Source organism: Salvia splendens, chromosome 8, assembly GCF_004379255.2.
Source record: "Salvia splendens isolate huo1 chromosome 8, SspV2, whole genome shotgun sequence".
Taxonomy (NCBI): domain Eukaryota; kingdom Viridiplantae; phylum Streptophyta; class Magnoliopsida; order Lamiales; family Lamiaceae; genus Salvia; species Salvia splendens.
The window spans coordinates 27,498,325-27,562,805 of NC_056039.1; the positions used below are offsets into that span (position 1 = coordinate 27,498,325).

At 40.7% G+C, this 64,481-nt stretch overlaps 7 protein-coding genes, 1 non-coding gene and 1 pseudogene across 16 annotated transcripts; 3 read left to right on the forward strand and 6 right to left on the reverse strand.

The window, feature by feature from the left end:
- The first annotated feature begins 6,907 nt into the window (after nt 1-6,907).
- Nucleotides 6,908-8,273, forward strand: LOC121743181 (style cell-cycle inhibitor 1-B). 3 transcript variants are annotated; one of them, XM_042136410.1, is made up of 4 exons: nt 6,908-7,014; nt 7,109-7,216; nt 7,444-7,494; nt 7,848-8,273. In XM_042136410.1, the coding sequence occupies exons 2-4, from the start codon at nt 7,109-7,111 to the stop codon at nt 8,079-8,081; spliced, it is 393 nt and encodes a 130-aa protein (XP_041992344.1). In that variant the 5' UTR covers nt 6,908-7,014; the 3' UTR covers nt 8,082-8,273. The 3 variants fall into 3 exon arrangements, with proteins under 3 accessions (XP_041992344.1, XP_041992345.1, XP_041992343.1); XM_042136411.1 differs by having other exon boundaries at nt 6,909-7,014; nt 7,080-7,216; XM_042136409.1 differs by having other exon boundaries at nt 6,914-7,014; nt 7,439-7,494.
- An 874-nt stretch (nt 8,274-9,147) lies between these two features.
- On the reverse strand, nt 9,148-14,477 carry LOC121742953 (proteasome subunit alpha type-2). Of its 3 annotated transcripts, none has more exons than XM_042136102.1 (12): nt 14,317-14,477; nt 13,956-14,035; nt 13,775-13,851; nt 13,252-13,316; nt 12,736-12,782; nt 12,188-12,263; nt 11,452-11,519; nt 10,554-10,623; nt 10,126-10,211; nt 9,780-9,842; nt 9,483-9,548; nt 9,148-9,393 (listed from the first exon to the last, which is right to left on the reverse strand). In XM_042136102.1, the coding sequence occupies exons 2-12, from the start codon at nt 13,994-13,996 to the stop codon at nt 9,345-9,347; spliced, it is 708 nt and encodes a 235-aa protein (XP_041992036.1). In that variant the 5' UTR covers nt 13,997-14,035; nt 14,317-14,477; the 3' UTR covers nt 9,148-9,344. The 3 variants fall into 3 exon arrangements, with proteins under 3 accessions (XP_041992036.1, XP_041992037.1, XP_041992038.1); XM_042136103.1 differs by having other exon boundaries at nt 14,283-14,431; XM_042136104.1 differs by lacking the exon at nt 14,317-14,477 and adding an exon at nt 14,254-14,272.
- Nucleotides 14,478-14,845: 368 nt separating this feature from the next.
- TRNAR-CCG lies at nt 14,846-14,918 on the forward strand. Its single transcript has one exon. It is a non-coding gene; the product is annotated as a tRNA-Arg (tRNA).
- Nucleotides 14,919-15,138: 220 nt separating this feature from the next.
- On the reverse strand, nt 15,139-16,898 carry LOC121743496 (putative rRNA methylase YtqB). 2 transcript variants are annotated; one of them, XM_042136803.1, is made up of 6 exons: nt 16,673-16,897; nt 16,543-16,606; nt 16,280-16,472; nt 15,757-15,830; nt 15,512-15,667; nt 15,139-15,401 (listed from the first exon to the last, which is right to left on the reverse strand). In XM_042136803.1, exons 1-6 carry the CDS (start codon nt 16,854-16,856, stop codon nt 15,278-15,280), a joined length of 795 nt encoding a protein of 264 aa, XP_041992737.1. In that variant the 5' UTR covers nt 16,857-16,897; the 3' UTR covers nt 15,139-15,277. The 2 variants fall into 2 exon arrangements, with proteins under 2 accessions (XP_041992737.1, XP_041992736.1); XM_042136802.1 differs by having other exon boundaries at nt 16,543-16,898.
- Nucleotides 16,899-17,249: 351 nt separating this feature from the next.
- LOC121744119 lies at nt 17,250-19,155 on the forward strand. Of its 2 annotated transcripts, XM_042137560.1 has the most exons (4): nt 17,250-17,389; nt 17,646-17,699; nt 17,801-18,153; nt 18,240-19,155. In XM_042137560.1, the coding sequence occupies exon 4, from the start codon at nt 18,261-18,263 to the stop codon at nt 18,849-18,851; it is 591 nt and encodes a 196-aa protein (XP_041993494.1). In that variant the 5' UTR covers nt 17,250-17,389; nt 17,646-17,699; nt 17,801-18,153; nt 18,240-18,260; the 3' UTR covers nt 18,852-19,155. The 2 variants fall into 2 exon arrangements, with proteins under 2 accessions (XP_041993494.1, XP_041993493.1); XM_042137559.1 differs by having other exon boundaries at nt 17,646-18,153.
- A 390-nt stretch (nt 19,156-19,545) lies between these two features.
- On the reverse strand, nt 19,546-20,546 carry LOC121744386. The gene is made up of 2 exons (XM_042137906.1): nt 20,231-20,546; nt 19,546-20,142 (listed from the first exon to the last, which is right to left on the reverse strand). The coding sequence occupies exons 1-2, from the start codon at nt 20,459-20,461 to the stop codon at nt 19,678-19,680; spliced, it is 696 nt and encodes a 231-aa protein (XP_041993840.1). The 5' UTR covers nt 20,462-20,546; the 3' UTR covers nt 19,546-19,677.
- Nucleotides 20,547-21,393: 847 nt separating this feature from the next.
- LOC121743397 (protein ANTAGONIST OF LIKE HETEROCHROMATIN PROTEIN 1-like) lies at nt 21,394-24,047 on the reverse strand. 3 transcript variants are annotated; one of them, XM_042136695.1, is made up of 6 exons: nt 23,693-24,047; nt 23,490-23,577; nt 22,633-23,171; nt 22,317-22,542; nt 21,800-22,213; nt 21,394-21,597 (listed from the first exon to the last, which is right to left on the reverse strand). In XM_042136695.1, exons 2-6 carry the CDS (start codon nt 23,506-23,508, stop codon nt 21,590-21,592), a joined length of 1,206 nt encoding a protein of 401 aa, XP_041992629.1. In that variant the 5' UTR covers nt 23,509-23,577; nt 23,693-24,047; the 3' UTR covers nt 21,394-21,589. The 3 variants fall into 3 exon arrangements, with proteins under 3 accessions (XP_041992629.1, XP_041992626.1, XP_041992627.1); XM_042136692.1 differs by lacking the exon at nt 21,394-21,597 and having other exon boundaries at nt 21,660-22,213; XM_042136693.1 differs by lacking the exon at nt 21,394-21,597 and having other exon boundaries at nt 21,660-22,213; nt 22,633-23,366.
- Nucleotides 24,048-24,499: 452 nt separating this feature from the next.
- LOC121743883 lies at nt 24,500-44,612 on the reverse strand (annotated as a pseudogene).
- Nucleotides 44,613-49,973: 5,361 nt separating this feature from the next.
- On the reverse strand, nt 49,974-51,937 carry LOC121745555 (peroxisomal 2,4-dienoyl-CoA reductase [(3E)-enoyl-CoA-producing]-like). Its single transcript, XM_042139514.1, has 5 exons — nt 51,637-51,937; nt 51,277-51,436; nt 50,732-50,892; nt 50,435-50,657; nt 49,974-50,305 (listed from the first exon to the last, which is right to left on the reverse strand). The coding sequence occupies exons 1-5, from the start codon at nt 51,826-51,828 to the stop codon at nt 50,151-50,153; spliced, it is 891 nt and encodes a 296-aa protein (XP_041995448.1). The 5' UTR covers nt 51,829-51,937; the 3' UTR covers nt 49,974-50,150.
- Nucleotides 51,938-64,481: the final 12,544 nt, after the last annotated feature.

Sequence of the window (64,481 nt, forward strand, 5' to 3'; positions counted from 1 at the left end):
TGATTTAGAGTAACAAAAGTATCTATGCTAGCAACCAAAGGACACCCAGTTTACAATCTATATAATATTCTCTCCACGTCACTATAGCTGAGTGATGTTTCTTTCTGGTTCTCATTGTAGCTACTATCATTTTCTTTTCTTTTCTTTATGACAAAAACTATTCTTTTCTTCTCTCTTCATCGCTCTACATGTTTCCTTCTCTATTTATTATACATTACTTAATTCACTTAATATAATTTTTTAAAATTTTATGACGAAAAGAAACGCCGAACGGTCCTACTACAGAGGGACGGAGAGAATACCTAGCGGCGATGATATTTATTTTAGTATTTTTTACTCAATTGACTTAAATAATGTAGAATATAAGGATTTCAACATGATAATTTAATAATGATAGACTTAATGCACATCGATACATTCAATACAATTTTTAATTGTGTTCCGGGGAAGATAATAAGAATCCACGACGCATACTATTGAAATAAAAATATTTTTCTTGTCTATATAAGACTAAATATATTAGAAATGATTTGTGAAGTCCATGTTTTAAAGGGTGTGACTGTTATGTTTCCTTTGATGGTGAATTCTTAGGTTCAGATGATTCGCTAGAGCACAGGGCCTAGAAGATCATGAACTTTTAGAATGCAGTTGTTGTCACAGCAACCCCCAACTTCAAAACCTCAACCCTCTACACTATTGGCTAGTATAGGGAAGTCGGGATCGAATCCACGAGGATGGAAGAGTTAGAATGCATTGAGAGGACTTTTGGATGGTTCGGTTGCTGTCACGCAACATGAGGGCTGAGTTTTAACTACTAGGCCTGAGAATTTAAATCTAGTATATTCTAACTACCGGACCTGGAGAATTGGAAGCACGTAAAATATAAACGCATGCATGGTTCGAACCAAATGCAACTGGAGAATATTCACAAAACTTCCTGGGTCAAGTAAAAGAGTTTCCTAAAGTAGCCAGACACAAAACATGTAAAAGTAAACGACAAAACAGATTTCCCTAACTAGCTACTGACAGAAAGCTGTGATTAACAAACTAAAGCAAACTCGACTATAACTACTGATCGTCTTCATCTTCTTCAACAATCAAACACGAAACGGACAAAACACAACATGAAACAGAGCATACCTCAAATCAAACAACGAACAATAAGATTAAACTAAGAACTATCAGATCTAATCTACTGGACCAAGTAATCAGCAATAGCAAAGTTTCCCATGCAGATCCAACTTACGTACACAGATTCAAACAGTTAAAAGAAATCTAAGCTAGATCTATCGGATTCATCACCAACTAAATCAGATTCACAACTTCCAACACCATTTCAACTCCGATTCAATAGATCCACTTCGATCTCAACGATCTCAACTTCGATCTACAATTCAATTGCGAAAAGCATCCAACTCAGTAAACAGAACAGTAAGCATCAGATCCAAAACAAACTGAAAACGAAACTAGATTAACCATAAACTGCAAATCAAGTCACAAAACAGTCACCGAATTTCCGGCAAGGAAATCGGCGAGATAGAGTACGTGCGAAAAGTAAATTGTTTCTTCGCTCCTTATAGAAGCGGTGTTACACTTCCAAACTGAACAAAACACCACACTAAACTACCCCAGATCTCCCATGGAATCAAGTGCGTGAACTAAGTGAGTGAATTTTTTAGAGTGAGCCGGAATACCCAAGGAAAATTTCTAACTAAGTGCCTCTTTTCTTTAGCTTCCTTGTATTTATAGGCGTGACTCAAATCCCTAGGGCAACAGACTTCGTGATTTGATAATTGTGCCCTTAAGGATTTCGCTCTTTTTCTTCACTTTTTTCTCTTCTATTTTCTCTGCCCTGGTGATTGCTCTCCCTTCCTGAGTCTGACAGATTTTTCACGCACCTGGACTTATAAATGCGCGTTAGCATCGTAGAAAACACATAATTTATATCTATAATAGATGCATGAAACGAGCCTTATCAATTTGTCTAATCAAATTTATTTTGTTACGAATTTATAAAAATAATATCGTCCATTTCTAAACTTACACAAACAAGAGCATAATTGTACACAAATTACGAAGGGAAAATAGAAAAACAACTTAAGAATTATAATTAGGCTGTACGAGATCATTGCCATTTGCAAAATCAAATAAAAAGATGTTTGAACTTTGAATTCTACTATACCAATGCATGATTTGGTTGACTGATTTATAATTTATTTATAACTATTCATACTTAGAAATGAGAAGTTCGATAAACACGCATAATTTAATGAGGTTTGGCTTTGCGCCTTTGCCTACTTCCGAAAGCAAACATCCCATTTAATCATTACTATTAATCAAAATTAGTACAACACACGATACTAAAATTTATAGAATTTTTATACCAATACAAATTACATCTCCTTTTTTTGAGTAAAGTCATTTATATCTTTTAATTTTAATTAATAATAGTTGGGCAAATGGTAATATCCTTTTAGGGAAATGATTTTTTGACATAATTACAATGCCATAATGGAGTTTAAATAATAACAGTACATTATATTTTATTTTTAATTAAATTTATATTATGTATATATACTTTACTACCCTTGTATTAAATTTTGTACTAAATACACCTATTTATGGATAGCATTTAATTAGGCGTACATACAAAATTCTTTTGTAATCATAGGACCCAATAATTAGAACAAATTTTTTTTTTATCTCTCCCCTCTTATTACATTTATTTAAAGATTTATTTTTATAACTTTAAAGTATTGTAATTTTATTAATGTTATATATTTGTTGTACATTTCACCACTCAAATAAATAATGATATTTATTAGATGGATTTTCTTATAAAACTAGTCTTTACAAATTTTAATTTGAATAATTTATTACTTCCTTCGTCCTAAGATAAGCGAGACGCTTCTTTTTCGCACCTATGTTGGGAAAATGATGTATAAAATAGTTGAAGTGGAGAAAAAGTAAAATAAGAGAAAGAATTATGTAGAGAAGACTCTCATCTACATAATTCTCTCTTTCTTACTCTCTCTTCACTCTAACTATTTTACACTCCTCCGTCCCACCATAAGTGATGGAAAAGAAGCGTCTCGCTTATCTTGGGACGGAGAGAGTATACAAATAATTAAATATATAAAGTATTAAAAATTGTTATCTAATTTTAATAAAATGCAGGAGTAGTATAAAATATAAGATTTATAACATAGGACAAAAACTTACTCTATTTGTAATTTTCAATATCGACAAACTTATTCATTTTTTCACTTTTAATCCACAAGATTCTCCATACTGAATTCAATATATCATGCAATAAATAGTACTCACGATATAATAAATTGAGCTAAAAACTCTAATATTTTATATTTAAAAAAAGAGAGAATACTAATTATATAGTTATACAATATTAAATAGATGAGTTAAGAATATGTGATAATTGTTTTGATCGACGCTCTATTGTAATATTTCAAAATTTAAAATAAACCAAAATATGTGAATGTAAAGAAACAAAATCAATACCACAAACTCAATCAATATTATTATTATTATTATTATTATTATTATTATTATTCATAATTTTGATTTGAATTCTGTATTTTACTAATTTAATGATTTCTACTTGAATTCTTTATTTCTCAAATTTTCAACTTCTTTATTTTAATTTTTGTAATGTTATAATAGGTTATCAATACAAATCTACTGTAAAATTTTAAAGATAGTATATTTTATTTTTTCTAAAATAATTAGCTCAATTCACTATTGAAAGTAACAAATTTAATGTTGATATTTTATATATTAATACTAATTGGATTTACGATTTTGATTTAAAGAATTTCTTAATTCTAATTCATTACTTTCTAAAATATTAATTTCTACGAATTTTTAGTTCTTAGAATGCTACAGTCGAACCTCGATCATAAAATAATGATCACATGTTCTTAACTTATCTATTTAATATTTCAACAATCATTATTTTCTCTTTCTCTTTACCACATATTAGAGTTTGTAGCCCAATTGACAATTTACTAGACCATGCAACAAAATAAATTTTGATGTATACATGATACTATATGAATACTACTTACGTTTATAGTAAAGATTTTACAAATTTCATAATACTATTGTATTTATTTATTTGCTTTCCAAATTTTAAAATTTTAAAATTTTAAAATTCTTTATTTTTGGAATGTTGTGCAAATATTGATAAATATAATTTCAATTTCTTAACACATCTATTTCATATTTTAAGGATATATGGTTAATATTTTTTTTAAATTTTTTTTATAGAATACTAGTATTAAATCTCTTAGTTTATTCACTACAGCAAGGAACAAATAAAATTTGTTATATGATATATTGATACTACTATTTTACTATTTTGATTTTGAGAATTTATAGTTTTGATCTTAATTATTTTTTTTACAAAATCTTAATTTATTTAAATTCTTAATTTTGGGAACGTTATAATCAAATCTTGATAAAAAAAACTTGTAATACAAAATTGAAGAACATATACTTTAAGAAAGGTACATTATATAAAGAAAAAATGAAAGAGAAAAAAGGAAAATAAAACTTTTACTTCACATTTTTATAAATATTTTAACAATATTAATTTGTGACTATAAGATGTTGGAGTCTTAGAGACATAACTTAAATTTACCATATTTTATTGGATTATTCTTAACATTAAATCCTCTGAACTAGAACTATCCTTAGCTACATGCTACCAAAATAACATAAGAGTGTATTAATTCATATTTAAATTAAATTTATGACAAAATGACATAGGAATTAAGAGAGACATTATTTCAATAAAATCACTACCCATCCTTTTAAATTTTAATAGCAAAAATTCCTCTCTTCAGAATGATTTCGCCTCATTCAATCTCAAATTAGGTTTAATAAATTGGGTAGTGTTTCGGTAGCTGTAAGCATTATTTTATTCGTTCATAACAAATTAAACACTTTATTGATGTCATTTTTATTTATTTTTGGTAAAAAGGCGGGCGAAGCCTGAAAAGAAGAACAAAATCAACAAATAAGCAACACTTAATCTCTAAATTTTAAATGTATTGTAATATTTTTTTGATAGTTCTAAGTTAAATCAGTCATTTTATTTTATTAACAAAAATCTACTATTATTTTTAATATTTCTTATTTTATTGCCTGTGTTTTATTTCTTTTCCTTCTTCTATTTTAATCGTTCTTCGTTTAACTTACTAGACACTTCTTTTTAAATCTCGTATAAGAACTGTAATTTGCGACAAATATTATAGGTTATGTATAACATAGTAATATTTTGCTCACAGGCAGCGAGCGCGGTTGGTTTCGGAGAGGTAAAGTTGCAAGTATGGGAAAGATCGATTCCCACTACTGCCGTGTAGTTGCAACATTTCTCATGCACAAGTGTAAGGGTTTGAAAGGTGGGCTTCTGACAGGACAATAAGTTACGACCCTCCCCTTCAGTGGAACATTGCGTACCTTGATTGAAACCCTCACAATACCGTCGGACCAGGATGTAGGGGCCTTAGTTGGAGTTTCAACCTTTGTAAGAAGGAAAACAACGGTAATAGGCCCAACAAGGCCCAATATCTGGTACAATCTTATCACGAAATTAAAAGATTTTGGATTCTTCAAAGTTCAATCTTATCAAGAAATTGCAACGAGAATCATTATTGTTTTTATGTTGGAGTTATCAAACAAAATATCCAGAAAATAATTATTAATAAACTTATTCATAAAATAAAGATAGTTTGGACTGACAAAATACGTAATTAAATTTATTTGAATAAAATTGAAAAGGGGGTAGTAGTAGAAGATAATATTCGAATTCCCTGGTCCTCATTTATTGATGGAATACTGAAAATCTCACAAAAACTGACAACTGACAAGCATATATGTATGTGTATGTTTATTTTTATGTGGATCTTATTACAAACTAATTGACAACTCCACTTTATATTCATTATTGCAGCTATAACTTTGAGTGTGTCCAAATGTTTTTGTCCCAACCTAACCACATCTTTAATGAACAGTCTACCATTTAGCTCAAGAAGGACATATCATGCCTTTCAAAATTATAAATGCTCTGTTGGAGTTATTTTACTCCTACAAAAGGTACTAAATACTTAGAAGCAAAAGATCAGTTTTATAATCTAACTTTTGACTTACTTTAGTCTATAGCTCATATTACTTAATTATTAGAAATTAATCATATCTAGCAACAATTATGTTAAATTGGCGATTGATTTGCAGATGTTTTATAACAAGATTCATGAGATTTGTCGATAATGTTTAGACGAAGATGTAACGACAATTTCTGCTTGGTAACCGATAACCAATTTAAGAAAACAGAAAGAGCGAAGGATGATTGTTGTTACAATTTTGCCAAAATTTTTTGAGCAATACGTCAAAAACTTCGTATTGAGTTATGACTCACAAAATTGTTGCACAACTTTACTTTGTTGTTGTTAGCAGTATAAACTTATAACTAATAATTTTTCAAAATTTGGTCCATGTTTGATATTTTTTGTTACTTCACGTTCTAAATGAAACTTTTCACAAAGTTTAGCAATATAAAGCCATTAAAAGTTGAATTTAGATTAAGAATTAATTTGAAAGGAAGTATTCCTTTAATTAATTAGAGAAATGGTTGGGGATTAAACATAATAAATTAATTAATAATGGGGTGTTGTGCAGGTCTGATATGAGAAAATACCATAATTCTATTGGAAACAAGTATTACTACTTCAAAAGTAACTCACTTAACTTAATAAAATAAAGATTTAGGGATTACACGATTTTAATTTGGGCTACTCTAAATTTGGACCCAATGGGCCAAACCCAGTCCAAACTATCTTTATTTTATTTTATTTTATTTTATTTTTGATTCTCGGATTTGCAGTATTGTTGCATTAGGTCTCATTCCATTTGAGAGGGAAATCAATCAATCTTCAGCGATGGGTAAATCCAAAGACGATCACAAGCTCAAGAGATCCTCTTCTTCTCCGCGAGGTGCTTTTTTTTTTCTTACTTCACTAGTTAAATAATTAATTTTACTGGTTTATTGCGCCTCGCAGAGCTTTTTTGACGGCAGATTTTCGTACAGATGAATCGAGAAGCAAAAGGCGTAGAAGTAAGGACGATGATGATAAGGAACACAAGTCTAGTAAGAAGCATAAATCTCATACTTCTTCCAAGCACCATTCTCGTAAAGGTATTTAACTTCGATTTCGATTGTGTGATTGTTGAGAATTTTCACTCTCTTGTTGATTTAGCATTTTCTTCTGCCTATAGCCCTAGGGTTACGAACATTGCTCAAATGATAACGAATTCGCCAGCTAGATTCCTTCGCAAATTATTTCGCATAATCGCGTTACTGATTGCGATGAATTCGAATTGAATTTTATATTACACTGATTGATTGGTGCTGATTCAGAGCAGAAATCTAGTGGGAAGCGCAAGCATAAAGGCCACAAGCATGATAAACTTCCAGTAAGTTCCCCTACCAACCTCTGTGGCTAAGAATTGGGGTCTCTTGATTGATAGTTGATGGTGTTGGTTTGGGCTGAAACATTTGTTTAACTCATCAAATTCCACAAGATTTGTCTATTTTGTTTGACCTTCTCCTCATCGTTGAGTTATTCTCAAAAGGTTAATGATTGTGCTTAGTTGTTCATTGATTAGGTGTATTTTGATAAATTTTTGTGTGTGCTATAGTTAACAAATTCTCCCTCAAATGAGATGTTCACCAATTTATGAATGCTGTTTACTGAAGTTTAATTTTTGGTGTCTCCACCAATTTGAATGCTGCATAAATAGTGATACATTTTCTCACCTCCTCACAGAAGATGGATATCCAAGAATTGACTGATGATGATTACTTCTCCAAGAACAACGAGTTCTCAACATGGCTAAAAGAAGAGAAGAAAAAGTTCTTCGCGGATCTATCTTCGGATGCTGCACGGAGTCTGTTTAAGGAATTTGTGGCAGAATGGAACAGCCAGGAACTCGAACCCCAATACTACGATGGAATTGCAATGGCCCCACGGACATCACATAAGTGGAACATCAAAAAGTAAAGTAGTAGTATAAGTTTAGTGTTTGTAACTGAACTCGTCGTGTTAAGCAAGATCGGGATGCATGATGATAAGCTATAGGTCTTCCAACAATCACAAGTCATGTACAGGCTTGCACTTGGCCTTCAAACATATGTGTCTACAAAAATGCTCAGTGCGGCTTCAATTTATGTTTTGGTTCTTATTCTTCTTTTATGGAGGCTGTATTTGTTGCATTTTTGAATTAGTGGATGACGAAGGTGGGAATTGAATCCTAGAGCTAGACATATATATGTATTAGGATCTAATCTTAAGATTTCGATGATTGCGGGTTATGTTTTGGCTGGAATGCCTTGAGGGTGTTGAGAGAACTGGTGGCTGGTCCACATGGTGAACATGAAAACTTGGTTACTTTCCGTGTACAAATGCTAAATTTTTGTATGAAGGAATTTGTAGTAACATCTGAGTCCGTGAGATGAGATGGGGTAACTGGGAATGTTCAACTTACGATACATGACACTAGAAGCTAGTAAGAATTTTCATAGTATGTTGGAGAAAGGATTGGTTAGTTGGAATGGTGCAAATCCAAACTACATAACCTTGATCAATGTTCTTGGATCTTGACATGAGCCGACCAACCTTCTAAAGTACGGAATGAATGCCTCTGCATGCTCATATATTGTTTACTGGCCATGCTTATGTAAGAAGCTCATTTATGTGAATGTAAGCCAATCTTAGTTCTCAGACGAGAGGGAGGAGACCTATATGAAAAATCAATTAATATACGTAAAAATTGGGATACAACTTTTTTTTCACTCTGTTTAAAAAGAGAAACAGGTTAGAGGAGAATGATTTACTAATATTTTTAAAAAAAATCTTTACCGGGCAGGGTCAGACTGGTTATTGAGTGACTCACTCTGGCTGAACTAGTCGAGTCTTAGTCGGGTCTGGAATTAGAACCAGAACCAGAACCAGAACCAGAACCACAATATGTGCATCACTGGGCAAAGAAATGTATCGAGTAAAAGTGCTGAAAGAGTTAGGGCGAGCATAATATGGGAGTTTCCGCATTTTATTTAACCAGAGAATGTAGAGAGACCAACAGGTTAAGACTTGATATTGTGAAAAATACATTATCAGAGTAAACCGAAATTACAAGCCAATAAAAATTTCAGAGGATACAAATCTCTAAAATCTTTTGCTGAAATACAATACTAGAGAAAGGAAAGAGAAGCGAAGTTTTTCAGGCCAATACAGCAGGATATGCCGGATAATTATGGAACTCAACTATTCCACCTCTTGCAAATAATCCTCCACTTCAGATGGGCTCAAAACCCTGCACAACAAATTTTGAGAAAAAAAAACATCTGAGACTCCCTTGTGCATGCAATTTCCACAAACTTCATACACAGACAACACACTCACTTGAATATTCTTTTGCTGTCAATCACGCCAATCTCAATATTTTTGCCAGAAATTTGCCCTTCAAATCTGGAAATCCAAGGTGCCATAATTATTAATATCAATTACCACACCATGTTACATAAAAGACCATATTACTCTGAACAATTATAAACAGTGGCACCTGAACCTGCTTCTATGTGATATTGGGAAAAACACACAAAAAACATGTGATTTTACCTCCCCCAACAAAAGAGAAATATATATAGAGAGTTTTCACATACAGACCAATTTCTAAGAGAGAGAAAACAAGGCGCTTACCCCTCCTTCAAAGTCAAAATCGCTGTATGAACAGCATCATCAAGTTCCATATCCTCGGTATATCTGCAAAGAATTCAACAGGTATAAATTACTAAAATTTTGAATCAGGGAGCAGTCAAAGAAATAGATGGATACAAGAGTAATTGCAATAGTTAAAAGTTAAATCCACTCAAAACGTGCTTACATAGTCATTGCACGTATTATGCAAGGAACTTATTATGAGATGTAAGATTTCATTTAGCTCTTCCCATGACTTAGAAAAAAATTGCTTGAGCAGTTATGCATAATCCTCCCTGTTGTCAAGACACCCCCCTCCCCCCCCAAAAAATATTTAAATATAAATCACCTCTTCTCCAGAAATGCCTTTGCATTAGAAACATTCTTTCCCATGGCAGAAGCTTTCCAAGAGAAGTATGAACCTGAAGGATCAACCTATAGAAGAAAAATTAACATCTCAGTAAGCAGATGCTTTGATTTGGTCAATTGCTGCAAAACAAGAAAATGTTACTCATTCATGAATTATTTGTGTATCATGCAAGTGGGATAAAAAAATGAGGCAATCAAATTATAGCAACATATAAGTATGTGTGTGGAACAGCATGCACACCCACAGTACATTTCAGATGATATGGAGTACCAGTTTAGTGCAAGGAGAAAATAATGTATGATTTGCAATACAAGATAAATATAATGTGGCCCGGTCACCAAACTAAAATACTAGATATGGCACAGAAAATGCAACTGCAAAATTGATAGAATTAGTGCTTCGTATACCTGATATAGCTGGGGGCCCTTGTCATCATATCCAGCAACCAAAAGTGATACACCAAAGGGCCTCACACCACTATCAGAAAAGCCAGAGAGCTTTTAGATGAGTAGGATAAATGTTAATAGCTAGTAGTATTTTACAAGTAATTTTAAGCAAGCACTGAAGCACTTTAGTTCAGCTTCAGACCCATTTATTCAGGAGAATCTAAGGAGTAAGGAAACATAGACATAGGTAACACTGTTTAGGATGGATCTGTCAATTTAACTCTTCAGTCTTCACCTCTAGTGTTTAATGAATCACCTGATCTGCACATGGAAATGCAGAGCAAAAAAACTACTTCCATCCACTAGAAAATCTACTCAGAGTAGTTTTACCGCATGTCCACAGTGCCAATGGGTCAATCGGAACACTCAGTTTTAAGATTTGATATTATGTGCTAAAAGCAGAATAGAAAGCAGGAGCATATAAAGGTTTTATGAAGGTATTTTTGGTAAGTACAAATAAATCAGAGAGTCAGCACAAGCCTAATTGGAACTAATTCCTTGAGTATCTCAAGCCCAATCATGCAAAATATAGATAACTTGCAGAATATGCTAACTGGAGAACAAAATGCAGAAATAAACATTAAACTACTGATGCCACCAATTCTTGGGAAAATGAAACAGCCCGAAGAATGGAACAGTAATAAGTTATGAAAAGAAGTGGCGGTGATCATAATGAAATTCCTAGCCAGTAGCAACAGACATAATAAAATTAAGAAATGAATTAATTTAGTTACGCTTTGTCAGACAGATCTAGTTTACTCATATGAGATCAAAAGCAGTTGTAGCCAAAAGAAGAAAGCCACCAAAAAATAAATGACCCTTGCTTTTTTAGAACAGAGCAATAAAGTAATGAGTATACCCTGACTGAGTGAATTCCTGCATAACAGTAGCAGTTTCCCTCACCAACTGAGTCACCGGAATCGGTTCCTAAAATATTTTAGGCAGATGACTGATTGTCAGCATAGATTGCTATAAATATGTCTGCAAAGGACATATAACAGATATATACATAACATACAGTTAGCTGTTAGTTAGAAACTTAGCACTACCTATGGGATATCATGTGCAAGATAACTTTATTTTGAAAAGAAAAAAGTAGGAACCACAGGGCACCTCAAGAAGTAAAGTGCAACTTTTTATTGTAAAATGTCCCTAGGCCTCTAGCCTTTCTCTTTCATTTTATTATTACAGATGTAAAATGGAATCCTAGGGAAAGTTGACCTACACTGTAAGTTAAAGGATCTAAACTGACTAACAAAGACTTCCTACATGTTCAGTTGTTCTCACAACCTCCCACAACTAATGGAATTTAAACCTAAACAGACATAGAAATACTAATTCAGTAATAAGATATGCTGATATGCCACAGCCAGATTTGTCTTGCAATGTGTAATTGACTACTTGAGTGCTTTCACTGCGGAAGGAATTTGATAGTTCTACTCACGATATGTGCTTACGGATATTAGTTGAAATATTACAAGGCATACTCCAGTAAATGATAATTTCTTATTAAGATATTTCCAGAAAAGAAAAAGGCCAATGCAAATAATATTATTATCAGATAACATAAACATCAGTGGGCATGGATTACATACTTTATAGAGCCGATAATATTGCTCAGCCTGTTTTCTACTTTTTCGAACCAAAACTCGAGAATCGGGGCCCATGCCACTGCACAAAAGAGAATGTTTATCAAGCTATCAAAAACCCTCAACAATGAAAATTCCTGAAGATAATAATGCCTCTGTTTACAAAGATGGAAGCTCAAGAAGAATATATCAGATGTCGTTTTAAGTTAAACATAACTCAACAGAGAAGGATAAGCAACTATAATTCACAAAAGCAAATAATTTTCTTGAAATGCCCTTGACACAAAATTTCGAACATTTCAACTTTATTGAAAGCTTCTTTCATACTTTGAAATGCCAGAGAGTGGTCACTCTTTTCCAGCACGCAAGCAATCAGATAGTTGCACCCAACAAGATTACCAGGACACATTAATAATTTAATAGTATACAATTATATCATCAGTGGCCTCTTGATGATCATTCTCTTTGCATGACATGCTTTGATTTCACCAGGTTTCATCAAAATAAAGCAAGGGATTGTGGAGCTACAGCAGTATGCCAATAGCAATACCAACCTGTATACAACTCCAATGTTTGGAGTCAAACTCTGAATTTTCTGCACCTGAAAGAAGCAGATAAACCCTCAGAAACAAAGGACGCCCATAAACATAATTAACAGCTGTATACATATTTATATTCAAGTTGAAAAGTAATAAATGCCCTTGAAACAGCTAATTGAATGCAATTCCAAAATTAAGTTTATATACAAAGCATTAAGCACCATATAGAATATCTGGATTCTGTACGGAATGTTTATAAAAATGTTAGCATAAATATTGTCAAACCAAACTTGTATTAAATTCACAATTACAATTAAGCAAAAAGATATCATCATTCAGGCAAAATTAAAAACATACATCCTAATATCCTATAGGAAGCAGCATGATACTTAATATTAGCTGTTTGTGCACTATAAGCACTTCTGTTTATCAGGAAGAGAATAGCATCCATTTCAACATTGAAAAAGAATAAAGAGTAGAATTGGATGGGAATGAACTTGAAATGCCATTGTAAGAGCATGTAAAACTTACAGATGTTTCATCAACCAAAATGGATGGCAGTTTCTTCTCAGTTGCAATAACAACACCATTAACAGCTGCAACCACCGATATAAGCATTCTCAGTTTCTTGAAAAGAACAATTGATAAATCTCTTTTTCGTTTTGTGAGTGTGTGGAAGGAAAGAAAAGTATTTTCAACAAAACACCAGTACAGTAATTTTTCCACCATTTATTTCTTTTAGACGAGCTTTTTAACTATTTGGAACAGATAATGTAATTGCATAACCTTCAATGTTACTCAAACAAGACCATAAACAATGATAACCCTTTTTAAAATAATAAAACTAAAACAATAGCAAATACAAATTATGGCAGCCCACTTATGACTATAACTCATTCATATTCAACAGTTACAAATCAAAAGCTTCTGCAGTTGTAGCTTACAACATATCAACATATGCATAAGCCAAATCATTATTTAGGCAGTTTTGTGAGAGATGATCAGCGCTAAAAAACGATGTAACTGTGAGCAGGGGCACAGAGCAAAAATTCACCTTTAATTCCCAAGGATGTTTGCCCAGATCCAACTGCAGTCAGAGCATGTTCGATTTGAACAAGTTTTCCCGAAGGGCTGCACAAATGGAAATGAGGAATAAGACATTGTAACCAACAGAAGCCACCATTTTTATATTAATTTAAAAAAAATTATTATCAGTGCTGCCGGTTAATACATACCTGAAAGTGGTGAGGGAGAAAGAGTACTGACTATCACCCATTGATTTCTCAACACAATTTTACTAATCCTGATGAGTAAACTGCACAATTAATTAAACCAAGATAAGCACTCTCGCACTGTGAAAGTAAGAGATTAATCACAATTGAAACTTAGTGCCCTAAAGGAACGTAGAAATCCAACTTGGACAATGAAAATTCGACCGCAAAAAAGGTCGAGAGAGATTTTCAACGAGATAGATATAAAGCATAGGGTTGTGATCTACATCAAGTACGAGCAAAATTGATAGAAACGACTTGCTTTCAAAGAGAGAAAAGAGAAGTAGTCACAGCTAATTGAAGACACGAAATATTCCTGAATTACTTGTGAAATGAGCTCCTCGAAATGCACTAGTGTGAATTGCCGGAGCAGGAAATGCGTGGTTTCTTGGTGGAGACGAAGCCGATTCTGAATAATTTAACGATCTTGGGGTTTTGACGCCTGCATAAGCCCGGCCCGTCCAAAGCCCACCTGACCCGCATCCGGATCAGATCAAAATTAATTTATTCCACTTTGTTCAATAAAACCATTCTTGTTAGTGAAATTTAAAATACTACTTAATATATGATCAAAGCCATGGATTTATTTGCATACTGAAATTAATCAAAATTCAAATTTTGTATCATAAATATGTTCTAGTTAACTAACAAGTTCGATTTGATCTTATACTGTAATTATTTAATCAAAATAATGTTGAACTTGGTGAAGATGAATTTAGATATCTGGGCAATATGACATCTAATTTTTTAAAAGAAAGATAACACGAAGTGAAATCTAAGTTCATTAGGAGTAACAAGAAAGATATACTGCACGTTTTTATAATTATAAATTCACGAGAAGATTAACCAACAAGGACCGCGTGGCCTAATGGATAAGGCGCTCGCCTCCGGAGCGGGAGATTGTGGGTTCGAGTCCCATCGCGGTCGTAGTTTTTACAAAATTTAATTACGATTTTTTCCATTTTTTATTGAATACAGTATTCATAAACCATGATATTACTTATTTTTCGTACTCATATTTCATTGTCTTTTTAATTCCACATTTATACATCTAGATTCTAGACAAATTCGAGAGATATCAGATCTTTCTATTTTGTTTTATATGCGAAACCTTGTGTAGTTACGATTGGTTTTGTAGTACATGGAGTATTAAATAAGCTCTTATTGCATGTTATCATGCAACTGACAATTTTTTTGAAGTTTACATTATCAATCTGTATCTTAACACAACTCACTACTAGTACAAGTAAATGCACTCGCTGCCATAGACAAAGGACATGTCTGAATCATTTCTTAGATAATAAGACCAGTACAGGAGCCGATGGCCGGTTTAGCATTTGCAGTGTGCAGCACACCCAATTATCAACTGGTAATTCAGCTGCAAAGGACCGGACCTTCTCGAACTCCTCCCTACAAAAGGAACACAAACACCTTATATAAACATCAACATCACTTATATAGACACTACCACCACAGTTTCATCACAAATTTTAACGAACTAATCACAAGCTTTATCCTACCTTCCACCAAAATGCCCAACATAAGCCAGTATACTTATGAGACCTCCGCGTGCAAGGATTTTCTTGGCACCCTCTAATGCAAGTAACGTTGTTTCCGACTCTGTTTTGATCTTTTTGTCGCCTCCTGGTAGGTACCCCAAATTGAACACGACTAACCTACAAAAAACATTGAAGCATCCATATAGTTTCTTTGAACTGATACTCAAACCAAACCACTTGCGCTTCATAGTGTTACAATACAGTACCTCACAGAAGCACCGCTAGGAACAAGATCTTCCATTTTAGTGTGGCACATAGCATAAAGCTCAACGAGTCCTCTCTGCATCCCAAAAAATTAAGGAAGCAACAGCTATCAGATTAGATAGATGCAGAAAAAGCAACACAAACAAGAACCAAACAGCACGAACCTTCTACTGACACTGACAATAAGCAGCTACTAACCCACAATATTTTTTACCGACCAACTCGAGCAGAATCAGGAAGGATGAGAAGAGCAGCCTTAGGGTAAAACTAAGGAGCTGTTCGGTTGTCATGACTAATTATCATATGATAATCCATCTAGGATTGAGTTGTGAGATTATTTTAGTGGGATGGAGGTGGTTATTACTAATTATGACCTAATTATCCATCTATGATGAGATTCAATCTCATGAACCAAACACAATACATATATAATCCGAGATATTATCTTGCAAACCGATCTGTATATTGAAACTAAGACTAATAAAATTAAAATCATTTGTTGGAATAAGCAACAAAGAATTTCACCTGATGAGGAGTGAGTGAATGATCGAGCAAAGATGAAGTGCTTTCTAAAGCAGATTTCTGAAGGTCCATTGCAAAGACGCGGCCTCTGCCGGCATCATCTGCAACTAATCTCGCCATAGCCACTGTGTCGTGACCATTGCCACAAGTGGCGTCGACCACCAGATCCCCTTTCCGGACGACATTGTTCCAAACCCTAATGCAACCACTGGTGAAAACGCTTGCGAAGTAAAAACAACATTTGCAGCCGGAGAAGAAGTACCTACGCGTGAGCAACTTCAGTTGCCTTCTTCTTCCCGAATATGAATCCCGTCATCATCTCATCCAACCCTAATAATATAAATGAAGTCAAATACAAAGAAAAATTGAGGCCGTATTGGAGCAATCGAGAGGGACCTGAAAAGGGGGAGGAAGAGGGAACTTGAACATCGTCGTGCGTCGAGATTGATGATTGTGTTGAGAATGAACGTAAGGGCGAGTGGGTGGAGCGGAAGAGTTTGAGATTGTTGTGCAGTTGAGTAATTTTGTGGGTCGCTGAAGGGTACGAATTTGGGCACCATTTCATCATATTCATAGCCATGTTTAATGCTTCAGCTTTCTACATAGCAAAAATATGCTCTCTCCAGTACAAGGCATATGAATTATATAAATTTGGAGAAATAATTTTTATCTACACTTATAAATTTTCTAAATTTTTTTTGGAAATATGTACTGTTGCAAGTATTGATTTTTCAGTAAGGGCTTGTTCAGTTAGTCAGTTATGCATTGCACCTTAATACAGACTGATCCAGAATTGGTGAGGGCTAACCGACCAATTCCGAAATTGACCGTGGTGTTCGGTGTATCAGATTTGTTCCATTTCAGATATTGAGGATTAGGTGAACTGCCAAAAATACCCCGCATAAAAAATCAAATTTTTAATTGGCGCTTCAATTAAAATTAACGCGGGTACAATCCCGCTGAAATTTTGAGGAATTGCTCAAAACTCAGCTAAATAATCACAGCAACCCTCAGCTCTTAAATTACAGTCGACCATAGCAGCACACACTATGCAACAAGGGTGAGGTCAGAATCTACTCAGACGGCAATCTTCCCTTCGTCGTCAACACAGAGGTGAGTCTCTCTGTGTCGTAATCAGTTTGGATAGGATGTTTCTTAAGCCACGATATTGGTCTGATGATTCTTAAATAGTGCTCTAATGTTTATGTTCAGTTAGATTTTTGACCGAGTTTGGTTGTGTGTTATGTTAATAACTGAGATGCCTGCGTTTCCCCCTATAAATGGTGTTGCGATTTCCCCAACTTGCCTTTGCCGGAAATTACATTGTCGCACAATCCGATTTCTAATATATGAGTGTACTCTATTGCAGTTGTTATGTCGTCAAATCGTACTGCAACTGATAGCAATGGGTGTCCTCAAGTTGGTTAGTGTCTTGTCTTCTTCCTCTGTTTTTTTTGTCGAATGTTGGTTAAAATTACAGATGGCTACTGTCTTCGTGTTGTTGTTTTTGTACCTAAATTTTAGGTTGGAATGGACTAGCTCGAAACAAGTTCCGCAAGGGTGATCGTACCCGGCGTATGTGGGTAGTAAGAGAGGAAGAAATATTGGTCTCATCGTTGCTAGAGTTGGTGGCGAGGGGCTGGAAATCAGACAATGGGTTCCGTGCTGGATACCAACAGAAGGTTGAAGATGATATCCGGAAATAATTTCCAAATTCCGACATCAAGGGAAACCCGCACATTTCATCCAAAATAACGGCTTGGGAAAAAAACTATAACAGTCTTCGCGACATACTCAGCCGTAGTGGCGCAGGTTTCAATGTGAACAACGACTATAAGATAGATATTGATGACGATCAGTGGGCGCAAGTTGTGGCGGTAGGTTGTTTATCTTATCGTGTTCTGTCATAAACTAAGAGCAGTGATTTTTTGGATGTGAAAGTTTTTGTATTGGCTTTGTGTAGGCTGACAAAGATGCAAAATTCATGCGATACAAATCGTGGCCGTACTGGGAGGCTTGGCAATGCATCTTTGGCAAAGACCGTGCTAAGGGATCGAGCTCGGAGAATATAGACGTGGCAGCTACTAGTCAGCGTGCCCAAATGGCAAGTGCTAGCCAAACTAACGAGAATGACTACCACCCCACATTTGAGGATTTCCTAGGTGATGAGATACCTCCAAATTCGTCAGGTACTGCTGATAAACAGAATAGCAGTGAAGCACAGTCCGGGGAGCAGCAAGCCGTATCAACGACCAAATCTGGCGGGCAGAAACGAAAACAGCCGTCATCTGACGACGCACTCATGGAGTTCCTTGGGAATTTGCATGCCCAGAACAATTCACGCTTGGAAACCATCTCTTCTAGGATCGGATATGAGTTCGATATGGGAAAGGCTCGTCAAGAGGTATTCGACAAGTTGGGAAGTGTCGATGGTCTTACACTTAAACAGAGGTACTACTTGTGTAACATTCTCAGTGACAAGCCCCAGCGGATGGAGGTTTTCATGGGGATGCCCATGAATGCTAAGTTGGGGTATCTGCTACTTCTCCTTGATGAAGAACGTCCTAGCGTCTAAGTTGCCGTCTGTCAAGTGCAAGTATGGTTCTCTATCTTTTGGTTGTATATAATCTAGTTGCATATAAGTACTACTATTTTGTGATTTTCCTTCAGCTTGCAATGCAGATGTGCATGTCCCAAGGAGTTGTTGGTTTAGGTGCAGTGTGGTGTACGTTCTGCACTTGTCCAACAACTCCGCTTTTGTATGAGCTGAAATCATCTTAGTGTGAACTCAGTTATAATGTTATGTCATGCTTGTAAACTCTTTGCTTCCCAGATGTTGTATTAGAAAACCTTATCAATGGATGGGGCACCTTTGTCTTTGTAATGCCTCTTAAATGGTTTGAAGATGCTATTGTTTATAAGAAAACCAATCACAACATTGGAAAGGTTGGATTTTTGGTATTATCCTTGTATTCTGTTGCTGTTAATTGCAGATTGAGACTCTTTTTATGGATTTACAGAAGTGCATCATGTGTACAGCTTGTTAGACTATATTATATTGTTGATGAAGAAGCCAAAACTTTTGAGGAAACTCCTCGTGTAATTGAAATAGTCAGTTTATAAACACAAAGCATGAAATCAGATATGCAAATTTACATGCGCTCCATATTACACTAATATAACCATTTATGGACAATACAGACAAGTTGCCTTCGCGAGGTGTAGCAAAATACCGAAGGCATAAAACCTAATAAATGAAGGGTCTATCGATTATACTTCTCTAACTGGGATTATGCAATCACGAACTTTGCTTCCCATAGGATTAACAAAAAACAGTCCATAGAAAAAAGGCAAAACACGAGAGGTGGACGTGCACTTATAGACCCATAATAACGCTAATTTTAGTTTTTAAGTTTCGGCCACCAGCTATTAGGGGAGTTGGAACCACATGAGCTTCCGTGGGAAACCCTCACAGACGTGCTTGCTTCGCCATTGGCCATCGATGGTTTTTTTGGCAAGGACCTATCCTTTTCCAGTCTAGTCCGCAAATGGCCATCCGAAGTCACATCAATGAAATATATTCCCAGTTCGGTTGTTGATTCTCTGTCTTCGGGCTCCTCTATCCCCCCAAAAAGCTTACGCCTTGCGGTGACCGGTGGGATAACCACAGGGGAGTTAACTTCCTCCATGGCTCTGGACACCTCGTAGCAGCTAGGCTCATCGTGGGACAAGGTCACCGACCCATCCGAAAGGAGAATCACTTCCTTCTCGTCCTCCACTTTGACATCATCCATGCCAAATAAACATGCAAGCTTACGGTGATGTGGCTCCTCTTCGTGGTAGTAGGCTAAGGCGAATGGGTTTCGCTATAACAAGACAACCAACGGTGTGAAAATCATATAACGAAATCTTCTTTGAAAACATGCATACAAAACATATCAAAGATGCTATTACCGTGCATAGCTTCTGCCAAACATTCTCGGGTGCGGTCACCGACTTAGTCGGGAAATCCCAGCGTGCCCCTGGCTGTCTGACCACCTCCTTGAAGGTGAGATATCGAGTGTGCAGCGCCTGGACACGGGCTGAAAGCTCCTCTTCCAAGAAGCGAACACCAAACCTCTTCTCAATCTCTCGGCCAGCTGTAATGAGAAAATAGATAGGGAACTCCTTCAAAACCCATCCCATTTCTCGTTTCAGCCGCAACAAGGTGTCCACTAGGATTGTGTCTGTTTCAGGCGACCATGCTCCATTATAGAGAAAGCTTGCTTGGGGTGGGATGTTCATCTTCAAGTTGGAGACAATGTCGGTTGAGTAGAGAAGTTGTTGTTGTGTTATAAGTGACTTTCATCAATGGCATTGCTTAAATAGGCAGTAAATGTGTAAATGTGATTGACGTAAACCAACCCTTGCTATAATGAAAGTATCCTCCCATTTATGAAACAAGACATCACAAGATATGTACTCATTTCATAGCCTCCCAACGGAGTGAAGTTCAAGGAACCAAGTCAGGGCATTAACTCCTTAATTTTTTGGAGAAAATAGGTCCCTAGGCAAGGAATTCCATGTTGGCAATCCTATTTTGTATTTATCTCAATTAAAATGTGACAAATGGAAATATATAAGCACACACAATTAAATTAGCTGGAAAGTGTATGTACATTACATGTATAATAAAAAAAAATTGTACATTACATGTATAAAAAAAATTATACATTACATGTATTATACAAAGAGTTAATAATAATAACATGATCTAAAAAAATAAAATATTACGAAAAACTTGGTCTAAAAAAAAAGACAGATGATTAGTTAAATGAACAATTAAAATAAAAAATTTGGCTGATGTGTGATGATTTCCATTTCTGAAATTTTGTATGGTTCAGCATTAAACAGAGATGTCAACTAATCAATTTTGTGTGAGTGACTTTTTACTACCCATATTTATATCGACAGTTGGAATGCAGTATGCTGAGATGGAATTGTGGAGGTGGATTAGATGTAGTTGCTGATGCTATGTCCTCTATTAATACATGAGTTGAAGATGTACATCAACATTTTAATGGAACTTATGATGAGTACTACAAAAAAAAGATTGTGATACAGAACATACATATTGTTTTACACATTACATCACACAATAAAGAGGAGCTAGGTCCACATCACACATTTCAACTCCTCCATAGTGTTCAGACACACTGTGCGGCACATAGCGACGTACAAAATAGATGGCTGACTTGCCCGCACAACGGAGCTCCATCATTCCCTTCCCCCAGCCACACATAGGGGTGCATTCAGAGCTTGACATCTTGTTGTTCATCTAGCTGGAGACAAATCACATTAAAATTTATATGCGAAAAAAAAGAGGGGTCCCTATACAACATTCAACCAGAATAATAGTGCATACATATGTTCTGTAAACATCAACAAAAACAGTCAAGCAAAACAGAATAAAGTTCATAACAGATACAACGTTGTTTACAAAATTCTATCTGTTGTTCCACATGTGAGTAGCTAAGGCCTCACGTTTTTGGGTCCATTCAGCGCTGGGATCAACCCCTCCGACATAATCTTGTGCTGCAATTTCTTCATCTGCAGCGTATTCCCAAGTTTCTTCGTCTAGTTCAGCCTCAACAGGGGCAGTTGCCATCTCTCGGCGTATAAAATTGTGCAATAAGAAACATGCCATGATTAGACGTATTTGTATCTTGATTGGGTAATACGAAGCACTTCTAAGGATTCCCCACCGCATTTTTAAAACAGCAAAAGCTCGCTCAATTACATTCCTTGCCCGAGTATGCCTCATATTGAAAAGCTCTTTAGGGTCCTGGGGCATTGCATTGCCCTGACCCCATTCGTTTAGGTGGTACCTTACACCTTTATATGGCGTTAGAAAACCATTGCTATTCGCATAGGCGCTATCGCACAAGTAGTAACAACCTAAAATAAGAGGGTATAAAAAATTCAAATTGAGCCATGAATATTTACGTTGTAACAGCAAGCATCGATGAAAAAGGTAGATCAGGTTTGTCATATATCATACCTTGCGGAACCTTAAAACCGCCTGGACGGGTAATAGCATCGCGTAGCACACGGGAATCACGTGCAGACCCCTCCCAACCCGCTAGAAGGTAAACAAATTGCATGTTGCGGTTACATGCCGCCAAGGTGTTGGTCGCTATATGCCCTTTTCTTGTTCTGTAACGGGGTTTGTCGGCACTACTCACCAAGACATCGATGTGTGTCCCATCAAGCGCCCCCAAGCATCCCTATTTTACACAAAAAAATAAACTAATAAAAATTATGAAACATATAAACCAAAATCTAGTCAATAACAGTTCATCTTCAAAAAATATTACCGGAAACCACTTCCAGCGATGGTCTACACAGTCTTCACCGATGGGTGTTGGTTTGGAGAGAAGTACGGAGTGGAGGCTAAGAACCGCACCAAGTACATTATTGACGTGATATGACACTGTCGCACCTGACCTTTTGAAATGGAAACCTACTATCCGATTCTTTTTATGGTGTGATAGGACCCCAACAAAGATTGCCACCATTTCTTCGACACCAAGACACCTACCAGGGCGCAAACCTCCTCGTTCAACTAGAATTCGGCACAACCTCCCGAATGTGTTACGATCCATACGCAGATTTGCGATGCAGTCGGCATCCGTCAAGTAAACTAGACGGTCTAGGTATTCCAATTGAGAGGGTATTTTATTCAAGACGCTATATCGCCTGGCGTTCTGAACAATTATACGTTTTGCTCTTCGTGTTCGTGCGCTTTTATATCGTTGTACGAGGATGGTGGTCTCAACATGATAGACAAGCATTATATCCTCCAGCAACATGTGGAGCCTTGCATAGTTAATCGTCGGAGAGCTCATCCTGCCTCCTGATGTATAATGTAATTTAACTAAAGCTAAACACAACAACAAAACAGTACTTTACGGACAGTACCCACACCAACTGTTGACCAAACCAGATGCTGTGTGTGCAACATCAGCCATCACCATTTTCGATTCACAAATGCAGAATAATATATCACAAAGTAACAATATTTACACACTCAAATTAGCGCAACAAATCCCTGCAACCAACAAATAACCACGATATATGACTAAATGAGAGCAACTTGTACGAGCAAGCAGCATGATAACGATGTTGAAATACTAGAACCAAAGGCAGTGATAGGGTAGGATGAAGCATTTACCTGAAGAAGCAGTCGACATGTCTCTTTCCTGTAAAATAATGCCTTCAATATCCGACGGTGGCTCTGGGAACTGCCGCGACCAATCAAACTACACAAAAAAACGACATTAAATTCAACACTCTATTCAAGCCGACAACATTGCATCCACATATAAATCACTCAATCGTATTCGGGGTTTCCACCATTGTAATCATCTATCTAACCTCGCCAATTCCGGTGGACGGATGTTCTACACTGTGCTTGGAGAGTGGTGAAATTGGTGGAGCGGCGTCTCACCGAATAGGGCACGTAGAGGTAGAAAATGAGAGCTGCAATTCACGATTTGGGGGATTCAAATTTTGCAGAGGGCAAATTTGTCTTTTGCTGCCCAATTAGCTCAAATCTGACCGCCTCACATTTGTAAAGCACGCATCTCTCCCGTTTTATTTTCGGAGTATATTTGATGAATAGTGCGGGCCTACCCCTTTTCTTTGGGCCCGTCTGATACAAATCATAAAAACTGAACATCGAAAATTGGGCAGAAATGGACCCAAAACTTGCCATATCGGACTAACTGAACAGCTCCTAAAGATAAGACTGTTTTTTCTTCTTTTCTTTTGGGCTCATGTGCGGCAATCTATCTATGTCAAGATTTGAATTACCCAGGCGATTTCAACTGTGGATAACAAATCACACATTCTACTATCATTTGCTACTATTGGATATTCCCACCCACCTACTAAACATAAAATAACCATGGTGAGAACTGAGAAGTGAGAACTGAGCATCCAAACACAGGCTTTAGTAATCTTTATCCAACCTTATTAGTTCATCCATCATAGGTTCTTACTTGAGTGAAAATATGCAATAGCTCTTCATGATAAAAAAAAAAAGAAAGATGAAAAATCTCGGTTATTGCACCAAAATATATTGGCGATGATTATTCGCGTTTTCGGCCTACCACTCTACAAGACCAACTCTAACATCTCAACTATGTGTTTTCGCGGAAAACCAGACACGCCAACCAAAAGGGCATTTTGAGACGACGAAACAAGATAGCTTATGCATCATTGAGGGCAAGGACTCCAGGTAGTGTCTTTCCCTCAAGAAGTTCCAAGCTCGCACCACCTCCAGTTGAGATATGGCTCATCTTCTCTGCGAGTCCAACCTTCTCGACTGCAGCAACTGAGTCACCACCTCCTATGATTGTTGTCACTCCCTTGCCACTCAGTTCCGCCAACTTCTTTGCAATAGCCTGAACAGGAACCATTGCAAATTATCTTTAGTTTAAAGACTCGTCAAGCAAAATGATACTGCTAGGCATGAAGATATCGCAATTTAATGTTGAATCAATACCTCTGTTCCTGCTGCAAACTTGCCGAATTCAAAAACTCCCATTGGGCCATTCCAGATGATTGTCTTTGTAGAATCAAGAGCTTCACCAAATGATTTTATCGAATCTGGTCCAATATCTAATCCCATCCATCCATCAGGAATGGCAGATGCTGGAACCGTCTGAAGGTAAATGCAGCAATTAATTTTTATGATGAACAACCACACAGATAGCAGCAAAAGGTGCTCAGTTGTTTCTATTTTGGTCATCAAAGTAAAGCCAATGAAATCATCACCCTTGATTAAACTTAAAACAATTCAGTACTTATATTACCAAACTATAGCTGAGCTTGCATTTACCACTTTGGCAAAAACTTCATACTCCCTACGTTTCTCCATAGTTGAGTCATTTTACCATTCCGGGAAGTTTCTTTATAGTTGAGTCGTTTCCAAAAAAGGAAATAATTAGCAGATTTAATGGTGATTTATGCATATTTATTAACAACCCTAATTACACTTAATTAGGGTAATTAAATGAAGAAAACCAAGCACCCTTTTGTTTGGTTCATTATCCACATCTGCTGTCTCTCTCTACACAACAACTCTCCCTTCTCTCTTCCCCAATTCTGAAACCCTAGATCTAGATCCGCCGCCCTCATCCTCTCTCATTTCGCCACCCCACAATGGACCGCTCACACTACCCCGATGGCGATGGATGGATTAACCCTCGCCTCACCCGTGTTCCAGCCGGCTCGCGAGGTAGAGGGCCGATTTTGTCCGCTTCCCGGAGAAGAGGTCGTATCTCGGCGAGTTCCCGGGGGAGAGGTCGTATGTTGAGCAATTCTCGCCGTAGATCTCGACAATCAACCCGAGATGATGAAGGGTTAATCCACCATCTATTCTCGTTCATCTGCCGTTCCCACATCGGCGAACCCACCGGAAGCGTAGGTGCCTCTCCCCTGACCGGAGGCCTTGCGGGTGGTGTCGAAGGCTCCCGAACCCCGGCCGGTTGCGTTATTGGCGGTGAAGGCAGCGCCTCCCGACTGGAGGCGTACCTGGCGGTGAAGGTCGCGCCTCCCAGACCGGAGGTCTTGCTGGTGGTGAAGGCGACGCCATCTATGAGGTGACTGACAGCCCAGTAATGTCGGATGAAGAGTTTGTAAGGAGATATGTCATCACCGAGGCTGACAAGGAAGCATGGGAGAGAAACAAGGCCGAAGCAGAAAGGGAGGTGAAGGCACTCTTCGGTGAAAATTGCTTGGATCCGTAATATGGGTGAGATCTTTCTGTATGCTTACTTTAGGGTTATGGATTGTCATTTGTGTTTTGATATGTGATCGTTGGTTATATTTGTGTGATCCGTGATATGTACTCTAATTGAATGGGTTGTCTTTGGTTTATATATATGTGATTGTGTTGGTGATGTTGTGATGTTGTGAATTTGGTTGGTGATGTGGTGATGTTGTGAATTTGGTTGGTAATGTTGTGATGTTGTGAATTTGGTTGGTGATGGTTCTGGTGATGTTGTGAATTTGGTTGGTGATGGTTCTGGTGATGTTGTGCTGTTGTGATTTTGGTGGTGATGGTGCTGTTGATGTTGTGCTGTTGTGAATGTGGTTGGTGATGAATTGCTTGCATGATTTATGCACAGTTACAACATTGTACAAACACAAAATGCATCATTTCACCCTATTGACTGCCTATTCAAAACACAAAACACTAGCATGATGTGCATTCATGTGTATTCATTGAATGCATCATTCATGCACATAGGCAGCCTATCCAAAAAACACAAAAGCTTCTTCTATACCTTCATAATCCTAAGGACTGAGCAATCATCTCCAATCCCTGGTTGCTCCCTTGGTCCCGCAGATAAGCAATTGTTTGCATAGCCAGCTCCACTGGAACTTCTAGATCCATTGGAAGTTGATTTATCCTCCTTAAATGTGCTTTCCCTATGTGGGGCAGCTTGTAGCTGTTATGACCCTAGACTTTCATGATTTCCATAAAACAGCCTTGAAGACTTAGGAAAACTGTCCAAAGTCTGTGGCTGCAATTCATTGAATGATTGCACCACTGCATTGACTAAATCATCCACATTTTTGCATGTAGTCTGAGTTTGCAGTGATTGTATTGCTCTGAACCAACCCAAATCATTGACATTACTGTAAGGTGAGTTAGGTGGTTGTTGCACAAGTGATATTGAGAAACCACTTTGTTGTGCAACTTCTTTGAAAGCTGGATCATTGTCTTTGATGTGTGGTCTTGCATTGTCTTGTTGTATCTTGAGAACTTTAGTTACCCCATCAGGCCACTTGGCTATGATGGCAGGTAATATCTGTTCCCAACAAGGTGCCATGCATTAAATCATCATTTGCACAACATTACAAAGCTTCATTACTAGTGTATCATGAGTAGGTAGGTACACTGGTATGTAATGGCTGATGTGCACAAATAAATTGCATTAAAGAGATGCAAACATTACCTTATTGATTAAGCAGTCCCTGATCACATCTTTTGTGATACTCTCTATGGGTTTTGTCTCCAAAGTGTCTGCCTTTCTATTTTTGCTTGACCTTTTGGCTGGAACTTGTTTGGTAAATGAAAAAATTCCAATTTTTCCATCAAACAAAACTTCACTATTAACACCAAACAATGGCCTACAAACTGCACACATAAACATAATTTTTGATATGAACTGCTTATTTTTACATGTTCTATGAGGTTCTTCCTCTCCTGGAGCAAGATAGAATCTTTGAGCTCCTTTTGTCATGTAGAACCACTTTTCATCAATGTGTATGGTGTTGTACATGTTCCTGAACTTGATCTTGTTCAAGATCATGTCTAGTTCTAAAGATTTAACTGTGAATCTCAGTCTTAACAACTTGTTTGCAGCTGTTAGGCTGGGCTTAATGGCTGATATGTGTGGCCTAATTAGGCCAGCCTTAACCCACCTCCAAACAGTGGCTTTTGATTAACCCAAACCGACTGCCACACTTAAGAGGTTGCATTTTTTGAGAAATGCATACTCTTGAGTACCTCAACATCCAGATGCAACTTTTTGGGGTAAGACCTCACTTTTTTTTAGACTTACCAATTGCATTGATTCTCCTCTTTGTTGTTGTTTCTTTGCAGCATTCCACCACCGTGTACAGGTTTGACGGGAGATTTTGAATTTGACCTGTGCCTCCTTAAGTGTGCCGCGAGGAGGAACAATGCCGATGCACCTTCCAATGATGAATTGAACCACTTGGTTCTTGAATTCTGAGGAGTACTCTTGATGCCTCATTATGAGCATTCAAGGCAGTGGTTGAGCATTCAAGGCTTTCAGAATGGCTGGATAGAGAGCATTTACTCCATTTGGTGGTTGAGCTCTTTAATGTGTAATGGCAGTGGTTGACAAAATGGTTGGTAGCATTGGAGTATTAATACAGTGAATGGAAAGTGGCGCCACCTTTAATTATCTCAAATCTGTAGTGGCGCCAGAATTTTGGTGATTTTTTTTTGTAAAGTGTTTGACTTGAATTTTGAATTGTTACAGAATTCATTTTGAGTTAATAAAAGAACACCTTTCATTCTACTCTCTGTTTTTCCCTGTTGCAGCTCTATCTCTCTTTTTTATCTACAGAATTTAAATATTGAATGTGGATAATTAATAAATAAATAAATCATTTATAAAAAGAATTTCTTTTTCAAGTTTAAATAATAATTCAAATCAAAATTGAAATTCAAATGTAGAAAGTTCCCTTACTTAATCTACTTTATTATCTATCAACTTAATGCACTAAACATCTCTTTCTTAGACTCCGTGCCCAAACGTTCCGCTTCAACTATGGCGAAACGGAGGGAGTACCTTGCTATTGGCATCGGCAGCAAATTTGTCAGCAATAACTACATCAGAAGGCAGCAAAAGGGATACTCCTTTAGCCTTAGCCTTCTCCATGAGAGAAGTTGCAAGATCAAGCCTCCACAAGTGAGGATCCCACCGCAAGTCCTTGGGCTTTGTAGAAAGTGAAGATCATGCCACCACCTAGAATCAGGACGTCTACCTTGGACAACAGTGATTCAATAACACCAATTTTGGATGAGACCTTTTAGCCACCCACAATGGCAGCAAAAGGCTTCTTTGGGTTGGACACAGCTCCAACTAAATAATCAAGTTCCTGTGATGCATTAAACGGGCAGAATCATAATTTCAGAATGCAAGTTCATTGATACAAACGTGTATTGCAGTGTTGACAAAACAAAAAAATGGTGAACGAACCATCTAAGATTGAAAACTTGAAACCATCAGCGTTTTTATCAGGCAGTAGCTTTAAAAAGTAGTACAACATAGACTATGCGGGGTTGGCTTGATTCTTTTGTGACGTAGAAAGGATAATATGGTGTTTAGAAGTGCAACGAAAGATTAGTCAGCTGACCTTCTGCATAAGGAATCCCGCAACAGATGGCTTCAAGTACTTGGTAACTCCCTCTGTTGAGGCATGAGCTCTGTGCGAGTTCCAAATGCATCATTAACATACAAATCTGCTAGAGAAGCAAGCTTTTTTCAAACTCGGGATCATTTTTCTCCTCTTCCTTGTAAAACCGAACATTCTCCAGGAGAAGAACACCACCATCTGGCAATTCAACCACCAGCTTCTCAACTTCTTCGCCAATGCAGTCATTAGCCATCTTGACCTTGTTGGGTCCCGGTGGTGCACACCCGAACTCCACATTAGTATGATATTGTCCGCTTTGGGCACAGCCTCACGGTTTTGCTCTTGGGGTACTCCCCAAAAGGCCTCATACTAATGGAGTTGGGGTAGTCCATTTATATGCTTGCAACTCTTGTTCATTCTCCGATGTGGGATATGGTTTGCTTCACCACAATCCTCCCCTCAAACCAAGACCACCAGACCAAGACCACATGTCTGTGCCCCATGTTACAGGTCACCAGGTCACCACAGGTCTTGGTCGAGCTCACGCAGAGACATCGGAGAACTTGCAAGCGCAACCCACCGAACCCCGAGCCACACATGCCCAGCCCCTGAACCAGGGCTCTGATACCACTGTTGGGTATCGGTGATGCACACCCGAACTCCACATTAGTATGATATTGTCCGCTTTGGGCAAAGCCCTCACGGTTTTGCTCTAGGGGTACTCCCCAAAAGGCCTCATACTAATGGAGTTGGGGTAGCCCATTTATATGCTTGCAACTCTTGTTCATTCTCTCATGTGGGATATGGTTTGCTTCACCACAATCCTCCCCTCAAACCAAGACCACCAGACCAAGACCACATGTCTGTGCCCCATGTTACAGGTCACCAGGTCACCACAGGTCTTGGTCGAGCTCACGCAGAGACATCGGAGAACTTGCAAGCGCAACCCACCGAACCCCGAGCCACACAGGCCCAGCCCCTGAACTAGGGCTCTGATACCACTGTTGGGTCCCGGTGGTGCACACCCGAACTCCACATTAGTATGATATTGTCCGCTTTGGGCAAAGCCCTCACGGTTTTGCTCTTGGGGTACTCCCCAAAAGGCATCATACTAATGGAGTTGGGGTAGCCCATTTATATGCTTGCAACTCTTGTTCATTCTCCGATGTGGGATATGGTTTACTTCACCACAATTGAAACACTTCCTAAAAGATTTAGGATCCCTGCTATTGGACCTGGATCTATATTTTTTTCTAGACTTTGAGTGAGAGCCTGATCCATTATTAAAGTCTTTACCCCCTCTAGTTTGAGATCTATCTCTAACATTTAGGGCCTTATTAAAGGTACTCTTATCTGCAGCTCTTTCCCTTAATTCCAATTCTTTAGATTTTAAGGAGCTCACAATTAAATCAAGAGGGGCAGAATCCCTGCCATACTTAATGGCAGCTTTAACATCACTATAGGAATCAGGTATGACATTCATTAGAGCTATACTTGTGTATTCATCTAAGGTTTTATCACCAGACCTTTTAATGTCTTGCACAAGCTTCTGAAATCTATCAATATTATCATCAACGTCTTTAGATAAGTCAAGCTTAAATTTGAACAATTTTTCAAGCAGATACATTCTAGAAGACATAGAAGTTTCAGTATACAGAGAATCAAGACTTTTCCACATTTCAGAAGCAGATTCTACATGATCAACCTTCCTAATCACATAATCAGACAGATTTAACACAATAGTGGCTCTAGCCAACTCATTCATCTCATCAATTTTATCCTGATCAGTACCTTCAGGTAAGGAGCCATCAACAACCTTAAACACCTTTTGTTGAATCAACACACATTTCATTTTCTGTTTCCAGCTCATAAAATCATTTTTACCATTGAAAGGGATCAAGCCAACATGCTGAGTCATTTTTGCAAAGATTTTCACAAGAGCACAGGAAGCAAGACAAACACAGAGAGCCTTACACACCTTAAAGCACAGAGACATTCAGAACACACTTTCTCATAGACAATCAGCCTCAATTCCCTGACTGTCACGAGCACACTGGCAAAGGCTATCCCAGTTCGCAATCACTCACTCTTGGAGGGCGCAGGGGGTCACTTTTGCAGTATCAGTGCTGGGTGGTCAAGTGAAGTGAGGGCAGAAACACAGAGCACCACAGAGCACCACCAAACAACAGCAGAAGCAACAACAAAACACAAGAAAGCAGCTAAGTCCTAAGTTCTTGCCAAGAACCAACTACCAGCAACAAATATCCCAAGCCTATGAATGGCACTACAACAGAAAAGCAAATACCAGCAGGTTTCTGCCAATTTACCAGAGTGAATCCCCTCTCGAAGGAGGATTCCACTTGCCCACCTCCTTATGCGACTTGGCGTGCCGATCTAGTCCCCCCGTGGCTCTGATACCACTGTACCCCCGTGGCTCTGATACCACTGTAGGGATCAGACGTAGATCGGATTCACAAATTACCAAGACCTCTTTGTTCTTCATCAAAGAGCTCAGTCAAACTCTAACCACGCGACTGATTTACATTCAATGTTTACAAAAACTTGAATACAGAATAGAGTTCTATCTATTACACAAGATCAAGATCCTCTTCTAGATCGAGCTTCTTTCACCTGCACACTCAACAAACGTATTAGTATCACAAGGAACAGATCCTCTCGGATCTAACACACTAGCACGAGTAAACACAAGAAACACAAAGCAAACACACTGAAACACACTGTTTCGGCTCAGCCCCTGAACCAGGGCTCTGATACCACTGTTGGGTATCGGTGGTGCACACCCGAACTCCACATTAGTATGATATTGTCCGCTTTGGGCAAAGCCCTCACGATTTTGCTCTTGAGGTACTCCCCAAAAGGCCTCATACTAATGGAGTTGGGGTAGTCCATTTATATGCTTGCAACTCTTGTTCATTCTCCGATGTGGGATATGGTTTGCTTCACCACAATCCTCCCCTCAAACCAAGACCACCAGACCAAGACCACATGTCTGTGCCCCATGTTACAGGTCACTAGGTCACCACAGGTCTTGGTCAAGCTCACGCAGAGACATCGGAGAACTTGCAAGCGCAACCCACCGAACCCCGAGCCACACAGGCCCAGCCCCTGAACCAGGGCTCTGATACCACTGTAGTGATTCGGTGGTGCACACCCGAACTCCACATTAGTATGATATTGTCCGCTTTGGGCAAAGCCCTCACGATTTTGCTCTTGAGGTACTCCCCAAAAGGCCTCATACTAATGGAGTTGGGGTAGCACATTTATATGCTTGCAACTCTTGTCCATTCTCCGATGTGTGATATGGTTTGCTTCACCACAATCCTCCCCTCAAACCAAGACCACCAGACCAAGACCACATGCCTACCCCATGTTACAGGTCCACAGGTCACCACAGGTCACCACAGGTCTAGGTCGAGCTCACGGAGAGACATCGGAGAACTTGCAAGCGCAACCCACCGAACCCCGAGCCACACAGGCCCAGCCCCTGAACCAGGGCTCTGATACCACTGTTGGGTCCCGGTGGTGCACACCCGAACTCCACATTAGTATGATATTGTCCGCTTTGGGTAAAGCCCTCACGGTTTTGCTCTTGGGGTACTCCCCAAAAGACCTCATACTAATGGAGTTGGGGTAGTCCGTTTATATACTTGCAACTCTTGTTCATTCTCCGATGTGGGATATGGTTTGCTTCACCACAGACCTGTCAACACAAAATAACTCAGATAAGTAAAACACTTGGCTGACAAAATAACATAGATCAACATTGAAAAGGTGATTGCTGTACTAAGAACCTGGAGTCCAAGAAGCTCGGACAGTCTGGGAACGAGAGGCTTTAGACTGTATTTTGGTGTGACACCTTTTGGACGGCCCTGAAAAACCAACATATTATTCAATAACAAATATAAGAAACAAGGTAACACATCATACATGGAAGTTGATTTATTACTAAGATCACAACATTAAGCTCACATAATTAATTTAGTTCGCAGTAAAAATACCTTGGAGACTAGCGCACAAAAACAAGTAGATATAAACACATTTCCAGACGAATTGAAGAACAAATTTATCTAACACAGCCGAAGCATTGAGCACTCATAACTACCTAATGATGGTTTGGCGAATTTTTGATGGTGATGAATGCAGATCACGACACAGAGATTTACGTGGTTCGATTTACTGAGGTAAATCTACGTCCACGGGAAGAAAAGAGGGTAGAGTTGTATTGCTTGATCTGTTTTCTACAGCTTACAATACAGACTTGCTATATGATCTTTTATGTATCTAGAGAGCTCCCTTTTCCTTCTGATCTAAGTTCTATTTATACATTGAACTAAGATCGTGGCTTGCATCACCACTAACTAGGTCGTGGCTTACATCACCACTAACTAGGTCGTGGCTTACATCACCACTAAGTATGTCGTGGATGTCGTGGATGTCGTGGAGGTCCTGCATGGGTCCACTATCTCCCAGTTCGGTCGAACTATCCTGCATGTGATCCTGCATGAGTTGACTATCTTCCAGTTCGGTCGAATACTGAGACCGAACTGCTGAACTATTGCCGAGCAGCTTTAGCCGATTTGAGAGTAGAGCTTGACTGGTCGGCTTTTACCGAGCTGTAGGCTGGGGCCGAACTCTTTGGTAATGCCGAACTGATACTCTTCCTTGGGCTTTGGGCTGATGGGCCGTCACTGCTGTTGGGCTTGTTTAGTCCGTACCCCATCACTACCCCCCCGAAAAACGAAGTGAATCACTTCGGCGAAGCGAGTCACTTCGGCATTTTGATAAAGGTGCGGGGGAGGCTGACGTCAGGGGACGTGCCTTGCGCGTGACTGCATTAAATGCGACAGTAAAATCCGGCCATTGAATCCTAAAAAGGTGGGATTCGAAACGGTGCGATGATTTTGAAATCTTCTCCGAATCTGATAAATACGCCCTTTCTTCATCCTTTGAATACTTTTGCTATTGCTTCTTCTGCACTCTGTCTCTTTTGCGTAAAAATTTCCTTCCGCTTTCAAGAATTTCTTCAGAATTTCTTCAGATTTTGCAAAGAGTAAGAACCATGTCTTCTTCTTCTTCTTCTGAGTTAGGTAGCGGTAGGAAAGGGGGCAAGGGGTCTTCTAGCCGGAAAGAGTCCGGGGAGAAGACTGTAGAATACTTTCACAGCGTCTTGAGTAAGGACACCGTGATATCTCTACACGAAAAATATCTTCTTCCCGGGGGGAAGGCGGTGGTTCCCGACGATGATCATAGGGCTAACGACCCGCCGGAGGGTTATGCCACCGTTTACGAAGCCTGCTTAGAATGCGGGCTTCGTTTCCCTCTTCCCCCACCTTTTGTAGAGCTTCTTGATTTTTTTCAACTCCCTTTAGGTCAGGTGACTCCGAATTCTTGGAGGCACTTGTCGGCTTTTGCTGCCGAACTCCGTAGGCTAGATAAGGATCTGTCTCTGCGGGCAATCCTTAATTTTTTCCAGTTTAAAAGGAAAGGATCTTGGTTTTACTTGATCCCCTTACAGCCTTTTAGGGCCTTCTGCAAAACCAAGTGGCCGAAATGGCAAAACCGTTTCTTTTTTTATAATAGGACTTCGGCTCCGGGCTTTCCTTGGAGAGGGCCGAAGTCCGTGATTCCCCATCCTCGGTTAGAACCGTTGGCCGAGCTCGAGGGCGAGCTCAATAAGATTCCTATGATTAGGAAACAATACTCGGAAACTGAGCTCGTCAAGGGCGACCTCGTGTTCAATATCTCGTCTTCGGACGAAGAGACTGAGGGTGAGGATTTCTTTTTTATGCCTTACTGCTTTAGCGGCGAAAACTAACCTTGTTTCCTTGTTTTTCGGTAGTGAACATATTGAATAAGCTGAGCCGCAAATCTTCGGAGTCCAAGGAGCCGGAGAGGCCGAAAACCACCAGCTCGGCGTCTGATGCCGAGAGGACTCCGAAGAGGCAAAAAACCTCTTCGGATCCGAAGAAGCCGGAGTCGACTTCGGCAAGTAGGAAGGGGAAGACCCAGAAGCCCCCGAGAGCGCCAGAGAAAGACGTGGTCTTGGCGCCTCCTTCGGAACATATCTGTGAGCCCTTTTTATGGCCCACGGACTTCGCCGAGGTGAATTCTCTTCTTGATTTTCTGGCCTTGCTTTTTTCCTGTATTTTTTGTGGCCCCTCTGTTGACTTTTTGCTTTTTCCATTTTCAGAGGAACGATATGCTCTCCAAGCTCGTCGCCGTTGAACTCTCCAAAGCGTCCAACGACTATGCTGAGATGCAGAGGAAGTTGGCGGCTGCTTGTCACCGGGCCGAGCAAGCTGAGGCAAACTTTGAGAAAGCCAGAGCTGCTAGGATTTCGGCCCAGGATGAAGCTCAGTTTGCCAAAAACCAGCTCGTCATCCAGCGAGAGCAGACGAAACGGAGGGATGCTGCCGCCGTGGTTGCCCAAGGGGAGGTTCTCCGTGCTTTCGCGGAGAAACTCTTTCTGAGCAACCAATTTTCAGCCTTTGTCGGTGATCTGCTGAAACTGATGACCGATAAAGCCGAGCAGGGTCCCGAAGTCATCCTGCCGCTGTACGGCCGAGAGATAGCAGCTCGGCTTCAGAGTCTGCCGGTGCTTGAGGAGCTTGCTTCGTCCTCGGTCCTGCTTTCTGCAGACCAAGTTCGTAGTTGCCGAGCTGACCGCGATGAGAACATGGAGGCTATCTTTGCCTCCATAGGGTCAGTTTCACCCGCTCCAATTTTCCATGGAGAGGGTGAGACCGAGCAGCATGAGCGGCAGACCGGCGATGAGCAGGCCGAGCAGGAGGCGCAGCAGATCGGCTACGGTGGCGCCGAGCAGACTGGGGAGAGCAGGGAGGCCGAGGCTGAAGCTGAAGCAGACGAGAAGGAAGCTGAACCTCACCGAGAAGGCGGAGACGAAGCTGGCGGAGTATGATTTCGTCTCCCTTCTCTTAGTTTAGTTTCTTCCTTCTTGTAAAACGGCCTTGAAGCCCTTGTGTAGAAAAAATTTTTTCTTATGAATGAAAAAATTCTTCTTTCTGCTCTTGTGTCTTCGTATAGCCTTTCGTACTCTCTTTTACTCCTGTTGTGGTTTACTACCTGCTCAGTAATCTGAAATGCCGAACTGACATAGCTGCTCTATATTCTGAACTCTTAAGGAGCTGGAGGTACTTCACTGGAAGCGGCTGTACTCTTCGGCTTTAGACGAAGCTGAGAAAAGAGTCATAGCTGACCAGGTGAAGAATGACGAACTCTTGGCTCGTTCAGTGAAGCTGGAGGCCGACAATAAGGACTTAGAGTCCGAAAAGAAAGATCTGGAGGCCGAGCTGAATACCGCCGTCGCTGAGAGGACTGCGTATGAGGATTTCATCTGCAGGCGCGGGGGAATGACCATCTCTGAAGTTCAGGAACGAGTTGACGAACTGTGGGAGGAATATCATGTACTCCGGAGGAACAATGCGCTGGAGAGCTCGGCTTGCCAACAAGTCGTGAAATCATTGCGGCGCTGGGCTTCTCGGTACGACATCATTCTTTCCCGGCGTCCCTCAATCGAGAGATTCCTTAGGCATTTCCCGTCAACAGATGGTCACACTCCAGCTCAAACCCCTGATTCACTTGCTCAAAACCTTACTCCAAGTCAGCAACGAACTCAGGAACAGCCGGAAACGTCAAGACGAGAACGGACTCAGGAGCAACCGGAAACGTCAAGACAAGGACGGACTGAAGTTCGTAGAGGAGCTGTGATTATGAGTGAGCAAGATCAACAAATGCTTCGTGAAGAGACTCTTCGCCGCCGAGGTGCTAGAGCTTCTCGGGCTCAGGGAAGAGGCGGTAGGTCGATTAGAGCATCTCGTCGACCTGCTTATTCTTCAGCTGCCGAGAACGCCCGAACTCGGCTTCACGAGGATTTTGTGAATAGATGGCTCAACTTTAGCAACCAGGGACAGTAGAATAGTCCTTTGTAATGGCGTAACGCCTTCTCGTAGGGCAGCAGAATTGTATGCCGAACAAGTTTTAATAAATGAAATCTTCATTTCGCTTCTATCACTGCGTATTTACAGCTCAGCGAAAAAATTTCATCGTGCTCGTCCTCGGTCTTATGAAGTAGACTTCTTTGACCGGACTCGTCCTCGGTCTTATGAAGTAAGCTTCTTTGACCGGACTCGTCTTTGGTCTTATGAAGTAAACTTCTTTGACCGGACTTGGTCCTCGGTCTTATGAAATAAACTTCTTTGACCGGACTCGTCTTTGGTCTTATGAAGTAAACTTCTTTGACCGGACTCGTCTTTGGTCTTATGAAGTAAATTTCTTTGACCGGACTAAGCTTGTGTCCTAATTTGGCGAGTTTTATCGCTTGGATCGGACTTTCCCTTGTCCTAATTCGGCGAGTTTTATCGCGTGGATCGGACTTTCCCTTTGTTGCAGTTCGTTTCAGACGAACTGCTTGTTTCTTAAGCCGAATTGTGGTCTTGTATCCTCCTTAGAAGCTTGGACTCACAATCGTTGGCTTATTGTTGCAGTTCGTTTCAGACGAACTGCTTGTTTTTTAAGCTGAATTGTGGTCTTGTATCCTCCTTAGAAGCTTGGACTCACAATCGTTGGCTTATATATGTTCTAAAAAGGGGATCAGCCTTTGAAGAACAAGATACCTCAGTAACATTTGTAAGAGACGACACGCACATAGACAGACAAAACACATCTAGACAAGCAAGACGCACATAAACGAACGAGACGCACATAGACAAATAAAAAGCACATAGACAAAGTAAAAAAAACAAAGAAAACACATACCTCTAGGACCGAACTAGACACAAGACGGACTGACCGGACTGTCTCTTACAAATGGAACTTCTTGAGGTTGGAAATGTGCCATGTTCGGGGTACTTGTTCTCCTGAGATGTGAGTCAATTTGTAAGACCCTTTGCCGAGGACTTCTGACACCCGATATGGACCTTCCCATGTGGGTTCGAGCTTGCCCAGCTTTTCTGCTCGGCTTACTTCGTTGTTTCTCAAGACAAGATCTCCCACTTGAAATTGCAGCTTTTTCACCCTTTGGTTATAATACCGGGCTACTTGCTCCTTGTACTTGGCTGCTTTTATGCAGGCCAATTCTCTTCTTTCTTCGGCCAGATCTAGTTCGGCTCTCAGTCCATCATCATTCATTTCTGAAGAGAAATTTAGAGTTCGGGGACTGGGTACGCCGATCTCAACCGGAATCACGGCTTCAGTGCCGTACACCAGACTGTACGGAGTTTCACCGTTGGATTTTTTGGGTGTAGTTCGGTAGGACCATAGGACTTGAGGGAGATTTTCTACCCATTGTCCTTTGGCTTGTTCTAACCGAGCTTTTAACCCTTTCACCAATATACGGTTTGTTACCTCCGTTTGTCCGTTTGCTTGTGGGTGGGAGACCGAAGTGAACCGCTGTTGAATATTCAGCTCTTGGCACCAATTCTTGAATGTCTTGTCGGTGAACTGAGTCCCGTTATCCGAAATGAGGATGTGGGGTAAGCCAAATCGGCACACTATGTTCTTCCAGACGAAATCCAATGCCTTCGAGCTCGTTATCGTAGCTAACGGTTCAGCTTCTACCCACTTTGTAAAGTAATCCACGGCAACGATAAGGAATTTCATTTGCCGAGGAGCTTGTGGTAGTGGTCCCACTATGTCTATGCCCCATTGCATAAAAGGCCAAGGGCTTTGCATAGCATATAGATCGGTCTGCGGCATCTTTGGGATATTTGCATGGATTTGGCACTTCGTGCATGTCTTGACGAGCTGCACTGCGTCTTGTACCAAAGTTGGCCAATAATACCCCCATCTCAGAACTTTTTTAGCTAAAGCTCTAGCTCCGATGTGGCTACCGCAAGATCCTTCATGAACTTCTCTAAGGATGTAGTCCGTCTCTTCTGGCCCTACACATCGCAATAACGGCTGAAGGTAGGACTTTCTGTATAGGACTCCTCCATGAAGTTCGTACCGAAGGGCTCGGCATGTGATTTTCCGAGCTTCTCTCTTATCCTCGGGCAATTGTCCTTGATCCAGATACTGTAAGATCGGCGCCATCCAGTTCGGCGAGCTGGCTACTGAAAGTACCTCAGCTTCATCAATGCTTCTGTGCATCAATTCCTCCACCTTTGAACTTGGATATGAGGCTAACTTACTTAAAATATCTGCTCGGCTGTTTTCCGCTCTGGGAATGCGGATTATCCGAAAATAAGAGAAACTTCGGCTAATGCTTTGCGCTTTGTCCCAATATTTCCTCATCCTCTCATCACGGGCTTCACTTGTACCCAACATGTGATTCACTACGACTTGTGAATCACAATGGATTTTGAGAGACTTGATAAATAGACTTTGCGCTAGCTTGAGTCCGGCAAGGAGAGCTTCGTATTCGGCTTCATTATTAGTAGTTGGGAATAAGAACCGAAGTGAGTAAGTTACCTCGTGTCCGTCGGGAGCGATAAGTAAGATACCAGCTCCACTTCCCGTTTTATTCGAAGCTCCATCTACGAATCCGCTCCAGCAGTCCGGTGGCTCTACTTCGGATTCCAGGGGCTGTGCTAGTTCGGCATTGGTAGAATTTTTCTGTTCGGCAATGACAGGGATTGCTTGATCGAACTTTGCTTCTGCAAGAAAATCTGCCAAGGCTTGTCCCTTGATGGCTTTCCGAGGTAGGTATTCGATTGAGTGTTCTCCCAACTCTATGGCCCATTTGGCGATTCTGCCTGATGCTTCTGGCTTGGTCAAAACTTGCCGAAGTGGAAGATCGGTTAAGACGCATACCTTGTGAGCATAGAAATATGGCCGCAGTCTCCTTGCTGCATTTACTAATGCCAGAGCAATTTTTTCCAGAGGTTGATACCTTGTTTCTGGACCTCTTAATGCTCGGCTTGTAAAGTAGATGGGAAGCTGCTTTAGGCCTTCTTCTCGTACAAGCACCGCGCTAATGGTCTGATCCGATGCCGCTAAGTATAAGAATATCACTTCAGCATCTGTTGGAGCAGAGAGAATAGGAAGCTCGGCTAAATAACTTTTGAGCTCGTCAAAAGCCTTTTTCTGCTCGACTCCCCACTCAAACTTTGGTGCCTTCTTTATCACTTTGAAGAATGGTATTTGCTTTTCGGCTGCTTGGGAAAGGAATCTATTCAGTGCGGCTAGACATCCAGTTAGCCTTTGCACATCATGTATGGACTTCGGCATTGCCATGTTCTGAACAACTTGAACTTTTAGCGGATTTGCCTTGAGTCCTTCCTTTGAAACCCAACAACCTAGAAACTTTCCCGAATCTACCAAAAAGGTACATTTTTGGGGATTGAGTTTGAGGTTGGCTTTTCGGAGCACGTCGAGAGTGGACTTGAGATTGTCTTCGTACTCCGAAGTGCTTCTGCTTTTAACGACTATGTCGTCAACATACACTTCAACCTCCTTTCCGATCAAATGCCGAAAAAGCTTATCTACCATCCTTTGATATGTGGCTCCGGCATTCTTTAAACCGAACGGCATTTTTTTATAAGCAAAGATGCCGAAGTCAGTAATGAAAGCCGTTTTTGGAGCATCATTCTCATCCATTAAGACTTGGTGGTAGCCTTTGTATAAATCAAGAAAACAGAAAATTTCGAAGCCGATCAAAGCTTCTACTTTTTTGTCTATGTTCGGAAGGGGATAGCAATCTTTAGGACAGTGCTTGTTTAGATCGGTAAAATCTATGCACATCCGCCATCCTCCTTCTTTTTTCTTGATCATCACAGGATTGGCCACCCAAGAGGGATATTTCACCTCGAATAATACATCCGCTTTCAGTAATTGGCGGACTTCGTCATGGATGACTTGATTTCTTTCTGCCGCAAAGAGTCTTTGCTTCTGTTTTATAGGCCGGACTGATGGATCAATATTTAATCGATGAGTGATTACCTCAGAGGGCACTCCAGTCATGTCCAACGGAGACCATGCAAAGACATCTTTGTACTCCTTGAGGAGCTGGATGGTCTTTTCCCGGAGTAGAGGCGTTCCCGCGAAACCGATCTTGACCGTTCTGGATGGATCATCTTCGTATAACTGAACGGTCATTGAGTTCGGCTCTGGTGTGACTTCGGTCATTTCGCTTGCCTCTGACTCCGGCTGCTGTGATTGCTATGCTTGATGATGCCGATCTGATTGCTCGGCGCTTTTAAGCGCAATCTGCAGACACTCTTTTGCTCTCTTTTGATCACCTCGGATGACCGCTATCCCCCCTTTAGTGGGGAGCTTGATGGTGAGATGATAAGTAGAGCAAACGGCCCGAACTGCGTTGAGCCAGTCTCTTCCCAGGATGATGTTGTACGGAGACCGAGCTTTTACTACAAAGAACTCGATCATCGTACTAGAGCTGGTAGGCGCTTTTCCCACTGTGATCGGAAGGCTGATAATACCTTCAGGACGGGTGTCCTCCTGGGCGAAACTTTTCAGAGGAAGTGGTGCCGGACTAAGCCGAGCTGGATCCACTTCTAGTTTATCGAAACATTCTTTAAAAAGAATGCTGACTGACGCTCCTGTATCCACAAACACTCTGTGGATTAGTTTGTTTGCCACTCCGGCTTGGATGACAATAGCGTCTTGATGAGGAGAGATGGCCGGGACGGGATCTGCATCTGAAAATGTAATCACTTCGTCCTGCTTCAGCCTTTTATGCGTTGGCTCCTCTCGATTGAAGCCTCTGCGCTCTGACTTCAGGGACGATTTAGTCTTCCCGGCAGGGAGAGCATCAATAGTCAGGATTACTCCATCATATTGCTGCTCGTCATCGTCTTCGGGATCCTGTTGCCTTTTCGGATCCTGAGGAGCGCAGTTCGCACCTCTCTGCTTTTTGTTCTTTTTCGGCTGCTTGCTTTGGTATTTTTTTAATGTCCCTGCTTTCACAAGAGCATCAATACCTGCAGCCAAATGTCGGCACTCCTCGGTATCGTGACCGTGGTCTTGATGGAAGGAGCAATATTGATCCTGAGGTCGACGCGCGGCCGATTTCGTCATCCGCTTTGGTTTTTCGAACATATCGGAATGCAGTTCGAAAATTTCCGCTCTTGACTTGTTTAATGGTACGAACTGAGCGGGCGGCTTCTCAGGATTGAGACGTGGCCCCAATCGGTCTTGCACCGGAGTCCTTTGAATCCTTTCAAAAGGAGTTCGGCGAGGATGTCCCTGATCGCCAAAAGGAGTTCGGCGAGGATGTCCCTGATCGCTATGATCGGGCTTCCTCCTGTCTCCTCGGGATGAGCTGTCTAAAGACCGTTTGCGACGGTCTGCCTCATCGGCACGGGAGAACTGGTCCGCAATGTCCCACATCTCTTGAGCTGTTTGCGGACTGCATTCCACGAGCTTTCTGTAGAGAGCTCCGGGCAGGATTCCATTTTGGAATGCCGAAATGACAAGTAGATCGTTGAGATCATCTACTTGTAGGCATTCCTTGTGGAATCTCGTCATGAAGTCGCTGATCTTTTCGTCGCGACCTTGACGTATAGAAAGCAGCTGAGCCGAAGTGATCCGGGCTTCCGCTTTCTGAAAGAACCTCCTGTGGAAAGCATCCATTAGATCTCGGTAAGATCTAATGCTGCCTTGGGGGAGGCTATCGAACCACCTTCTCGCGTTCCCGATAAGCAGCTCGGGGAACAGCTTGCACATATGGACCTCATTGAGGCCCTGGTTCGCCATATTATACTGATAGCGTCCCAGGAAGTCATGAGGATCCACCAACCCGTCATAAGTCATCGACGGAGTTCGGTAGTTCTGTGGAAGGGGAGTTCGGGTGATATCGTCCGAGAACGGAGTCTTCAATGCTCCGTACATGGCGAACCCGGCATCTCTTCGGTGTGGAGGAGATGGAGATCTCCTGTGATTCCGGTACCGAGGAGGAATAGGAACATGTCGGGGTTGAGGATTCTTCTTCCTGGAAGACACGGCACTACTGCGGTAGTGACTTTCATGTCTGGATGAGGAAGGAGAATCCACCGTTTTCGTCTTCGGTTCTTGGCTCTTTTGCAGGAAGGCTAAGAACTCATCCTGCTTCTCAGCCAAGAACAGCTTGACAGCCTCATTCAAATCAGGCTGCTGGGAAGACTCGGTGTGTGGACCTTTTGAGCGGCTTGTTCCTTCATCGTGAAAACTGGAAGTAGATGTCTCCCGAGGCTGTTTTCCGGACCTGCGGGCTGGACTAGCTTCCTCATGGTTTTCACGAACGGTATTACGGGTAGTATGTGATCTGGTATGCATTTTTTTTTTTTTGGGGTGGAAAAAGGGTCAAAAATTCGCTTTATCACAAATTTGGTTCTCTGTTTCCCACAGACGGCGCCAGTGATGGTTTGGCGAATTTTTGATGGTGATGAATGCAGGAAAATGCAGATCACGACACAGAGATTTACGTGGTTCGATTTACTGAGGTAAATCTACGTCCACGGGAAGAAAAGAGGGTAGAGTTGTATTGCTTGATCTGTTTTCTACAGCTTACAATACAGACTTGCTATATGATCTTTTATGTATCTAGAGAGCTCCCTTTTCCTTCTGATCTAAGTTCTATTTATACATTGAACTAAGATCGTGGCTTGCATCACCACTAACTAGGTCGTGGCTTACATCACCACTAACTAGGTCGTGGCTTACATCACCACTAAGTATGTCGTGGATGTCGTGGATGTCGTGGAGGTCCTGCATGGGTCCACTATCTCCCAGTTCGGTCGAACTATCCTGCATGTGATCCTGCATGAGTTGACTATCTTCCAGTTCGGTCGAATACTGAGACCGAACTGCTGAACTATTGCCGAGCAGCTTTAGCCGATCTGAGAGTAGAGCTTGACTGGTCGGCTTTTACCGAGCTGTAGGCTGGGGCCGAACTCTTTGGTAATGCCGAACTGATACTCTTCCTTGGGCTTTGGGCTGATGGGCCGTCACTGCTGTTGGGCTTGTTTAGTCCGTACCCCATCACCTAACTTATCCTATCAACCTAGAAAGCACAATTAATTAAGCAAGCAATACGCACACTCCAAAGCATTATCAACATCAAATCATCATGTTTAGAAATATATAGAAATGTAAACACCCCCGGTCATACTACAAAATTAATTCAAATAAATGTAGAAAAGAAGAAACCTCTAGCAGAATATGTATAAAACAAATACGAATGCTTCCAGTTTAATCCAGGAATCAGTAATATATGAAAAATGAATACGTACAAGGTGAGAAGTGAGGATGATTTTAGCACCATATCCCGTCAAATACTTGATGGTAGGAACAGCGGCTCTGATCCTGGTATCATCGGTAATGTTGAAGTTATCATCCAACGGCACGTTCAGATCCGCTCTCACCAGAACTTTCTTGCGGCTTCCTTCAGCGTACCCACACTCTTCTTCGTCGCCATTTTCAGATCAAAATCCTGAACAAAAACCAGCCGAACAAAGAAGAATCAGGTAACGATATAAACATATAGATCGGCGCTAATGTGAATATATGGGCGAAGATAAGAGAGATCGAGCTTACGTTGATTGTCAAGTTTTATCAAACCGATCATGGTGAAAATTAGAGGTGAAATGTGAAGAGATGGATGAAGAAATGATAAATCTCCATTGATGGAGAATGAAGGAAAAATGCAGAGGGAAAGTGACGAAGAAGAAAGAGAACAAATGAGAGTATTTTTCATTAATGGACTACATTGTGAAAGTTGTTTCAAACTACACCAAGCTATGCCTTATATAGGCTTACATCTAACTAACTAACTAACTCTAATAGCCCCCTCAAGATAGAAGCAAGACAATTGCTACCATCTTGACAACAAAACAACAAACCAAACATGAGAAAAAAAAATATTTCGTAAATGGGAAAATGATATTCTGAAACAGATTCAATGACAAACTGAACTTGAACTTGATCTTCGTGCATGGACTTGAACTTCATTCTACAGCACTTGAACAACACAAGCTAACGGCTCTGTCCTTCACTCGAACCATCACCTCTTCACTTCAATCATCATCTCGAAGCTTCTACACATGATCAGCTTCTCGGGGTTGCATGCTCTTGCTTGCTCATTGTGGTAAGATTGCATGCTCTCTTGCTTGCTCAAGTTGATCTTGCTTGCTCAAGCTGATTTTGCTTGCTCAAGCTTCTTGCTTGCCCAAGCTGCTGATCTTGCTTGCTCAAGCTGTAATCTCCACAGAACCTTGGAAAAATCCAATACAATCGGAGGAAGAAAAAAAAATTGATCGGCTGAAATCAAACGCCGAAGAGAGAAAGATCGAACCGATTCAAAATGAGAATGTAGAACAGTAAAATATAGATATAAGCGGAAAAGTAAATAGACATAGTAGAGAAAGTAGTAGTGTATTTGGTGTTTTTATTACTCAACACATGCCACATATATATAGTACAAGAGACTAAGCTAGGCTATGTCACATCACCGATGTGGGACAGAAAACTAATATTCTTAACACTCCCCCTCAAGAGGGAACATCTATATTGTGTCTAGCTTGGTACAAAGTTCTCAAAAATATTTTTCCTCAAACATCGGCAGCAATAGTAGTAGCCGAAACTATAGGGCAGTAGTAGTTGCAGTTGTTGCATAAGTTGTAGCAGCAGCTATAGGGCAGTTATAGCAGCAGTAGTAGCAGATGCAGAGCAGTAGTAGCAACTGCAGTAGAGTAGCAGATGCATGGTAGTTAGTGTCAGCTATAGCAGAGTAGCAGCTGGACAGTAGTTACAACTGTAGCAGATGCAGGTAGTAGTATCAGCTGTAGCAGAGTAGCAGTTGTAGGGCAGTTGTTGCAACTATATCAGAAGTAGCAGATGCAGGCATTGACCGTTGCAGCAGAGTAGCAACTGTAGAGCACAAGTAGTAGATGCAGCGTAGTAGTGACAGTTGTAGCGTAGTAGCAACTGTAGCAGGAGGACAACTGTAGGAGTAGAATAATAACTGCTGACAAGAGCGCGGGTAGATAAAAAGCAAGTAAGAGCGCAGATAGATAATACCGCGCAGAGCAACGGAGCAGGAGTTGAACAACATGCAAATAATAGCGCAGAATACAGCAACGCAAAAACCCTAGTTTGGGCAGAGTAGCGGAGTAGAGCATAGCATAACTTTAATTTCGGAAAGAGTGGTATAGCAGAACCATAATAGCGCAGAATACAGCAACGTCAGAAACCCTAGTTTGGACAGAGGAGCAGTTGCGCAATATAGTAGTGGTAGAAACCCAAATTTGGGCAGAGTAGAGCAGCAACACCGCAAACCCTAGTTTGGGCATAGTAGAGCAGAACAAAACATAATTTCGGGTAGAGTAGAGACGGAAGAGCAGAATGGGGATAGTAGAGCGGGCAGTGGCAGAAACCCTGATTTAGTTCTTTTTTTTTTGAAACCCTAATTTTCTAGAGACGGATTCGAATCCGCTCTGATATCATGTAGAACAGTAAAATATAGATATAAGCGGAAAAGTAAATAGACATAGTAGAGAAAGTAGTAGTGTATTTGGTGTTTTTATTACTCAACACATGCCACATATATATAGTACAAGAGACTAAGCTAGGCTATGTCACATCACCGATGTGGGACAGAAAACTAATATTCTTAACAGAGAAGAAATATATCGTGAACACGGAGATTCACTTGAGAAAAAAAGAAAAAAACGAAACAGATCGTGAACACGGAGATTCACTTCCGAAACAAATCGTGAACACAGAGATTCACTTGAGAAAAACTGAAATAGATCGTGAACTTGAGAAAAAAAAAAGAGAAAGCCGAATTCAATCGGCGATAGAGTAAGAAGCAACCGAATTCAATCGGTGGTAGAGAAAAACAAAACCGAATCAATCGGTGAGAAATTGCGGTGAGAAGCACTTGTGAAAAAAACTGAAATCCGACGAGGAATTACGGATCCAAATTTTTTTTCGAAGAACTCCGTCGAAGTCGGATGCGGCGGAGATGAAGCACGCAGCGGAAGATTTTCGCTCTGATACCATGTCAAGTTTTATCAAACCGATCACGGTGAAAATCAGAGGTGAAATGTGAAGAGATGGATGAAGAAATGATAAATCTCCATTGATGGAGAATGAAGGAAAAATGCAGAGGGAAAGTGACGAAGAAGAAATGGAACAAAGGAGAGTATTTTTCATTAATGGACTACATTGTGACTATGATAGGGGACTCAACAACGTTATAATCCAAGACGAGGGGAACACGCTGCACGGGCAGCCCGAACCTCCTGCAACAGCCAATGTCGAGGTAGCTACGCAACTCAAGAAGCACGCCGCAAAGACGAAAGAGGTGCAACAGCTAAAGAAGGATCGCCCCAAGAGGAACGCCCCCAAGCCGCCTCGCTACCATAACTTCACGTGACATTAGAGATAGCAGATCTTTTATTATTTGTTGCCTTATTTAATTTCCCTATTTTTGGATATTTTTTCTTAGAATATTATTATTAAATCTTTTCGGGTTTTCTTCTTGATTCTTTCCTGAATCGTAGAGTCGAATCAAGCAGGGTCCGGACTCTATATATAGAGTCCATTAGAGAGTCAAAATTATCGAGAATTAAGAAATAAAAATATCTTCTTCTCGAAACCGTGTGTTTGGAACCCTAGTTGCTGCTAGGGTTTGTGCCTATTTCTGTTATAATTTGTGTGCTCTTGAATCGATAGAATTGGAGTTCTATCAGACTACACCAAGCTATGCCCTATATAGGCTTACATCTAACTAACTAACTAACTCCTCTAACTAACTAACTCTAATATTGATAAAATCGATGAATGTATCGATGCAGAGAGATCAATCACCAGTTGGATGAATCGAGTGGAGTTCTTAGTTTTATATGTAAAGTTGAGGCGTAGGTTAAGAGCATTATGCAATACGGGGCCACCCGACCACATTCTTACCGTTAGATAAATGAAAATTGAATAATTTCTCATTATTTAAAAAATACTCTTTCACCAATATAATTAAGCACAAGTTTAATGAGAATTGATAAAGTAAAAGAATTTTTTTTAAAAGATAAAATATGAGAGTTAGGAGAAAAAATTGTGTAAAGTATAAAGTTAAGAAGAGAAGGTAAATAGAATATTGTGTATAATTTGAGAGAAATTTTTTATTTTGGATGAAATTACGTTTTTGTGCATACAAAATGAAAAAATGAAACTATTTTTCATAAACAGAGGAGAGGAGAGTAATTTTTGTGCACTCTAAAATGAAAATAACCTCATTACAGAGTATATTGATTTTAATATAAAATTAATAAAGAAAATAATAAAGGTATAACTTAATAATGCGTGGAAGCTTTATATCCAAAAGCAATCACGTTTTGTGGTTAGAATAAATGGAGTATATTTTGTATTTTAGAGATAGAATAATACATGGGGTTTGATTAAGAGACACTATGGGCGAGTGCGCCATTAACTACGGGAAAATCTCATGTGGTGTTTTTAGTTGGTATATTGAATCCACCAGCATATTTAATGTTTGACTTGTAATTTATTTTCTATTAATGGAATATTTCACTTTTACAAGGTATATTTATTTGTTATTTATTTTGTTATATGGAGTATCTTTCTATTATTTTTCCGATCCATCATAGCCAGACATTTTTTTGAGTTCATAAGTTAAGAAAATAGTAAGAGCAACTTTGAGGGCTTGGAATGCTTGTTCGGCTTGGCTAGGCCAAGTTCACTTGCGGGTGTCTATTTTTTAAGTAGGGTAGTTAAAAGGAGTTGCAATCTTGCCATAATCCATAAGGGCATTCGCAATGGGCGGACGATGGCACGCCCGATGGCGCACATCGTCCGCGCCATCCATCGTCCGCACCCATTGCGGGTGCGCGCCATAGAGCGCGGACGATAGTCGCGCCCTATACTTCGGTCGCGGAGGATAGCGCGGACGATGGCCATCGTCCGCGCCATCGTTCGCCCCATTGTGGAGGTCGCGGACGATCAACCGCGTACGATGGCACGCGGTTTCATTTTTGAGTCGTTAGCAACAACGTCGATGGCAAGGACGATGTTGCAGACACACAGGGCCCTCAAGAAGTGTACCGACCCCGACGAAGCCGAATATCTCCGGGCGTTACTCGATGAGCTGCGTCGGAAGTTGGGAATTGGTCCGACTTAGTTTTTTTTTTTATTAGTTCAATGATGTAACTTTTTTTATTAAAACTTCGCCGTTTGTTATTTAGACCGTTTTTTATTTACTCGTTACTTGTTATTTGAAAACAGTTAAATTAATTAAACAAAACAATAAAATGATGATGTGGCGCGCCATAGGATGCACCTTAGGGCGCCCCACTGCAGGTGGAGAGGTAGGAGGATAAAACTGCTGACGTGGCGCGCCATAGGGCGCGCCTTAGGGCGCCCCATTGCTAATGCTCTAATAAAACGACGATAGTAACCCATTAGACCGAGGAAACCATAAACCCTGTGTAGAGTGCGTAGAGTGGACTGGAGGGTGTTGGCCATTTGAGTACTGTTGCGACCCTTGCGGAATCTTGTCGTTACTGAACAGGATGGACCATTACGCCGTCGTTACTGCTCCGGTGCACTGATGTTGAACTAGGAGGGACTGCTGCTTTTTCTACTAAACGGGGCACAATGGTTTCGCTCTGATGAAATCGGATGGCTGAAAGACAATTAACACATTATATAGTGTAGGTAGTTATTAGAAGGCAGGCCTGCCTATCGGAAAAGGGATCCATTTGATGAACCAAAACACAGAGCTACCACATTTTAACCGAGAACATAAATAAATGCCAAGACATTCGAAACATCAATTTTTCATTCACAGATGATCATGTAATCCTTCTAATTTACTAGGAAGGATATTAAGTTATTTCCTTCTAATTTTTAATGAAACCAGTAGAATTCGACAAATGGTGTTCCAACTAAATGAATACGAATTTAGTCCATGATGTATGCAGCGCAATTTGAACTTAAACTACAGTTTGCTCGTCGGAAGGCCAGCTGGGGCAGCACGAGATCTTTTCTCTACGGATCGGGAAATCTGCTTCACCTCATCCTTAGCCAGATGACGAGGACGGCTCAGCCACAATCCTCCATCAACAGGGAGGATGCTCCCATTGACGTATTTACCTTCACATTAGACAGTTACATTACATCAGGGAAACGAAAAAACATGGTGTCAAAGCCTAAAACCTAAACACAGTAGCTGCTGCAATCAAGACGAATTATATCCAAGTAACTTCATCAAATGTGCCTTACCAGCATCCGAGGCAAGGTATACGGCAGCCATGGCAATGTCCCACTTCTCACCAAGTTTGTAGAGAGGCATATAATCACTTATTTTGTTACCCATTTCATCAGGCAGAAGTTTACTCAGGCCGGCCGTATCTCCTATAGGACCCGGTGCAATCCCATTAACTCTTATATCATAATCGGTGCCCCATTCCAGTGCCAAATTTCTTGTCATCGCGTCGATAGCAGCCTGCACACAGAAATAAAGAGCGACAGATGAACTCAAAGTACAACGATGTTCACCTCAAGCATCAAACTACAAACCTTGGCCGCAGATACATGGATCTGATACCATGATGCTGTGTAGTGCAGAGTGGCGCTGATGTTCAGAATAAGGCCTCCGGCTTTTCCAGGTCCGTCTTTCTTGAGATACTTGAGCGCCTCGTGACACATTGTGAATGTCCCAACACTATCAATGTCCATAACTGCATAGAGTATTCATTCATTTTAAAAGTAAAGATCTCAAGTCTTCATTTTATGGTTGATTCATCATCACATCATCTAAAATCTAAATTAGTTTCCAGATACAAGTATATAACTTGACTAATACGCCATCCGTCCTTAAAGAATATGAACATTTGATTCTGCATCGGTTTTAATGCATAATTAGTAAAGTAAGAGATAATATAAAAAAGAAAAAGCAATTAAAATATTGTTTGTGGATAATTGGTCCCACCTTATTAGAGAGAAAAAAATTTCAAAATTAGAATGTTCATACTTTTTAACGACAGACTAAAGAAGAAATTGTTCATACCTTTCATGGACGAGAGAATAGTAATCATTATTCAAAGGAGAAAAACTAAACCAACCTGTCTTGAAGCCTTTGGGAGAGAGATTTTCAGCTGCAGACAGAAAATTGCCGGCCGCCGCATTGACCAGAATGTCAAGCTTCCCGAAATGCTTCACCGTTGCCTCCACGACTCTTTTTGCATCTTCCAAATTCCTAACATCCCCTTCAAAACCAATTGCCTAAAAAAATTGCCAGTGAGAAATTTAAAGACGAAAATTGGTAGCTACCAAATCGCAACACAATCTAAATCGAGAAATCAATAAAAAAAAAAGCAGCAGAGCAGATGATAAGCAGAATTGAGATGGTGAAAAGCGGAAATTGGAAGCGAAAATTTTAGTTGAAAAGTGAAAGTGAGAGAGAAGGGAGAAAGAAATAATACGGGGATGCCTCGAGAGGTGAGGGCGGAAACGGCGTCGTCGAGGACATTCCTGCGGCGGCCCATGATGGCGACGGAGGCTCCGTGCTTGCCGAATTGGGTGGAGATCTCAAAGCCGATGCCGGAGCCTCCGCCGGTGAGAAGAGCAACCTTGCCTGTGAGGACGTCGGACTTAAACGGGGACTCCATTTCCATTTCTCCGCCCAAACCACTAATTGATGAACTAGTTGACTGATTAATATGCTGCCGCCCTATTCTTATTCTTTTATTGGTATACACAAATACACAATCCGCCTCCCATTTTTTATTCATCTACTGAAAACGACTCATTTTGATATTTCTAGATCTCAACGACTTACGTCCTATGCTCTAATTTCTAAACTCTATTTTTCTTTTTATTTTAGGTAAGGTGTCTATATAGAATTGTATAATTGTTTGATATATTATTCACAATGAGGTTATACATTATATATAGGCATAGAGAATATTATATATGGTAAGATTTTCTCAATCAAATCTCCCTAATTCATCGGCTAAATATCACGTTCAATCTTTTCCTGATTTAACGCAATCTCCTTTATTTTGCGAGATATTCTCTGATCTCCAACACTCCCCTCAAGTTAAGTGAAAGGATCCCCAAAACTTAACTTGCCCAAAACTTCGTGAAAGTTTTTTGCGAACACGGCCTTGGTCAAGATGTCTGCTAGTTGATCTTCGGACTTCACATATGAAATTTCTACAATCTTCTCTTCAAGATTCTCCTTTATGAAATGTCGATCAATCTCGACGTGTTTGGTTCTATCATGTTGCACTGAATTTTCTAAAATACTAATTGCTGCCTTATTGTCACAGAGTAGTTTGCAAGCCTTTTGTGATTCGAGGTTTAGTTCTTTCATTACCCTTCTAAGCCAAAGGATTTCAGTGAGTCCACTTTTGATGCCTCAGAATTCGGCTTCTGCACTTGACAGAGCCACTATTTTCTGCTTCTTGCTCCTCTAAGTGACCAAATTGCCGCCCACAAAAGTGAAGTAACCTCCTGTCGACCGCCTATTAACCGGGTTCCCTGCCCAATCTGCATCAGTGTATCCATGAATATCAAGATGTCCATTTTTTCGGAACAGTACTCCATGTCCGGTTGTTCCCTTCAGATAGCGCACAACTCTAAGTGCTGTCTCCCAATGCTCGTCCTGTGGGTTATGCATAAACTAACTAAGCACTCCAACTGCATATGGGAACCTCTTCACTCATCTTCATCTTCCACAGGCTATAATCATTCTTGCCTGTGAACTTTTCTGCATCAAGCCTTGCTGCCATCTCTGAAACCGTTTGATCCTCTGCAAATCAGCTTCAATATCCCTTTCCCACAGACGGCGCCACTTGTTGTGATTTAGACACACAAGGCTTTCACACACTCAAGAAGATCACACACACACTCACTGTTGTATGAGATCACACAATGCAGAAACACACACACTCACACTTTGAGTATTGAAGATGATAATCTTGGAGAGAAACTGGAAAACTCTTTATTGATAAAACTCTTAAACTACATACACGGTTTATGAGCTATTTAAAGCTCTACAATCAAGTAGCAACTGCTACTAACTAACTACAACAAGAATCAAGAAAACAAGAAGAATAACCGCTACATCTCAGCTAACTAACTGCTGCTCCAACGGCTAGTTCGGCTAGGTTGCTTCTTCCTTTTCGGCTCAAGACCGAACTCCCTTCTCGGCTCAAGACCGAACTCCCTTCTCGGCTCAAGACCGAACTCCCTTCTCGGCTCACAACCGAACTCCCTTCTCGGCTAGTTCCAGCTCAAAGCCGAGCTTCCTTCTTCTGCCTTCTTCTTCTCGGCTAGTTCCAGCTCAAAGCCGAGCTTACCGAACTCTGCCTTCTTCTTCCAACTGAAATGAGCACTCCATTATTACACAATATCTGGCCGAGTGTGGGATAGATAGATGAGTTTCCCTACCAGCCTTTGGTATCTGCCTCGATCAGTTGACGCTGCTCCTTTGATTATTTGAAGGCCATGGTTCTGCACCATTGGAGTATCTGCTGGTTTACACTCTAGCATCCCTATTTCTGTCAAAAGGTCAAGAACATATTTCCGTTGACTAATGAAGATTCCTTTTCCAGATCTGAGCACTTCGATCCTAAGGAAATATTTGAGGTCTTCTAGATTCTTCATCTGAAACTCTGTAGCCAAATGCCCCTTGAGATCTTTCATTTCCTCTACATCATCCCTTGTAATGATCATATCATCCACATAAATTATCAGGCAGATGATCTTCTCTCCTCTTCGCTTGATGAAAATGGTGTGGTCAGAGTTACTCTGCTGATAGCCGTATCGTTTCATAACTTCTGTGAATCTCCCGAACCAGGCTCTCGGGGATTGTTTCAACCCATATAGAGTTTTCTTTAACTTGCACACCTTGCCTTGTCCAAATTCTTCCGTGAAGCCTAGTGGGGCCTCCACATAGATAGGATCCTTCAATTCTCCATGAAGGAATGCATTGGTAACGTCATATTGATGAAGTTGCCAGTCCTTGTTTGCTGCAATGGACAATAACACTCTTACAGTGTTCATTTTTGCGACTGGGGAGAAAGTCTCTGAGTAATCAACTCCCTGAGTCTGAGTATACCCCTTTGAGACTAATCGAGCTTTGTATCGCTCAATACTCCCATCTGGTCTTCGTTTGATCGTGAAGACCCATCTACAGCCAACTATATGTTTCCCATCGGGCAATGGGCTGACCTCCCAAGTACCGTTTCGTTTCAGTGTTTCATTTCGACGAGCATTGCCTCCCTCCAGTGCTTGACTTTGAAGGCTTCTTCAAAGGTTCTAGGAATCTCCTCTTCACATAGTGCTGTATGGAATGCCCTTGCCATTTTGGATATGTTGGCTTCAGCAAAGTTAGCCACCAGGTATCTGTTTTTCCTCCCTATTCGTTCAGGGGAGTATCTCTTGGGCGGAATCCCTCTCGTACTTCTTGGAGGAAGCACGTACTACCCTGTATCCTGGTCAATAGTAGTATCTTCTCTCTCATCTTCTTCTGTATTAGGTGAGTCAGGAACAATATATGAACTGTCATGATTCGGATTAGATATTACCTCGGATTCCGTTACGGTTGGATCAGCGGAACGTGGCGGAAGCGTTGTCGGATCGTCTCTGCAGACGGGATAGGCTCATGAACAGTGTCAGCTTGCTCTGTTGGATCCGAATCAAAGTTACTTGGCACATACCACTGAAGGGAGTCATTTTCTTAGGTCTCCCCCAGTCTCACACTCTCCCCCTGAGTCCCAAGGTGCTAGAAGAATTCGGTTTCAAGGAAGTTGCAGTTCATGGTGGTAATTACTCGTTTAGTCTTTCTGATTAATCCCATATCCCATAAAAACGCACTTAATTGCACACGGGGAGAATTTATTTCTTTCATGCTTGGGAACGTGTACATAAACGGAGCAGCCAAAGGTTTTAGGTGGTAAGGATAAGGCTGAAGGAATTTTGGTTAAGGTGGAAAGGTGATCTAGAGGTGTTTTTCGGTTTAGTGTTTTAGTGGGAAGTCGATTTAGGAGGTAAACCGAGGTGGCTATGGCTTCAGGCCAAAAAAATGGGGGTACCTTTGAATCAAATAGGAGGGCTCTGGTCATTTCTAGGATGATTCGATTTTTCCGTTCTGCTACCTCATTCTGTTCTGGTGTGTGGGAACAAGAAGTTTGGTGTACTAACCCATTTTCTCCAAAACATTTTGTCATGGAACTATTTAAAAATTCACCCCCCCCCCCATTATCAGATCGTAGGATTTTGACGAACGTCTGGAATTGAGTTTGAATCATTTTATAAAAGAGCAAAAATTTGTCATATACTTCAGATTTATGTTTCATGAAATAAACCCAAGTAGCTCTACTGCAATCATCCACGAATATCACAAAATACTTAAAACCAGAACTAGTTCCTATAGGCGCTGGGCCCCACACATCAGAATGTATCAAGGAAAAAACAGTGTCAGCACGAGTATCATTTGGTTTAAAAGAGTTTCGGTGGCTCTTGGCCAAAACACATGCTTCACAAGAGAAGTTTCTAGGAACAAAAAGTTTAGGAAATAAGGATTTCAAATAACCCGGAGAGGGATGGCCCATCCGACGGTGCCAGAGCCAAGTATCTTGATTAGTGGATCCGTGAGCAAGCATCGCCGCACCATCTTGTCGAGCAATCTCATCCACAAAGTAGAGCCCACGACGCTCAGTGCCACGTCCAATAATCTTCCCCGTCCGGATATCCTGCAACATACAGAAGTTTGGGTGCATCAACAAAGTACAATTTAAATCCTTAGTCACATGACTAATTGACATTAACTTCTGAGACAATTTAGGAACATAAAGGCAGTTGGGAATATGAACATTCGGAAAGATTTCTATAGTTCCCGCCCCTTCGACTGGTGTTATTCCTCCGTTTGCAGTTTTTATATGAGACTTAGGAGTCTTATGAATTTCCAAAAAAATCACGTCTGTCGTGTGACATAGTGTCGGTGGCCCCACAATAAAAAATCCATCCAGTGTCATCAAGAATATCACAATCTCGGGCCTCAAATGCATATGATAAATTTTCTAAGCATGCAAAGGAATTTTTGCATAAAATGGGGTCAGTTCTGCAATTATCAATGAGCTGGGGGTGTTTTCTACTATAATTATCGGAATGGGGGCGTTTGTCAGAATACTTAAAAATTGGGGACTTATTAGCAAGTAAGATTTTATTAGGGTTAGGGTTCTCAACCCCTAACCACCCTCTACCTCCAATTTCGCCGCCTCCATCCAATCTGAGAGAGGCGATCATCGCCTCTGCTGTCTTTCTCCCACCACCGCTGTTCTCGCCGCGCCCGCCACCGCCGGTTGGGAGGCCGCCGGTATCTGGTCTCTTCTCCTGGTGTCCCGTCGCCTCTTGGCTTCCCTCTGTCGGGTTCCTTCCTCCGCCGTTGGTTCCGATGGCGATTTTGGCCTTTCCGGCCTTCTCTTCTTCCCACCACTCTGGATACCCCACCAATTGGAAACACGTTTCCTTTGTATGCTTGTGTATTCCACAATGAGAGCACCAGAGTCTTGATTTGTCCGGTTTGTTGTTTCCCCGGCGGTTGGCGGCGGAGCGTTGAATCGGTGGCGGTTGTCCTCTGTTCTGTGGCTGTGATGGAAGATACTCTCGAGCTCCAAACCCGAATCCGACCCCTGATGATGTCTCATTTCCGACGGTGATGGAGGTTGAATCAGATGTCGGCGACATGATCTTGAGTCGAGCCACCTCTCGTTTCACCCACCCATATGCTACGTTGGCTGAGGGGTAGGGATCCTCCTTGAGGATCTCGCGTCGGATCCAGTCGTACTTCTCGTTCAATCCGGTGAGAAATTTAAATAGTCGTAATTCAAATTTGATGCCCCAGTATTGTGTTACTCCTTTGTCACAGCAATTCACCGTTTTTTGTGGGCATCGATCGATGTCGATCCAAATCCCATGAAGCCTGCTCCAGTAGGCTTCCAATGTTGAATCTCCTTGCATAATTCTGCTTGCCTTGTCTCGAAGATCATATATGAGATATGAGTCCACCGAACTTGCGAAAGTAACGGCGAGAGTATCCCACAGTGCCTTCACTGTTTGGTGATGTGCGAATTCGGCGATGAGGTTGGTTTCCATGTTGTCAATGATTGATAAACTCGTATTTTAACTATTTTATTGGGCATTAAACGTGATGATAATTGGTGTTTAAATGCATATTACTTGAGTTTACGTCCATATTTCACTATAAAGGTGCTTTGATGAGTTTATCCAGTGTTTGAAGTTAAAATAGGTAAAAAGGAGTCAAAATGAGCCAAGCCGTGACTGGGGTCTGCTTCAAACGTTAATCTGCCTATCAATATGGGGTCCAAATCCTATTTTGAGAACACCATTGTCTTCATCATCGAAAGAGCTTCGCGTGGGTACCTCACACGCCACAATCGGAGTTCGGATGAGAGAGATATGACCGATCTACGAAAGCCGCGCAGACTGTCGGGAGCTACCCGGCCGGGTGGATTTTATGTGCAATAATTCCACCCGGCCGGGTGGCCAATTTTGTTCATAAAGAGTCCAGAGACTTCTACCCGACCGGGTGGATTTTATGTGCAATAATTCCACCCGGCCGGGTCCGTCTGACTGACGATTTTTAGCCCAGAATCGATTTTTCTGAGGAAAATAAAAAAGAGAAAGGCTAGGGCAACGAAAATTCATTCTCTCCAAGCCGCGAAAACACACACTCTCTCTCTAGGAAGCACTCTTGGAAGAAGATTGGAGATTCAAGCTTCAATTCCTCCGCCAATTGTAATCCGTATCATGGTTTCCCTTGTTTTTCTTAGTTTCTTTTTGTTATCTACCTTGAACATGAGTAACTAAACCTTTTATGTAGAATTCTTGATGAAGATGCATTGATTCATAGTTTTAATCCAATTAATTTCGTTTTTATCTTGCTCTTGTAATTGTTTGAATTATTCTTGTGCTTTTTCCTATCAATTGCTTGATCACCAATTGGGAGTGTTAGGATTTCTTGGAGTAATCGGGAGATGAAATATTTAATCTTGAAAGAAGAATAATTCACACCTTAATTCAATAAAACTCGGGAGAGTTGAGATTATGAGTGGGATCTTTAATCTAATCAAACCTTTGGGAGTTAGGTCTAAGATTTAGAAGGAGACTTCACTTATTACACCTAATCTACAGATTTCTCACCTCGGGAGAGGGTTTAATCTACAATTGTGATTGATTCAACAATTCTAGAGACTTTAAATGGTAAATTGGTTTTAATTGGGTTAAGCTATGAGTTGTGCATCGGATCCTTGAATTCTGCATATTTCTCCATCATCTACACAACTTGCTTTATCACTCTCTTGTTTATTTGTTCTATTTTATTCTCTGAATTTACATGATTTTAGTAGTTGTTAGTTTCAAAACCAAATTTCCTGATTGTCTGGATAGTAGTTGAAATTTGTTCGTGGTACTTAGGTTTACACTTTATTGTCTCTGTGGGATACGATATACTCTTGCTTGCTATTTGCTACGATAACCCCGTACACTTGCGGGTATTATTTGGGTAAAATAAAGTTGAGTCAAGTTTTTGGCGCCGTTGCCGGGGATAATTTTTGTGTTATATAGCTTGATATCGTGATAATAATCAAGATTACTACTTCAGATTTTACTGCTTTATTTTTCGTTTAATTTTTTTTGAGTTCTCACATTTGTGTTTCTTGTTCAGGTGTATGCACACACGCTCTAAAGGCTTGCCTCTAGAACCTTTTGATCCGGAGATCGAAGCAACAAACCGGAAGAGGAACGCTTATAGGAGGCTCACACAGAAAGTTCAAGCTTCTTCGCCTAACCGCATAGGAGCATCCTCAGTTCAGAGGGACCTTTCACCCATCCGATCACCAGTTCAGGACCATCAACTGTTTGATCCCGTTTCTCCTAGTCTGATGGAGTACGAAGAGGGTAACAACGGTCCACCACCCCCTCCTCCCAATTATGCTGAGCTTCTACGACAGCTGGAGGAGTTGCGTCAACAGGTCAACCGTGGACCACCCGTGCCTGTGCAGAATCAATATGTATACCAAGGCCAGGCAAATCCAACTGTTCATAGCAACATCGCGGCCAATACTTTTGAGTTGAAAAGAGGACTAATCCAGATGGCGGAGAACATTGCTTTTAGGGGCAAATCCACAGATGACCCTAACAAGCATATCACTAAGTTCATTCAGATTTGCAACACAACAAAGATGAATGGAGTGACAGATGAGCAGGTTCGACTAAGGCTGTTTCCTTTCTCTTTAGAGGATTCAGCAAAGGATTGGTTGGAGAGTTTGGAGTCAGGCTCAATCAGAACATGGGATGCTATGGTAGAGAAGTTTTTAGAAAAGTTTTATCCCCCCAGTGAGGCGATTAAGAGGCAACATGAGATCATTGCCTTTCAGATGAACCCTGCGGAGAATATCAGAGAAGCATGGGGGAGGTTCAAAGCTTTGATGAAGCGGTGTCCCAACCATGGGTTAACCCCGACAGTGCAAGTCATTACATTCTTCAAAGGGTGCGTGCCTGAAGCACAACGGGAGTTGAATTTGAGCTCAGGTGGAAATATTCTCAAGAAAGGAGTGAATGAAGCTATGGAAGTGATAGAGGAGCTTGCATCTAATGACGAAGGATGGAGCAACGACAGGAGTAAGGTGCATAGGGTGGCTTCTACTACAGATCATGATCCTATGAGCTCCCTATCCGACAAGTTGGATGCGCTGACCATGAAATTCGACTGCATAGCAATGGGGCAACCATCTCAAGAACCCCAAGGAAAAATGGGGGACGTGAACTATGTGAATCAAGGGGACAACAACCGGTACTTCAATAATCACCGCGCCAACTTTCAGGGTGGAGGATATAATCAGTTCGGGAACAAATGGCATCCCAATCTATCTTATGGAAATCCAAATAATGCTCTGCAACCACCCCCGGGGTTCACAGTTACTGATGGAGTGGTTAATGATCCGAAGAAGATGACCACGGAAGACATACTCAAGTCTTTCATGCTACAGTCCAACAAGCTCATGGAGCAGAACAATCAAAGGATTGAGAAGGTTGAGACAGATGTGCAAAGTATGGCCACTCATCTGAAGAACATAGACACACAGATCAGCCAGATTTCCCAGACTGTGAGTACTATTACTCAACCGGGAAAATTCCCTTCGAACACCATCATAAATCCCAAAGAATGCAAAGCTGTGCATCTAAGGAGTGGCACTGTCTATGAAGCTCCCTCACTGCCTGCGACCACATCTGATACCGTTCTTGAGCCCAAGGCTGCCGTGGCAGAGAAGGAAAAGGAGGCTGAAAAGGAGAATACTGGCACCACTTCTGGAGTAAAGGTGCCATTCCCGCAGGTACTGAATCAGAAGAAGAAGAAGAAAGATGAGCAGTTCACTCGATTTCTGGACATCTTCAGAAAGGTGCATGTGAACATTCCTTTGATCGAGGCACTGCTGCAGATGCCTAAGTACGCTAAGTTTCTGAAGGAGGTGATAGCCCAGAAGACCAGTTGGGGGCAGGTTGACACTATTAACCTAACTGAAAATTGTAGTGCTCTGCTGCAAAGGAAATTGCCTGCCAAGCTGAAGGACCATGGAAGTTTCACTGTCGACTGCCTCATTGGGGGCTATAAAGTGGAGAATGCTCTCTGCGATCTAGGCGCGAGCATCAATCTAATGTCACTATCGGTGTTCAAGCAACTGAACATCGGTACTTTGAAGCCCACCTCAGCCACACTACAGATGGCAGACAGATCTGTCGCGTATCCAGAGGGCATCGTGGAAGGCCTACTGATTAAGGTTGGGGAATTTATTTTTCCTGTCGACTTTATGGTCTTGGACATGGAAGAAGACAAGGGAGTCCCCCTACTTCTAGGACGTCCCTTTCTTGCCACTACTGAGGCAAATATAAACGTGAAAAGGGGAGAGTTGACAATCTTCATGGGAGAAGAAAGTCAAACGTTTTCCCACAAACCGAGAAGCATGGATGGAAGAACTGAGGTGTGCAAGGTGGTGCGTCTGAAGCACCAAGTGACTACTGAAGAAGGAGGATCGAGTGCAGTCAGAAAAGTGAAGCAGAAAGACTTTTATGAGCCTCACATGGAGATGATGGCTTCCACTGACTCGGAGCCATTAGCATGGATCGATGCAGACCATAGTCGCTCTTCTCCGGTGCACGCGGTGATCACTACTGAACCCCCTAGGATGGGGGGTAAAATACCAACTACTGTCAAGGGAAGAAAGATAACTGCTCCAACACTGAAGGAGCCTATCCCGAGAGAGCCTGAAAAGTGGTGGCTCACCAAGACTTGGAACGATCTATTTCCTCATGGAGGAGGAGCCAGGCGATCACCTGGAGGCAACTCTGGGATGAAAGGGGATCTCGGTTGATATTTGAACACGTCGGGCACACGACGATAAAAAGGTGCGCTGCATGGGAGGCAACCCATGAAAGGTATCTTTTATTGTTTTATGTATTTCTTTTAGTGTGTTTGCTCAGTAGGCATCACCTCTCCACCAACGTTTCAAACTTATTTCTTTGCGTAGCTTTGAATAAGTTTGGGGGGGTGATATGGTGGATGGTGAACCTATGAGCATGTTTATTGTTTTCATGTTATTTTTGGGTAGTTTTAAAATTTTTGGGTAGTTTTAAAATTTTTGCTTAGGATTTTAATTGACTTGGATGAAACTGAATGGGGTCGGAGCAATTTGAATTGAATTCAAGCATGTTTGTTGGATGAGTTGCTAATGATGCTTTATGTTAAAATGTTTGTGAAAACTTGTTGATATGACCAAGCATGCTTGTATGTCCTTATTGTGATTTGCCTAAAGTGAATTGCTCGTTGCATTGTCCTTTGCCATAACCCTGTGAGACTTGAGCCTATATATTTCTAAATGTGTGATTATCGTCATTGTGTTATATGTTTCTAGAACTTGCTCGCGATCTTCCTTGAGTCTACATAGTGAGTATAGATTTAGGAAGTGACGTTAGGCCATCCGTTCTAGCCTTGTTTTTACTTTCACCCTAAAATAAAAATCATAATCCTTTGTTAGCCATATTTGAGCCTAATAGCCTTTTTCTTTGATAACTTGGGGTTGTATATATGCTTGAAAATAATTTTGGGGGAAAAGAACACTTTTGGATGATAAGAAGAATTTAAAGATGAAGTATTGACTTGAATATCGTTGGAAAAGTGGATGTATGCTTTTAGTTGTGAAAAAAAAAGAGTTGTAAAAAAAGAAGAAGAATAATTTGGTGGTATAAGCTAGGCGAAGCCTAGAGGGGGTATAAGCTAGACAAAGTCTAGATATGCGTAAGAAACCAAGTTTGGGGGAGAATTGGTAGATGAGAAGAGTCTATAAAGACTACTGAGGAGTTGAGTTGTTTAAAGAACGAAGTTATTATAGTTTCGAAAGGGATTATAAGTCACTTTGGCCAAATTTTCCTCACCTAACCAAAAAGCCTACATTACAACCTACAAATAAGACCTGTCAGATCCTTGATTTATAGTCACAAAATAGTAGAGGAGAGGTTAGATTTCGAGCAAGCCTATGGTAAACTATGCATGATTGATTGATTTGAGAGCTTGTATTTTACCTATACACTTTGAGAGTGGGAGAATTACACTACATATCTATCTTGTGAGGGCAAATTGACAAGGTTGCGTACGTGTTAGTAACTTGAAGCAATGATCAGTTGGTTTACATGTGTGTGAAGTTATTGATGCATGCTATTGTTTATTAACTGAGGCAATGATGAGATCCAACTTATGTGTACGAGTTTATATTTGATTGTTGTCTGCTTCTTGTTTGAGGACAAACAAGTGATTAAGTTTGGGGGAGTTGATAAACTCGTATTTTAACTATTTTATTGGGCATTAAACGTGATGATAATTGGTGTTTAAATGCATATTACTTGAGTTTACGTCCATATTTCACTATAAATGTGCTTTGATGAGTTTATCCAGTGTTTAAAGTTAAAATAGGTAAAAAGGAGTCAAAATGAGCCAAGCCGTGACTGGGGTCTGCTTCAAACGTTAATCTGCCTATCAATATGGGGTCCAAATCCTATTTTGAGAACACCATTGTCTTCATCATCGAAAGAGCTTCGCGTGGGTACCTCACACGCCCCAATCGGAGTTCGGATGAGAGAGATATGATCGATCTACGAAAGCCGCGCGGACTGCCGGGAGCTACCGGGCCGGGTGGATTTTATGTGCAATAATTCCACCCGGCCGGGTGGCCAATTTTGTTCATAAAGAATCCAGAGACTTCTACCCGACCGGGTGGATTTTATGTGCAATAATTCCACCCGGCCGAGTCCGTCTGACTGACGATTTTTAGCCCAGAATCGATTTTTCTGAGGAAAATAAAAAAGAGAAAGGCTAGGGCAACGAAAATTCATTCTCTCCAAGCCGCGAAAACACACACTCTCTCTCTAGGAAGCACTCTTGGAAGAAGATTGGAGATTCAAGCTTCAATTCCTCCGCCAATTGTAATCCGTATCATGGTTTCCCTTGTTTTTCTTAGTTTCTTTTTGTTATCTACCTTGAACATGAGTAACTAAACCTTTTATGTATAATTCTTGGTGAAGATGCATTGATTCATAGTTTTAATCCAATTAATTTCATTTTTATCTTGCTCTTGTAATTGTTTGAATTATTCTTTTGCTTTTTCCTATCAATTGCTTGATCACCAATTGGGAGTGTTAGGATTTCTTAGAGTAATCGGGAGATGAAATATTTAATCTTGAAAGAAGAATAATTCACACCTTAATTCAATAAAACTCGGGAGAGTTGAGATTATGAGTGGGATCTTTAATCTAATCAAACCTTTGGGAGTTAGGTCTAAGATTTAGAAGGAGACTTCACTTATTACACCTAATCTACAGATTTCTCACCTCGGGAGAGGGTTTAATCTACAATTGTGATTGATTCAACAATTCTAGAGACTTTAAATGGTAAATTGGTTTTAATTGGGTTAAGCTATGAGTTGTGCATCGGATCCTTGAATTCTGCATATTTCTCCATCATCTACACAACTTGTTTTATCACTCTCTTGTTTATTTGTTCTATTTTATTCTCTGAATTTACATGCTTTTAGTAGTTGTTAGTTTCAAAACCAAATTTCCTGATTGTCTGGATAGTAGTTGAAATTTGTTCGTGGTACTTAGGTTTACACTTTATTGTCTCTGTGGGATACGATATACTCTTGCTTGCTATTTGCTACGATAACCCCGTATACTTGCGGGTATTATTTGG

Bases quoted from the DNA above. Each gene is read 5' to 3' on its own strand.
- LOC121743181 (XM_042136409.1), top strand. From the start codon at position 6,960: ATGGGTAAATCCAAAGACGATCACAAGCTCAAGAGATCCTCTTCTTCT. The intron at 7,217-7,438 runs GTATTTAACTTC...GTGCTGATTCAG, and splicing joins CAAGCACCATTCTCGTAAAG to AGCAGAAATCTAGTGGGAAG. The intron at 7,495-7,847 runs GTAAGTTCCCCT...ACCTCCTCACAG, and splicing joins ACAAGCATGATAAACTTCCA to AAGATGGATATCCAAGAATT.
- LOC121742953 (XM_042136102.1), bottom strand. From the start codon at position 13,996: ATGGGTGATAGTCAGTACTCTTTCTCCCTCACCACTTTCAG. The intron at 12,264-12,735 runs GTTGGTATTGCT...TCTTTTGTGCAG, and splicing joins AACATTGGAGTTGTATACAG to TGGCATGGGCCCCGATTCTC. The intron at 11,520-12,187 runs GTATGTAATCCA...AAAATATTTTAG, and splicing joins AATATTATCGGCTCTATAAA to GAACCGATTCCGGTGACTCA.
- LOC121743496 (XM_042136802.1), bottom strand. From the start codon at position 16,856: ATGGCTATGAATATGATGAAATGGTGCCCAAATTCGTACCCTTCAGCG. The intron at 15,831-16,279 runs GTGAAATTCTTT...TTTGGGATGCAG, and splicing joins ATTCACTCACTCCTCATCAG to AGAGGACTCGTTGAGCTTTA. The intron at 15,402-15,511 runs GTAGGATAAAGC...TTCCTTTTGTAG, and splicing joins GTTGGGCATTTTGGTGGAAG to GGAGGAGTTCGAGAAGGTCC.
- LOC121744119 (XM_042137559.1), top strand. From the start codon at position 18,261: ATGCGATACAAATCGTGGCCGTACTGGGAGGCTTGGCAATGCATCTTT.
- LOC121744386 (XM_042137906.1), bottom strand. From the start codon at position 20,461: ATGGGATGGGTTTTGAAGGAGTTCCCTATCTATTTTCTCATTACAGCT. The intron at 20,143-20,230 runs GTAATAGCATCT...GTCTTGTTATAG, and splicing joins TTTGGCAGAAGCTATGCACG to CGAAACCCATTCGCCTTAGC.
- LOC121743397 (XM_042136692.1), bottom strand. The intron at 22,543-22,632 runs GTAATATTTTTT...TGTGTAAAATAG, and splicing joins ATCGCTGGAAGTGGTTTCCG to GGATGCTTGGGGGCGCTTGA. The intron at 22,214-22,316 runs GTATGATATATG...CTCTTATTTTAG, and splicing joins CGGTTTTAAGGTTCCGCAAG to GTTGTTACTACTTGTGCGAT.
- LOC121745555 (XM_042139514.1), bottom strand. From the start codon at position 51,828: ATGGAAATGGAGTCCCCGTTTAAGTCCGACGTCCTCACAGGCAAGGTT. The intron at 51,437-51,636 runs GTATTATTTCTT...CAATTTTTTTAG, and splicing joins TCACCTCTCGAGGCATCCCC to GCAATTGGTTTTGAAGGGGA. The intron at 50,306-50,434 runs GTAAGGCACATT...TCTAATGTGAAG, and splicing joins ATACCTTGCCTCGGATGCTG to GTAAATACGTCAATGGGAGC.